General features: G+C 43.7%; 3 protein-coding genes and 2 non-coding genes across 5 annotated transcripts; 3 read left to right on the top strand and 2 right to left on the bottom strand.

Annotated features, from left to right (window-relative positions):
• The first annotated feature begins 23,399 nt into the window (after window positions 1–23,399).
• On the top strand, window positions 23,400–27,200 carry LOC115146863 (mesenteric estrogen-dependent adipogenesis protein). Its single transcript, XM_029688880.2, has 5 exons — window positions 23,400–23,688; window positions 23,814–23,950; window positions 24,472–24,587; window positions 24,760–24,927; window positions 25,530–27,200. Exons 1-5 carry the CDS (start codon window positions 23,492–23,494, stop codon window positions 25,548–25,550), a joined length of 639 nt encoding a protein of 212 aa, XP_029544740.1. The 5' UTR covers window positions 23,400–23,491; the 3' UTR covers window positions 25,551–27,200.
• Window positions 27,136–34,373, bottom strand: LOC115146864 (arachidonate 5-lipoxygenase-activating protein-like). Its single transcript, XM_029688882.2, has 5 exons — window positions 34,198–34,373; window positions 33,443–33,521; window positions 27,951–28,021; window positions 27,786–27,867; window positions 27,136–27,715 (listed from the first exon to the last, which is right to left on the bottom strand). The coding sequence occupies exons 1-5, from the start codon at window positions 34,265–34,267 to the stop codon at window positions 27,553–27,555; spliced, it is 465 nt and encodes a 154-aa protein (XP_029544742.1). The 5' UTR covers window positions 34,268–34,373; the 3' UTR covers window positions 27,136–27,552.
• A 224-nt stretch (window positions 34,374–34,597) lies between these two features.
• On the top strand, window positions 34,598–34,669 carry trnae-uuc (transfer RNA glutamic acid (anticodon UUC)). Its single transcript has one exon. It is a non-coding gene; the product is annotated as a tRNA-Glu (tRNA).
• Window positions 34,670–37,361: 2,692 nt separating this feature from the next.
• On the bottom strand, window positions 37,362–69,720 carry LOC115146961 (SUMO-specific isopeptidase USPL1). The gene is made up of 9 exons (XM_065004937.1): window positions 69,607–69,720; window positions 68,429–68,607; window positions 67,551–67,673; window positions 64,418–66,407; window positions 61,965–62,075; window positions 59,445–59,580; window positions 54,538–54,663; window positions 45,968–46,128; window positions 37,362–41,003 (listed from the first exon to the last, which is right to left on the bottom strand). The coding sequence occupies exons 2-9, from the start codon at window positions 68,486–68,488 to the stop codon at window positions 38,761–38,763; spliced, it is 4,950 nt and encodes a 1,649-aa protein (XP_064861009.1). The 5' UTR covers window positions 68,489–68,607; window positions 69,607–69,720; the 3' UTR covers window positions 37,362–38,760.
• Window positions 54,855–54,926, top strand: trnae-uuc (transfer RNA glutamic acid (anticodon UUC)). Its single transcript has one exon. It is a non-coding gene; the product is annotated as a tRNA-Glu (tRNA).
• Window positions 69,721–72,089: the final 2,369 nt, after the last annotated feature.

Here is a 72,089-nt window from a genome sequence, read left to right as displayed (position 1 = left end):
CCGCACAATAAAATAGAAAACATTCATTACCTTTCACCATCTTCTTTGTTGGCACTCCTAGATGTCCCATAAACACTATTTGGGTCTTTATTTCGATTAAATCGGTCCATATAAAGCCTAGATATCGTTATATGTAGACTGTGTGATAAACGAAAAAAACATTGTTTCAAAACGTAACGTAATTTTTTTAAATTCAAAAAGTCGACGATAAACTTTCACAAAACACTTCGAAATACGTTTGTAATGCAACTTTAGGTATTAGTAAACGTTAATAAGCGATAAAATTCATCAGGAGGCGATGTAAAGATCATTAGCTGTCCGTCTGGAAAAATGTCCGGCTAGAAACTCAACGAAAATATCCGGTCCTAGACCTAAGGAGATACGGTGCCCTGCATGTGTTTGACCAAGAAAAAACTCGAAGGGAAATGACAAGACTCTAGACACCGTGTGGAAGCTGTAGGTACTGCAACCTCAGTCAATTAATTGTGGTTCACCTTTATCAATGGGTTCAAGTAGCGCATGGATATATTTTCCCATTTTCAGTGATCAGTTTTTTCTGTGCTTTTCGATGTAAATGCCGTTCTGGTAAAGCCACAGCAGTGATTTAACCAGTTTTATAAACGTCTGAGTGTTTTCTATCCACACAGACTAAGCAAATGCATATACTATATTCCTGGCATGAGTAGCAGGGCGCTGAAATGTTGCGCGATTTTTAACAGAATGTTCAAAAAAGTAGAGGGTCGACTTAAGAGGTTAATGTGAGTCTGGAAGGAGAGTTTACAGTCTAACCAGACACCTAGGTATTTGTAGTTGTCCACATATTCTAAGAACCGTCCAGAGTAGTGATGCTGGATGGCGCTGGCAGGGGCCAGACTGCTTACTGAGTCTGTACCTAGTCAATGTTTTCCCCAGTTTTCTATCAGTCACAGTCGTCAGATAATCTGCCACCATGTACTATCTGTTTAGAACCAAATGGCATAGGTGATATATTTTTATTTTTGCTTTGTGATGATTTGGTTGGGCCAGATGTTCTGTGTGATGTCTTGTGGCTCTATGGGGTTGGTTTGGGTTAGTGAACTGAGCCTCAGAACCCGCTGACTGAGGGACATTTCTCTTGTTTTATTTCTTGACATTGCAGAGCTGTGTGATGGAATGTTTTGGGGTCACATGTTTTTAGATGGTTGTAAAATGTAATGTGGTGGTTCTTTTTTCTGGTAATGGGTGCGTGTTGGTGGCAGGGAAGTCAAGCGCAGGAGAACGAACTTGGTATAAACGGAGTTGTTTAACAAAAGTTAACAACTCCAAAAAACAAAATATATAAAATAAAAAGTGGGTACAAAACCCGTCGCACACCACATACCTTGCACAAACATACAATCACCAACAAGGACATGAGGGGAAATAGAGGGTTAAATACGCATGTAATTGATGGGATTTGAACCAGGTGTGACGGAAGACAAGACAAAACCAATGGAAAATGGATCAGTGATGGCTAGAAGATCGGTGACGTCGACTGCCGAACATCGCTCGAACAAGGAGAGGGGCCGACTTCGGCGGAAGTCGTGACAGTACCCCCCCCCTGAGCTGCGCGTCGACACCAACCTCAGGGATGACCCGGAGGGCGAGGCGCAGGGCGACCCGGAAGGAGACGGTGGAACTCTCGCAGCATAGAAGAATCCAACACGTCCTCCACCGGAACCCAGCATCTCTCCTCCGGACCATACCCCTCCCAGTCCACGAGGTACTGAAGGCCCCTCGCCCGACGTCTCAAATCTATTATGGAACGAACAGAGTACGCCGTGGCCCCATCGATGTCCAGAGGGGGTGGAGGAACCTCCCACACCTCAGACACTTGGAGCAGGCCAGCCACCACCGGCCTGAGGAGAGACACATGGAACGAGGGGTTAATGCGGTAATCGGGGGGAAGCTGTAACCTATAACATACCTTGTTCACTCTCCTCAGGACTTTAAATGGACCCACAAACCGCGGACCCAGCTTCCGACAGGGCAGGCGGAGGGGCAGGTTTCGGGTCGAGAGCCAGACCAAGTCCCCTGGGGCGAACACCGGGGCCTCACTGTGGTGACGGTCTGCGTCAACTTTCTGGCGCAGCACGGCGCACTGAAGGTGGACATGGGCGGCGTCCCATGTCTCCTCCGCGCGCCGGAACCAGTCATCCACCGCAGGATCCTCGGTCTGACTCTGATGCCAAGGAGCCAGAACCAGCTGATACCCCAATACACTGGAAGGGAGAGAGGTTAGTTGAGGAGTGGCGGAGCGCGTTCTGGGCTATCTCTGCCCAGTGCACGGATGCTGCCCACTCTCCCGACCGGTCCTGGCAATAAGACCTCAGAAACCTACCCACATCCTGTTTAACTCTCTCCACCTGCCCGTTACTCTCGGGGTGAAAACCTGAGGTAGGCTGACCCCCAGACCTTCCATGAACGGCCTCCAAAACCTCGACGTGAACTGGGGACCCCGCTCAGACACTATATCCTCAGGCCCCCGTAGTGCCGGAAGACGTGAGTAAATAGGGCCTCCGCAGTCTTTAGGGCCGTAGGGAGACCGGAATTAGAAAAAAAATCCACAACGACCAGGATCATGGTGTTACCCTGTGAAGGTGGAAGATCGGTTATGAAATCCACCGACAGGTGCGACCATGGCCGTTGTGGAACGGGTAAGGTTTGTAGCTTATCTCTGGGCAAGTGCCTAGGAGCCTTACACTGGGCGCACACAGAGCAGGAGGAAACATAAACCCTCACATCCTTAGCCAAAGTGGGCCACCAGTACTTCCCACTAAGACAGCGCACCGTCCGGCCGATCTCAGGATGACCAGAGGAGGGTGACGTGTGGGCCCAATATATCAGCCGGTCGCAGACAGCAGATGTAACGTATAGACACCCAGCTGGACACTGAGGGGGGGGCGGGCTCTGCACGTGACGGCCGCTCAATGTCTGCGTCCAGCTCCCACACTACCAGCGCCACCAAGCAAGAGGCGGGGAGTATGGGAGTGGGATCCATGGGCCGCTCCTCTGTCATACAGCCGGGACAATGCGTCTGCTTTAACGTTCTGGGATCCTGGTCTGTAAGAAAGGGTAAACACAAAACGGGTGAAAAACATGGCCCACCTTGCCTGGCGAGGGTTCAGTCTACTCGCCGCCCAGATGTACTCCAGATTGCGGTGGTCAGTCCAGATGAGAAAATGGTGTCTAGCCCCCTTAAGCCAATGTCTCCATGCCTTCAAAGCCTTGACGACAGCCAACAACTCCCGGTCCCCCACGTCATAGTTTCGCTCCGCCGGGCTGAGCTTCTTTCAAGAACAAGGCACAAGGGTGGAGCTTCGGTGGCGTCGGAGCGCTGTTAGAGCACAGCTCATATCCCAGCCTCGGACGTGTCCACCTCCACTATGAACGCCAAAGAGGGATCGGATGGGCCAGCATGGGAGCCGAGGTAAACAAAGCCCTCAGGTGGCTAAAAGCCCTGTCCTCCTCAGCTGTCCAGTGCAAGTGCACCGGCCCCCCTTCAGCAGTGAAGTAATGGGAGCCGCTATCTGACCAAAACCCCCATAGCCAAAACCCCCCGATAAACCTCATCCGGTAGGAGTTGGAAAACCTTAAGAATCGCTGCACCTCCTTTACCGTGGTGGGAGTCGGCCAATTACGCACGGTTGCAATGTGGTCACTCTCCATCTCCACCCCTGACTTGGAAATGTGATACTCTAGGAAGGAGACGGACTGTTGGAAGAATAGGCATTTCTCAGCCTTGACGTACAGGTCATGCTCCAACAGGCTCCCAAGCACTCTGCATACCAGGGACACATGCTCAGCGAGTGCAGCGGGGTATATCCAAATGTCATCAATATACACCACTACACCCTACACCCTGCCCTGAAAATCTCGTCTACAAAAGCTTGGAAGACTGATGGCACATTCATCAACTCGTACGACATGACAAGGTACTCACAGTGCACACGGACGCAGACCTCCCTCCTTCTTCACCAAAAATAATCTAGAGAAGGCGGGTGAAATGGAGGACCGAATGTACCTCTGACGCAGGGATTTGGAGACATATGTTTCCATAGCCTCCGTCTCCGCCTGTGAGAGGGGATACACGTGACTCCTGGGAAGTGCAGCGTCTACCAGGAGATCTATCGCACAATCGCCCCGTCGATGAGGTGGTAATTGAGTCGTCTTCTTTTTAGAGAAGGCAAGAGCCAAATCGGCATATTCAGGGGGAATGCGCACGGTGGAGACCTGGTCTGGACTCTCCACCGTAGTCGCACCAACGGAAAACCCTAAACACCTACCTGAACACTCTCTCGACCACCCTGTAAGAGCCCTCTGTGGCCAAGAAACAGTGGGGATATAACAAGCTTAAAAGGGTAGGCCTAGCACCACGGGAAACGCAGGAGAGTTGATAAGGAAGAGACTCATTCTCACCAACACATAACTTGCACAAACATACAATCAAACCATCACCGACAAGGACATGAGGGGAAACAGAGGGTTAAATACACAACATGTAATTGATGGGATTGGAACCAGGTGTGATGGAAGACAAGACAAAACCAATGAAAAATGGATCAGTGATGGCTAGAAGATCGGTGACGTTGACCGCCGAACACAGCCCGAACATTCTATCAGAATAAGGAGGGGAGGGGGTTTGGCCAAATTCTGCTCTACATACGTTATTTGGCGGTTTTCTTTGTACAATACAGTCTGGCAAAACTCTGCATGCAGTATTTCGATTGGATATTTGTCCCATTTGGTAAATTCATTTTTAGAGACTGGACCCCATACTTTAATGTTAAATAGAGCAATTGGTTCTATAACTTATTGGAACATTTTGAACCAGATTCTAATTGGAATTTCGATTTCAATGTTCCTTTTAATAGCATAGAATGCTCTTCTTGCTTTGTCTTTCAGCTCGTTCACAGCAATGTGAAAGCTACCTGTGTTGCTGATATTTAGTCCTAGATACATGTCGTTTTTGGAACCTGTGATTAATGGTCAGAGCCCAGGTCTGACAGAACCTGTGATTAACTGTCAGCCCAGGTCTGACAGAACCTGTGGTTAACGGTCAGAGCCCAGGTCTGACAGAACCTGTGATTAACTGTCAGAGCCTAGGTCTGATAGAACCTGTGATTAACTGTCAGAGCCCAGGTCTGACAGAACCTGTGATTAACTGTCAGAGCCTAGGTCTGATAGAACCTGTGATTAACTGTCAGAGCCTAGGTCTGATAGAACCTGTGCAGATGATCTAGGTGCTGCTGTATCTCCTCCTTAGTGGGAGACAGTAGCATCAGGTCATCTGCGTACAGCAGACCCTTCTTAGTGGGAGACATTAGCATCAGGTCATCTGCATACAGCAGACCCTCTTTAGTGGGAGACAGTAGCACCAGGTCATCTGCATACAGCAGACCCTTCTTAGTGGAAGACAGTACCACCAGGTCCTCTGCATACAGCAGACCCTCCTTAGTGGGAGACAGCAGACCCTCCTTAGTGGGAGACAGTAGCACCAGGTCCTCTGCATACAGCAGACCCTCCTTAGTGGGAGACAGCAGACCCTCCTTAGTGGGAGACAGTAGCACCAGGTCCTCTGCGTACAGCAGACCCTCCTTAGTGGGAGACAGTAGCACCAGGTCATCTGTGTACAGTAGACACTTGATTTCAGTGTTGTGTAAGGTGAGACCAGGTGCTGCCGATTCTTCTAATGTTTTTGCCAATTCTTTAACTTCTTATGGCTGCAATCTCGTTAACGGATATGACAACAGCCAGTGAACACGCCATTTTCAAAACATCAACAATCTCATAATTAAAATTCCTCAAACATACCATTTTAAAGCTATTCTTGTTGTTAATCCCACCACAGTGTCCGATTTCAAATATGTTTTACAGCAAAAGCATCACAAGCGATTATATTAGGTCACCACATATAGCCACAGAAAAACACAGCCATTTTTCAAAAAGATACAATACATGCATGTTTTGTTTGATACGGTTCATATTTATCAAAATATGAGTTTACATTGGTGCGTTACATTCACTAATTCCAAAAACATCCAGTGATTTTGCATAGCCACATCATTCAACAGAAATACTCATCATAAATGTAGTTGATAATACAAGTTATACACTTGGAATTATAGATATACCTCTCCTTAATGCAACCGCTGTGTCTGATTTTAAAAAAACATTATGGAATAAGCCAGCCATGCCATAATCTGAGACGGCGCTCAGAAAAAATTGACACAATTAGCCGCCATGTTGACGTCAACATAAACAAGAAATTACATGATAAATCTTCCCTTACCTATGATGATCTACATCAGAAAGCACTCCAGGAATCCCAGGTCCACAATAAATGTTTGTTTTGTTCGATAATGTCCGTTATTTATGTCCAAATACCTTCATTCTGTTCAGCGTTACATCAGACAAAAAGTTATATTACAGGTCGAAGAAACATTTCAAACTAAGTACAGAATCAATCATTAGGATGTTTTTTAACATATAGCTTCAATAAAGTTCCAACCGGAGTATTCCTTCTTCATGAGCAATGAAACGCAAGTGGTTACCATGAGGAATACGCGTAATTAGAAAATGGCTGACTGCCAGACACCTGAAAGATTCTGCTATCATTCACTCCCACAACACCATAGAAGTCTCATTATAATTTATATTGATGGTTGACATCTAGTGGAACCCCTAGGCATTGCAACATCATTAATATCTCAAGGAGATTTCATTGGGGACTCTGGTGAATACATACAAAGCTCAGATTTCTCACTTCCGGTTTTGATTTCACCTCAGGATTTTGCTTGCCATATGAGTTATGTTATACTCACAGACATCATTCAAACGGTTTTAGAAACTTTAGAGTGTTTTCTATCCAATACTAATAATAATATGCATATATTGGCAACTGAGACTGAGGAGCAGGCCGTTTACTTTGGGTAACTTATTCATCCAAGCTACTCAATACTGCCCCCCGCCATAAGAAGTTAATGTAGATGTGAAATAGTGTTGGACTTATTGGGCAGCCCTGTTTCACTCCACTTCCCTGAGAGAAGAAGTCTGTTTGCTTGTTGCCAATTTGAACCACATTTGTTTTTAGTGTACATTGATTTAATAACATCATGTGTTTTCCCTCCAATACCACTTTCTATTAGTTTATAAAAAAAATACCTTTGTGCCAAATTGAATTAAATGCTTTCTTGATTTTGTTTTGCTTTACTTGTTTATCAATTAGTGTGGAGGGTATTGGTGGTTTGATGTGCGGTAATTTGTTAAAAATCCAATCTGGCTTCTGCTCAGGACGTTGTGTTCATCAATGAAATGACGTAGTCAGCTATTTATGGTACTACAGAGAATTTTCCCCAAGTTGCTGTTAACGCAAATTCCTCTAATTATTTGGGTCAAATTTGTCTCCTTTTTTATAGATTGGTGTGATCAATCCTTGGTTCCAAATATCGGGGGAAATACCTGCAGTGAGGATAATGTTGAGTTTGAGTATAGCCAATTTGTGGTTTGTATATTTGATCATTTCATTTAAAATACCATCAGCACCGCAAGTCTTTTAGGTTGAGAGTGCATAGTTTTTCCAATAATTATTCTTCAGTAAATGGGGAATCCACAGGATTCTGATAGTCTTTGACTGCTGATTAAAGGTAATGTGTAATTGTTCTTGTATATCTTGTTGTTCTGGGCTCTTTGTTATATTGCTGTAGAGGTTTGCTTAGTGATTTCACCACATCACCATTTTGGATAGCCAATTCCTCATGATGAGGTTTGTTTAATATATTCCAATTCCCCAGAAATGGTTTCATTCTATTCGCCTTATGTAGCCCACACACTTGACCCAGTTCCATTCGAACGCGATTGTGTTTGTGTTTCCGTTTTTACAACTTCTGTCAACGCTAGCTAATTACATCAGAGCGGTGGCTAGCTAATAATTAAAAAACGTGCATCATTAACACATCTTATTAACAAATAAACAAAAACAAAACATGGCTCACATTTGGGAACAGACACAAATGGCTTCACCAGGAGGGGAAGGGATTGGTCATTTGAAGGTCGATGTTCAGCCCAGCCAATCAAGCAGCTCTTACCACTCTGCTTGGGACCACGGCGGTTCAGTAGAAACGGCTGGATGCTCTTGCATCGCTGGCCTTGGAATGTCATGCTGTGGAAGGTCGGCTAATGAGCAAAGTCGCTTGCATTTCTATGTCTAACATTACTTAACATTAGCGATTACAGCATACAAACAGCCTACATGTGTTGTGGTGACAGTTACTATAGTCCATAGACCGACAATATGACAGAGTACTCAGATGATATCTATGATCAATCTCCGCATTACTTGGTCTTGTAATTGATGTTTATAGCCTATTTTCTTCGTTCCTTTCATAGAAGAAAGTTTCGTAATACTGCCTTATCTAGACACAGAAGGGATAAAATATTCAGGCTTAACATAGCAGTTAGACCAAACGTTTTGTTGGATGAAAGCTGAATTGACAATGTCCTTATTTATTGTTTATGTTAATATCATGTATTTGTGGATAAACAGAACTGCTGTATTAATGATTAATGATTCTGTAAGTATCCTGTCAAATCTCATGTTGGTGAAGCAAGGCAGGTTTATGGAGTCCAGGTGAGTAGGGTATAAAGTAGGGTATATAAAGTAGGGTATTAAAGTAGGGTATAAAGTAGGGTATAAAAAACATGTCAGCATCACATGTATTTCTTTAGTGCCTTTAGTGTTGTTATTTTTTTCTGGTTGAATAAGATTTGTAAAATATCCTTGTGGTTGGGGGGTAATGCCTAAAGTTTGGTAGGTATAAGTGGTCTCATCTCATTGGGAACAATAGCAAGGTACGTTTATGATGAAACGTGCATGTGTTTTGATGAAGTTGATCACATAGTCCTCAGTCACACAATAGTTAATAATGGGATTTTATATTTTATTTGTAACAAACATTATATCACCGGTGCAGAATGCAGTGTCCAGAGGGCTAACTGGCATAGCGTACACAGATGAGCAGCGACAATGGAATGCAGGGACTCGGAGGAACCTTGAGCCAAAGCGGTTAAACAGCATAACTGTCCATAAGGACAGTGACCAATATGCAGAAAAGAGTCCAGAATGTCCACCCCTGCCTCCCACTCCTGCATTCCACTCACAGGAGGAATTGAATAGGAGCCTGAGACACCTGAATCTGCCTTTGGGGAGTCTGCTCTATAAGTGTGTTAGTGCTGATCCGAGCGTAACATCACAGCCAGTAGCATCCCAGGTCAAATTGGACTGAAAGGAATATTTATTTGTGGCTGTACCATTTTAATGTATTTGAAGATAATGAGCTGATGGCCTCCCAGTGGCTGGAAGACTGTGGATACTCTGTGAACCACAGAGGCACTGTTGTCAGTGTCGAAGAGCCATGGCCATCAGCAAGCCCTGATGGAGTGCTGAACTCCAAGGAGCTGATGGTCTCCCAGTGGCTGGAAGACTGTGGATACTCTGTGAACCACAGAGGCACTGTTGTCAGTGTCGAAGAGCCATGGCCATCAGCAAGCCCTGACGGAGTGCTGAACTCCAAGGAGCTGTCGGATAATCAAGTGTCCTGTCATAGGGAAGGGCTGTGATTCGCTAGATGATGTCATCAATGGCTAAGCCTGTGATGTGAAGGTGGTGGAGGGCACACCCCAAATGCAACCACATGGGCCACGTGGCTACTACATGCAGGTGCAAACTGGTATATTTTGCATAGGACTGAGAGAAAGTAAGGTGCTCATCTGGACTCCGTCCCACACAAGGTGTCATCCCTGTTCCCTATGATGCACAGTCCTGTGCAGAGGCTGTTCTGAGGTCGAAGGCATTCTACTCAACACACATGCTGCCATTTATTGTTGAGGAGAATCAGGCAGGCAGATTGTCACTGAGTGACAAATATATGCAGCTCTGTATAGAGTATGTAGTCAGATGTCTCTCCTGTTTGCAGTTACTATTAACATATTGTTTTGACGTCCGGATGAAAGCTTGCCCAAAGTAAACTGCCTGTTACTCAGGCCAGGATATGCAGAAGCTAGGATATGCATTTAATTGGTAGATTTGGATAGGAAACAGTCTTAAGTTTCTAAAACTGTTAAAATAATGTCTGTGAGTATAACAGAATTGATATGGCACTCAAAACCCTAAGTACAAACCATCCCCCCAAAAAAAGATTCAGCCTACCACTGTTTTCAATGGCCGTCACTTTTATAAGTTTGAAAACCTCCCAGATTGCAGTTCCTAGGGCTTCCACTAGATGTCAACAGTCTTTAGAAAGAGTTTCAGGCTAGTTTTTATGGAAAAATTAGCTAGAAGTTGTAGTTTTTCTAAGTGGCTCCCATTTTGGCTGTAGTGTTTTCATGCGCGTGGAGGAAAGCGGTTTCTTTGTTATTTATCTCCGGTAATGAACATACTATTCCCCGTCTTAAATGTTATTGTGTATTTACGTATTAGGGTACCTAAGGTTTGATTATAAACCTTGTTTGACTTGTTTGGATACGTTTATTGGTAACGTTTGGGTTTCATTTCGTATGCATTTTGATGGAGGGAAACTGGGTGGATTATTGACTGAAGCGCGCTAGCTAAACTGAGTTTTTATGGATATAAAGTACTTTATCGAACAAAAGGACCATTTGTGATGTAACTGGGACCTTTTGGAGTGCCAACAGAAGAAGATCTTCAAAGGTAAAGCATTTATTATATCGCTATTTCTGACTTTCGTGTCGCATCTGCCTGGTTGAAAAATGTTTTTCATGGTTTTGAATGCTGGGCGCTGTCCTCAGATAGTCGCATGGTGTGCTTTCGCCATAAAGCCTTTTTGAAATCTGACACAGCGGCTGGATTAATACGAAGTTAAGCTTTATTTTTAAGTATTACACATGTATTTTCATGAATGTTAAATATTTATGTTTCTGTTGTTTGAATTTCGCGCTCTGTAATTTCACCGGATGTTGTCGAGGTGGGTCGCTTGCGGAACGCCTGCGCTAGAAAGGTGAATGCATCAACTGTCACAGTATTATGGGAATTGTTTTTATGGCTTTGTTTTTTATTCATATTCATGAGTAATGTAAAACAAATAATTAAGTCAAGTTGTTATAAAATGAATTGACATTTACTTAACGTACCTTTTTACAACTTTAATTCATATTTGGAAATCGACCTTGTAAATGGCATGTGACTAGTCAAGTTCATTCAGCATTTTATTGAATGACATCACCATGCAGGTTACACAGGGCAGCACAGATTCAACGTGTTTTGTCCATTTTAGATGAGAGGTTGATTGGCACTGTCTGTGAGATGATTCTAAACCATTTGAGCCTTTGAATTAAGCGTTCCACATGAACCCTCACGTTAGCTATCCGTCTTGTAGATGTGGTGTCCTCTGACAGCTGCACGCCTCTTTTTGTGAAGGCTGGAATTGTTCGTTTGACCTTCCACTCCTGTAGCATATCACGGAATGTGAAGCCCCGGGCAGCCATGACCTCATCACCTGGACAGAGGTACTCCAGGAACCCATAATCTGATGTTATATATTTGTCGCTAAATCTACCTCCATATGCTGAGGGGATAAACATCAGTAGACCACCAGGTGCAATGGCCACCAGGTACTTGGTAGTGTTCTGGGCGTAGTAATGGCTGAATGACCCCCCTCGAATCCAGATTCTTACACTTCTGTAAAGCAGTTTCTGAGCAGTCAATCATGCCAGTTGTTCCTGGGTAGTGGTTCTTAAAACATTGTGGCATTCTAACATGGATGGTCTCCCCTGGCAACCATGGAATGTACTCCCTGAGATTCCCTTCCATCGTGTCAATCCCAATAACTAATCACTCGACTGACAATCCTCTGGGAAACACCAAACCTTTCTGCTAGGTAATGCTGCAGCAAGTTGAGCTTCAGCTTCATCAGTGTCATCGGAAGTTGGTCTGTCAGGTCTAACTGAAAGCTGCCTTTGTAGAGGGTTAGAAGATGTTCCGCCAGGGTAGGAAAGGTAGCAAGAGACAAGCCTGTATGCAGTGGACAGAGTGCTTTTTCCTCAGCAGGGTTTTGGAGAGAGGTGCTGCTGAGCACTGTGTCCGCTGCCTCACAGGTAATGGGGCTTTACGTGATCACCTGAGCTGTAGTTGTGATCACTTAGAGATGGGTCTTCCCATTGGGTTTGGGCATCCTTCTCTGAAGGCAGAACCATTCCTTCTATCTGTGTTGGCCAATCCCCAAATGTTCAATTTGATGAACACTTGAGCCTGTTAAGAAATCAGTATGGCTCGTTAAGCAAGTCAATGGACAATTAATAACAAAACCATACAATAAAACACCATACTGCATGGATGCTCTTATAATATTTAATAATCATAACAATTAAGTATATATAAAATGGGAATGTTTTATTGAGTTGTAGAGGAAATAAATTGTGCTATTATGAGACTGTGCTTAGATAGAAGAGAGGGATGGAGACACAAAATGAGAGCAGGCAAACTGCTCAAGCCTTAGGCTGACACGGAACCCAACATCGTGCATAGATTTATTTTGTCCCCCTACACCAAACGTGATCACGACACGCAGGTTAAAATATCAAAACAAACTCTGAACCAATGACATTAATGGGAACCGGTCGATAAGCATTAAACATTTATGCCAATTTAGCTAGTTAGCTTGCACTTGCTAGCTAATTTGTCCTATTTAGCTAGCTTGCACTTGCTAGCTAATTTGTCCTATTAAGCTAGCTTGCTGTTGCTAGCTCATTTGTCCTGGGATATAAACATTGAGTTGGTATTTTACCTGAAATGCACAAGGTCCCCTACTCCGACAATTAATCCACACATAAAACGGTCAACCGAATCGTTTCTAGTCATCTCTCCTTCCAGGCTTTTTCATCTTTGAACTTATATGGTGACTGGCATCTAAACTTTCATAATATTACTACACCAACCGGCAACACAGTTCGTCTTTCAATCACCCACGTGGGTATAACCAATGAGGAGATGGCACGTGGGTACCTGCTTCTATAAACCAATGAGGAGATGGGAGAAGCAGGACTTGCAGCGCGATTTGCGTCAGAAATAGAAAGGAGTTCTATTTTAGCCCTTGGCATTGCAGACGCGCGCGAGCAGTGTGGGTGCAATAATTGAATAACGGATTTCTAAAATGATTTTGCAACGTTCGTGCATGTGACGCAAGCGGTGTGGTCAGCCTATTACCTGTCACTGATGACTGCCTGACCAACACCTTGACGCTTCTTCACAAGTGGAGCATTGTAGTCAGGCCATTTTTTCAGGTTAAGGAAGCTCCACTGTAGGATTCTTGTCAAAGAAGTGATAGGAAGAAGACACAAAGGGAAGTTTTGGTGGTTTCTTTAGGTTTAACGCTTTGAGCCGCAAAGACTGTGTCTTCGGGAGGTGGATGCCGGTCGCATGGGGTTCCACAGGTATATTCAGAATGCCTTAGGGGTTGGTGTTCACAACATTGTTGTTGTAAAACTGCCTCCTTTTTCATTCAATTATTGTGACAGCCTCGTACTGAACAAATAATGCTTGCCATGTTGATCAATTTTAGGATTTTGTGCGGTCCTGTCAGTGTAAAACTATCAATTTCTCAACTAAAAGTTCCGCTTTCACCTCCCACCACTAGCACGCGCTAGCATGCACGAAAGTTGGCGGAAATAGAAACACAATTGCAACTAACTCCCCACGATCACTGTGATGTTCCAGAATAAGGCAAATAGATTCCTCAATTCCATCCAGCTGATTTCTAAAGTGGTGTTTGTATTGCTTCAGTGTTTCTCCATATTAAAAGGTGACTATTTTTGTTGTCTGGTTTTTGATTAGATATATTTCTCAATGACCTTACATTTCTTCAATCATTATCTAACCATTTTTCATTATCTATTATTTTTTTTCTTTATATTAGCCAAGGAGGCTAATTTGTTAAGTATAAAGTTTACTTTATAAACGGCCAAATGTCCACCTTCATTGCTGTAGGAGAATGTTAAGGCTAAAAAGTTGTCCAGGAGAGATTTATTTTTTGGCTGCTAATTGCTTGTGGGAAGATGTCTGTACTGTTTGCAATCCATCCATATAGGCCTGTTTTGTACCATGTAATTTATTGGGCCGTGATGCTTCATGGTTGGGTTCTGCTCTTCTCAGATACACTGTGATTTTACTGTGGTCTGAGAGAGCTGTTAGTGGGCTGACTGTGAAGGCTCTGAGAGACTCTGGGTTGAGGTCGGTGATAAATTAGTCTCTCTTCACCCACACATAAAGTGCATTCGGAAAGTATTCAGACTCCTTGCCTTTTTCCACATTTTGTTACGCTACAGCCGTATACTAAAATGGATTAAATTGTTTCAATCTACACACAATACCCCATAATGACAATGCAAAAACAGGTTTTTAGAGAAGTTTGCAAATGTCTAAAAAAATAACCTAAAATGTCACATTTACACATATATTCAGGCTCTTTACTCAGTACTTTGTTGAAGCACCTTTGACAGTGATTACAGCCTCGAGTCTTCTTGGGTATGACGCTACAAGCTTGGCACACCTGTATTTGGGAAGTTTCTCGCCTTATTCTCTGCAGATCCTCTCAATCTCTGTCAGGTTGGATGGGGAGTATTACTGCTCAGCTATTTACAGGTCTCTCCAGAGATGTTTGATCAGGTTCAAGTCCGGGCTCTGGCTGGGCAACTCAAGGACATTCAGAGACTTGTCCCAAAGCCACTCCTGCGATGTATTGGCTGTGTGCTTAGGGTCGTTGTCTTGTTGGAAGGTGGACCTTCGCCCCAGTCTGAGGTCCTGAGTGTTCTGGAGCAGGTGTTCATCAAGGATCTCTCTAAACTTTGCTCTGTTCATCTTTCCCTTGATCCTGACTAGTCTTCCAGTCCCTGCTGTTGAAAAACATCCCCACAGCATGATGCTGCCACCACCATGCTTCATCATAGGGATGGTGCCAGGTTTCCTCCAGATGTGACACTGCATTCAGGCCAAATATTTCAATCTTGGTTTCATCAGACCAGAGAATCTTTTGTCTCATAGTCTGAGAGTCTATGTGAAGGGGTCTGAATACTTTCCAAATGCACTGTACCTCTCTCTGTCTCTCTTCACCCATACACCTATCTCCTGCTCTCACTTCACCCACACCTCTCTTTCTCTCTTCACCCACAACTGTCTTCCTCTCTTCACCCACAACTCTCTTCCTCTCTTCACCCACAACTGTCTTCCTCTCTTCACCCACACCTCTCTTCCTCTCTTCACCCACAACTGTCTTCCTCTCTTCACCCACAACTCTCTTCCTCTCTTCACCCACACAACTCTCTTCCTCTCTTCACCCACAACTCTCTTCCTCTCTTCACCCACACAACTCTCTTCCTCTCTTCACCCACACAACTCTCTTCCTCTCTTCACCCACAACTCTCTTCCTCTTCACCTACAACTCTCTTCCTCTCTACACCCACACAACTCTCTTCCTCTCTTCACCCACACAGCTCTCTTTCTCTCTTTACCCACACCTCTCTTCCTCTCTTCACCCACACAACTCTCTTCCTCTCTTCACCCACAACTCTCTTCCTCTTCACCCACAACTCTCTTCCTCTCTTCACCCACAACTCTCTTCCTCTTCACCCACAACTCTCTTCCTCTCTTCACCCACACACCTCTCTTTCTCTTATTACCCACACCTCTCTTTCTCTTATTACCCACTCTCTCTTTACCCACATCTCTCTTTCTCTTATTACCCACACCTCTCTCTCTTTACCCACACACCTCTCTTTACCCACACCTCTCTTTCTCTCTTCACCCACACATCTCTCTTTACCCACACCTCTCTTCACCCACACACCTCTCTTTCTCTCTTTACCCACACCTCTCTTTACCCACACCTCTCTCTCTTTACCCACACACCTCTTTCTCTTATTACCCACACCTCTCTCTCTTTACCCACACACCTCTTTCTCTTATTACCCACACCTCTCTCTCTTTACCCACACACCTATCTTTACCCACACCTCTCTTTCTCTCTTTACCTACACCTCTCTTCACCCACACACCTCTCTTTCTCTCTTTACCCACACCTCTCTTCACCCACACACCTCTCTTTCTCTCTTTACCCACACACCTCTTGATCTTATTACCCACACCTCTCTTTACCCACACACCTCTCTTTACCCACACCTCTCTTTCTCTCTTCACCCACACACCTCTCTTTCTCTCTTTACCCACACCTCTCGTCACCCACACACCTCTCTTTCTCTCTTTACCCACACACCTCTTGATCTTATTACCCACACCTCTCTTTACCCACACACCTCTCTTTCTCTCTTTACCCACACACCTCTCTTTACCCACACACCTCTCTTTACCCACACCTCTCTTTCTCTCTTTACCCACACACCTCTCTTTCTCTCTTTACCCACACATCTCTCTTTCTCTCTTTACCCACACACCTCTCTTTTTCTTATTACCCACACACCTCTCTCTTTACCCACACATCTCTCTCCCTCTCTCTTTTCATTATTTTGTATTTCTCTCCTGCTATCATTCTTTCGATAAATGATTTAGTTAAACCCCCAACCTCTTTCGTTCCCATCAATCTGTGATTATTTTTTCTTCTTCTACCATTTACTCATTCCTAGTCTCTTTAGGTGCACTCTCCTGTCTCTGTTCTTACCCTCCCTGTGTAATATTTGTGTTGTGGAGAAGTGACCAGGCAGGAGTAAAGTTTGTTTTCGTTTAGTCAAAAAACCCTCGTGCTCTACAGTTCCCGGCATTCCAGTGCGCATGTGCATTTCCTATTAGGTGTAGTAACGTAACACTGCCGTAATGCATTACTGCTTAGTAACAGCACAGTAACTAATATAAACAGATGTAGATCCCAGATACTACACCCTGTTCACTGTTCTGTTCCCTGTTCTGTTCACTATTCAATGTTCTTTGTCTAGTGTAGACTATAGTCAACCCCTATATTTCCTGTCTTTCTGTCTGTCTTGTCTCATTCTTTGCAGTCAAACAGGCAGGCCGCCACTGCAAAATAACAGTTGAGGAGTCAGAGACAGGTCAATGGGGACCTCTTCTGGCGATTTCAGTGTACTACAACAGTTTGAGGACGAATTAAAAAAGGACTTGGCAGAGAAATATTGCTTCACAATATTACCGTTTTTTAAAAACTTATTCTCTGGGGGGGCTCAATATAAAGAATAGGGGAGAGAGAAGCGAATAGAGAATTGGGAGGGGTGGAGAGAGAAAGAAGGGGTCTATGATGTCAAATCAGTTCTAGGCAGTCATTGAAAATAAGAATTTGTTCTTAACTGACTTGCCTGGTTAAATAAAGGTAAAATTAAAATTTAAAAAACCCTCTTGAGCACTATTTAATACCATATTTTTTTACCTTTATTGAACTAGGCAAGTCCGTTAAGAACAAATTCTTATTTTCAATGATGGCCTAGGAAGAGTGGGTTAATTGCCTTGTTCAGGGGCAGAACAACAGTTTTGTACCTTGTCAGCTTGGGGATTTGAACTTGCAAACTTCCGGGTACTAGTCCAATGCTCTAACCACTAGGCTACGCTGGACAAGTGGGCTGGACAAGTGACCCCAATCTGTCAACACAATACACACTCTGCTCTCTCACAGAAAGAAAGAGACACACACAGATGCACAAACACTACACATATGCACACACAGACTTTTACACACACACCCAGATCCTTTCAGACAAAAGACTAATAAAGATAATGATAAGGAACGCAGTGGCTGTACAGTAACATGTTAAACATGACGTCGGAGCTCAGGTTCTCTGTTTTACTGACAGCCGTTCTGAACCAGAGTACCCGCTAACCGGGTAACATTTGTTTTGTTGTCTGAGTGAGGGGAATTCTGTCAATTAAGAGGACACCGTGTATTTTTGAAAAATGAGATGTTGAGGATTATAATACATACCGTTTTGATGTTATACAAGTAGTCCAAATGTGGACTTCACATTTCTATATCATAAAACTCATGTCATATACAGTGTCAAAGTTCATCATCACTATGTTTGATGTACAATTACAAGATGACATGGTGTTATACATTGGGCTGTCCTGAACAGAATGAGCCTGTTTGTTTGTATCGCAGTGAAAAATGTGCCGTGGACCACGCATCTGAGAGCACTCATATGACCTCATTTTATGAGCACCAAAAATGACAATCTGCTTCATTGAATCATCTTGTAATATTTAGCTAGTCATGTTGGCAATAGTACAAGCATTCAGATAATGACCCACCTGACCCAGGGATTTATAATGGACCTTTTAGGATTGCGTAAACAGTAGCTGTGTAAAAGCAGGGATACAGGGCTGTTGCAAACAAAATAACTATAAGTGTGTTTGCTCTAGTTCCTCAACAGCAAAAATAGGAGAGCTCAAAAAAGCACCTTATAGTTGAAATGACTTAGGAACTGTGAACACTTTGGAAAGGTGTGTGGCCACTTGAAGACACCAGTTAGTCCTCTCACTCAAAAAGTCATTTTTTTTGTCTTCTGCACCTACACCACATTTTCAAGGACTATTATTATTGTAATGCTCCGGGTGTCGTGGGTGTGGAGTCAAACGCAGGAGACAGAGAGTGCAATGCTGTGCGTCTTTAATAGCACCAACGCACCACAGGGTGCTCACAATAGTAACGGCCCCAAACACAGGGAATGAAAATGTACAACGGAAAAATCACGACCAGGCACTAACACGTACCTCTACAACAGAGCCGAAGGTTACACTGAAATAATCCCGCACAACAACCAGGCGGGCCGGCTGTCTAATAAAGACAAACTAATCATACATAAACAGGTGCTACCAATAAACATACAAGGAGGGGGAGGAAAGACAATCAGTGGCAGCTAATAGGCCGGTGACGACGACCGCCGAGCGCCACTCGTGACAATTATCATGTTGCTGAATGAATGTATCCAGAGGATTTCGTTATCTACAAATACGGCAAAAAGGTACAGTAAATGTAAAAATGCACATAAAATCAACAGTGTCATGTTTGGATTCAGTCCTGTGTCAGGTGAACTGTTGTGTCCTCACAGCTGACTGTGAACCGGGTGAAAAAAATACTTTCCATAGCTAAACCTTCATATCATAACCACTAACCTCTACACACAGCTTAGATCGTTATCGCCATTATTAGCTAGCTAACAACATAGTCAACATCGCTACTAGAACTAACTGGTTGGTAAACCCGCTACAATCATGCAGTACAGTGTAGTCAGCAAGCAGTTTAGCAGTTACACCAGCGGGCCCTGTGGCAATAAATGAATAAAACCAAAAGCTTACCTTGACTTGGAAGAGTTCCTGTGTTGGATAACCATAGCCAGCTAGCTAACATAGCATCCCTCTGTTATAGCCAGCTAGCTAACATAGCATCCCTCTGTTTGAGCCAGCTAGCTAACATAGCATCCCTCTGTTATATGCAGCTAGCTAACATAGCATCCCTCTGTTATAGGCAGCTAGCTAACATAGCATCCCTCTGTTATAGCCAGCTAGCTAACATAGCATCCCTCTGTTATAGCCAGCAAGGTAACATAGCATCCCTCTGTTATAGCCAGCTAGCTAACATAGCATCCCTCTGTTATAGCCAGCTAGCTAACATAGCATCCCTCTGTTTGAGCCAGGTGTTTAGGTCGTTCACGCTTCCTCTCTCTCCAGTCGAAGAGAGAGAAGAAGGACAGCTGTGAAAACAACAGCTGGAAAATGAGTTGGAATCACAGTAACATTTGGATGCATTTTAATAATGTAGACAATGTTAGAGCAGAGGTAGAATTTTTCCAAAACAAAATATCATATAAAGCCGGTTCTACGCACAACCTACACCGGTATATGCGAACTGTGCAGCCAACTGTGATGCTAGCTGTAGCGGAGCTTCGAGAAACTAGCGGGCCTGCTAGTGGTAGTGGTGGAGACAGCACCTCCACACGTGGAGATGTATCAACTCAGTCAAGTAGGCCTGCTAGTGGTAGTGGTGGAGATGTATCCACTCAGTCAAGTAGGCCTGCTAGTGGTAGTGGTGGAGATGTATCCACTCAGTCAAGTAGGCCTACTAGTGATAGTGGTGGAGATGTATCCACTCAGTCAAGTAGGCCTGCTAGTGGTAGTGGTGGAGATGTATCCACTCAGTCAAGTAGGCCTACTAGTGGCAGTGGTGGAGCCAGCACCTCCACACGTGGAGATGTATCCACTCAGTCAAGTAGACCTACTCCGCGACCCACAGCAACGCAGTCTTCTATGGACCAGTTTATGCAAAAGTCTATGTCTGTAGCAAAACAAGGCCAAATTAATATTGCATTGGCTAAAATGATTGCCACCAATTTCCAGCCATTTTCGATCGTGGAGGACAGAGGTTTTAGAAATGATAGCAATAAGTCTAAATCCAATGTACACAATTCCAAGCAGGAAAACCCTTTCAAAATCACTTATTCCACCACTGTACGAGAGCACACAGGCTTCAGTGTAGGAAAGAGTCCAAAAAGCTACTGCAGTTTGTCTTACCACTGACTGCTGGACATCAAGGGTAACCACTTCTTACATGTCGGTTACATGTCACTTCATTGAAGATGGTTTGATGTCTAGCTGTCTTCTGGACTGCTTTGAGTTCAGTGACAGACACACCTCAGAGAACTTGGCAGAGGAACTGTTGAGAGTGGCCAGAGAATGGCAAGTAGATGGAAAAGTGGTCTGTTGTGTTAGCGACAATGCAGCTAACATAACCAAAGTCATGAACATTTTAAAATGGACCCATCATCCATGTCCTACCCACACAATCAACCTGATGGTAAGAGATGCTCTGAAGGTGTGTCACGCCCTGACCTTAGAGAGCTGTTTTATTTCTCTATTTGGTTAGGTCAGGGTGTGATGTGGGGTAGAGAGGGTCCCGCAGAGAGGGTCCCCAGTCCGGGGTCAGCGGCGAGGTTCCCCACACCAGGTCCCCAAGTGGGGTAAGCCGCACACTCTAAGAGCTCAGATGCAAAAATGTATTACCAACGTTTCGACAGCCGAGCTGTCTTCATCAGGGTATAATCACAAACACTGTGGGATGACTCGTTTATATAGTGTCAAAAGACACAGGCGTCTGTAATCATGGCCAAGAGTGGACTAATATCATTGGTTAATAATCTAATATTAAAATGTCATACAAAAAACAGCATACAAACAACAAATGGATAGCATACGATCATAAATTAATTTAACTACACAAGTTTACAAACAATTACAATGGCAAAGTCACAATAGTCACAAGAATGGCTTCAGATCAAAGTCTACGTTGAGACCGAAGGGCGCAAGGGTCTTTAAATTAAAGATCCAGGCAGCCTCTCGTTTTAACAATAAATTATCAAGGTCACCCCCTCTCCTAGGGAGGGTGACACTTATTTTCAAGTTTCTACTCCGCTAGCCAGCACCTCGTCTTAATAGGCGTGCGTTTCTTTTTCTTCTAGATCCCCAAGTGGGGTGAGCCAGAGGTGGAACGGGGTCTACGTCCCGCACCAGAGCCGCCACCGCGGATAGAGGCCCACCCTGACCTAACCAAATAGAGTAATAAAACAATGATGAAGCCCACTGTGGACAAAGTGAAAGCAGCTGTGGAATACTTCCACAGGAGCACAGTAGGTGCTGAAAAACTAAAGTCTACACAACGCCAGATGGGGATGCCTGAGCTGAGGCCTAAACAAGACTGCACTACAAGGCTAAACAAGACTGCACTACAAGGCTAAACAAGACTGCACTACAAGGAAGAATTCAACATTTTATATGTTGAAGCGGTTTCTTGAGTCAAATGATGCCATCATCTCTACCCTGGCCATTGTCAATGCACCTGTTGATGCTCTGACCCAAGAGGAATGGGAGGTGGTGGAGGAGGTGTGCAGAGTCCTGTTGATGCTCTGACCCTAGAGGAATGGGAGGTGGTGGAGGAGGTGTGCAGAGTCCTGGAACCCTTTGAGCAGGTCACTGTGGAGATCAGTGGAGAGGTACAGTAAGCAGTTATTGCTACATCATTATTTAATCCAGTATTATATATGTATATGAGCAGTAGATGAGAATGTAGTATCAATAGACAAAACATGAACCTGAACTAATAAGTTACTGTTCTCTCTTTTCAGCTATGTGACAGCCTCAAAAATGATACTCCTGTGTAAGGGTCTGCAGCCAATCACAGCCAGCCGCCAGAGAGAAGCAAATGTAACCACAGGACAAGTGACAGAGTTGATGGACACCCTATGTTCAACAATAGACAGAAAGTTCCACAGAATGGAATACGTGCTATCAGAAATCGCTGCACTTGACCCCAGGTTTAAGAAGTTAGCCTTCAGTGATGCCAGAGCGATTGATGAGGCTCTTCAAAGAATAACCTCAGCAGCAGGGAGGGACAGCCCCAGCAGTCAGCTGGCTCAGGCACCAGGGAAACAGGAAGAAGAGGAAACAGATGGAGCAGAAGCACCAGCAGTAGTGCCACAAACATCTGCTGTTTGGATGCTGTTTGACGAGAGAGCAACTGGGTATGCAGCACGAAGGAATCCCTAAGCAGATGCCATAATGGAGGTCCGGTCCTATTTGGAGGATCTGCAGATCCTCTGGGCTGGTGGAAGAACAAGACCTCTGTCTCCCCACGGCTTACTAAAGTCATGACAGGGAGACTGCCTAGTGGCGGATGAACAAACCAGTGATGGGCGTTCCGGCTCTTTTCAGTGAGCAGGTTCGTTCGGCTCACCAAAAAGAGCCGGCTCTTTTGGCTCCCAAACGGCTCTGAGAGGGTCTTCTCGAAAACGGGACAAATAATTACTGAGAGAAGAAACCGCATCAGCCGAAAGTGAGGCAGCTTGCATTTCTGAATGCAAATCTCTCAAAAAAGCAAAATATGGTCAGCATTTCTGTGTGCTGCTGGTTATAACATGGCAATAAAGGAGAGAAAAGAGGGACCAGTTTAATGTTTTAACTGGGATGCTGCAGTTTTGCACGTTAATTATTTTTCTTTGATATGGTGCAATATTCTATTATTATGTTGTTCAGATTGTATTTGTTTTGAATTGTTAGATTGATATGCACTTTGTTTATATACATTAAATGTTATACTTTAAATGCAAATGTTTAATAGCATTCTTTTTCATAACAAACCAATGCATTTCTAAATACATTGTGGTTAAGGTAGAGTATGATTTCATTTAATCATTTAATTAGAATTATTTTAACACCAATCATAGTCAAAACTATCGCAAACTTTATGACTTGAAAAAATACAAAGAGCCGTTTGGTAGCCAAAAGAGCCGGCTCTTTTTGGTGAGCTGAGCCGAACGAACCGGCTCACTGAAAAGATCCGGAACGCCCATCACGCCCATCTGGGGTTACAAGACCTTTATTTCCTCATCACGTGATCTGGAATCGCAGCAGAAAAACAGATATTGCTCGAGACAGAAAACTCCACATAACTCCAAAGACATGACGATCACAGACGTCTCCCGTTGTACGATGGAAGTTATAGAAGTTGAGGAATTCTTGCGGAACCCTCCGCCCGGTTTCACCGTAGAAGCTGGCTACCGATTCGTGAAAAGCGACCCTGAAAACTGCTGCGTGTTCATCGATGACTTCGAGTTATCCAGAGGAGGAAAAGTAGTCTTCCAACACTCGCAGGGAAAGTAAGGAATATGTTCATTTAAAAAGTTTGATACATTAGTCAGCCTTGAAAATATAATTAATTCAGCTGAGCATCAACTTCTTAACTAGCAATCGAAAATGTATCCAACAATTTATTTTCTTTCAGGAAAATCACAGTGCGCAATTTGGGAGATTACACTCGCTTCAGGAAGAACCTAACCTCAAAAAAAATATATATACTGGTGTCTGCATGTGAAAGTAAACCTTCATCGACAGATAAGAAAGCTCCCAAAAACAGAAGAGGTACAACGTTTCACTGTTCTATCTCTAATGGTCATGTAGGCTGCAGCAGCAGACACGGCGTGCTCTGCGCTGTCGTCCATGGTTTTCATAAATGATTTTTCATAACGTTACTCTTTACTGCATCAAATACCAGATTGCATATGTACAGGAGTAAATGTTAGCCTGATCCAGTATATGTGTGTTGGTGGATATCAGCAGTACATAGTTATTAACCATGTAGTGAAACAACAACGTTATTTATTTATTTTTAACCTGGGCTGGCCCTTCCATATGGAGGTTATAATGAGTCACTCCCTGCTTCCCAAATTGTACCGTATTCCCTATATAGTACACTACTGTTGGCCAGGGCTATGGTCAATATATTGTACTATAAAGGGAATATGGTGCTATTTGGGACGTGACCAGTTGCAGGCGGTGCAGAGTGACCTTTTAAGTGTGACTCACAGCCTAATTTAACACAGTGACCTTCACAGGACTGACTGACTCTTTCTGATGCTCTTTCTCTCTCCCTCCCTCCCCAGTGCTCCAGCAGTATGTGGTGTCCATTGATGGCCGTAACCCTCTGATCAAGTGGGAGATTGAGAGAGGCCTGGACAGGACTATCTCCTCTGTGGCTGGGGAGAGCTACAGGGTCGACGTGAGTTTGTCATTTTTTTGTTATTAATTATTGTTATAGATTCTTAGACAAGCTTATTTTCTTTACGCAGCCACCTCTCAAGATGTTGACATTGAAAATGGCATATTCATATTTATTATAATTTTTATATGTAAAGTTGAAATACATTTTTCCCTCTGCTTTTTGTTTTCAGATTGACCTGTGTGATGCGTTGCGAGGCTGGGCAGGGGAGAGTTTCTGTCTCCTAGGCAACAGAGAGGTCACACCCGTGTGGAAGGATACTTGCTTCACCCTGAAATATTACTCGGATGCCCTCTTCGACTTCCCACACTGGCTCGGCTTTAGCAAACGCCATTTCAAGGTCAAATACAATGAATGAATAAGGACTATTTATTTATGAATGTATCTGGAACGTTCCTCTTAGCTACATGATGTATATTCTCTACTGCGGACAGTTTTTACTGCTGAATAATCTGTGTTTCTCTGAATCTTACTTGTGGCCATCAAAGGGTGCGTCACAATAATATCTCTGTCCTCCTGAAGTGTGCACTTGTTCACAACTTCCCACCAATCTAAAAGCATTGAGATATGGTGGACACTCCCACCAGCCCATTGCTCCGCAATATTTCTTATACCGGTCATTTTCTTTCAAATCAGTGAAGGGAATAGATCCACTCTGGGAGGAAGGAGGTGATTGGGCCATAGCTAGGGTGTCCACTCTGGGAGGGAGGAAGGAGGTGATTGGGCCATAGCTAAGGTGTCCACTCTGGGAGGGAGGAAGGAGGTGATTGGGCCATAGCTAGGGTGTCCACTCTGGGAGGGAGGAAGGAGATGATTGGGCCATAGGTAGGGTATCCACTCTGGGAGGGAGGAAGGAGATGATTGGGCCATAGGTAGGGTGCTCAATCTGGGAGGAAGTAAAACCAACACATGTTTATTTACTTTGTGATTTCTTCCCTGTAGATCTCCTACCATGGAAGATGAGACCTTAGCAAGAATCAATAATTACTATTTTGACTGGACATAGGCCAAATATGATGATCTATTATATTGACAAGGTAGCCGAGTGACCACTCCTTAACAATGGAAATGCATGTCCTCAATGCTTGAAGGCAACTGAGGTCAGGTGGGACCATACTAGCCAATGAGAGGGCAGATATGCGTGTGAACAACAGGCACAACCAAGTCATTTTTCGCAAAGCTGTCGGCATGCCACCTGCATCCACTTATATCAGTACATTTGAAACAGTCTAAAAATTACAAACTTCTATTGAAATCAAATTAGCCCCATGTATTTCTACACTCATAGACCTCCATACAAAAAGGGTCTTATCTCACACGGACATATTTAGGGCGGTAAAATCCTCTCTCTTCGCCTCTTCCAAGGCCCATGTTTCAGTGGACAGCGACACCTGTCAGTTGAAGTGAGAAGCTGGGATACATGCTCCCTGCTATGCAGGATTCCACCACTGGGAGGAGCTGTTTATCAGTAGACTGGATCATCTCGTTTAGTGTAAGACATGGATGGTCAGTTCAATGCTGCTGCTTTGGGTTGAGAATTGAACCCTCGGCTGCACTGTTATGTCACTGGGAAGATGGAGTAAGCCAGTCGGCAAGAAACTATTGAAAGAACAGCCCAAAAGACTTTACAATAAGTGGTTTTATCAAGTTCATATATACAGGGCCTTCAGAAAGTATTCCCACCCCTTGACTTTTTCTACATTTTGTTGTGTTACAGCCTGAATTTAAAATGGATTAAATTGAGTTTTTGTTACTGACCTACACACAATACCCCATAATGACAAAGTGGAAGGATGTTTTTAGATAATAAAAAAAAAAAATCTAATTAATTTTTAAAAAGAGTTTTAAGTATTCAACCTCTTATGGCAAGTCTAAATAGGTTCACAAGTAAACAATCCACATAAGTTTACATGGATTCACTGTGTACAATGATAGTGTTTAACATGACTTTTGAATGACTACCTCATCTCTCTACCCGACACACAATTATCTGTAATGTCCCTCAGTTGAGCAGTGAATTTTAAAAAGAATAATGGGCAAATGTTGCACAACCCAGGTGTAGAAAACTCTTCGAGACGTACCCAGAAAGACAGCTGTAATCGCTGCCAAAGTTGCTTCTACAAAGTATTGACTCGGGAGTATTTCTTTATTTACTTTTCAATAAATTTGGAGAACATTTGTAAAAACAGGTTTTCACTTCATCATTATGGGGTATTGTGTGTATCTGGGTGAGAGGGAAAAAAATCGAATTAATCCATTTTGAATTCAGGCTGTAACACAAAATGTAGAATAATTCAAGAGATATGAATACATTCTGAAGGCTATGTACATTGTTAGAAAACATTTTAAAATGGTGTATGGCGACATGATTTCTAGAACATGGCGACATGATTTCTCGAACATTTGAATGTAGATGTTGAGATGTTTCATGCTCTTCAGATGAAGGGTCACCTTGGACTGACTTTAGAAACTGTTCAAATGTCATTTAGAGGGATAGCTGTGGCATAGCAACATATTTTATACATTTTCAATAGAATTCAATACTATGTAGCTGTTGTGTTTTTATTTCCCAGACAAAAATAAATAAAAAAATAAAGAATATAAAACATGAAATGATTGAGCACAGAAGTGGATAATTGCACCACATTGAATCACCCATCACATCACCACACTTGCTACCCTTGCGCTGTGCAAATACACACAGACACAAAACAGACTTTATAGTCACTTTCAGTAGTACCTCAACACAGACACAAAACAGACTTTATAGTCAATTTCAGTAGTACCTCAACACAGACACAAAACAGACTTTATAGTCAATTTCAGTAGTACCTCAACACACACAAAACAGACTTTATAGTCACTTTCAGTAGTACCTCAACACAGACACAAAATAGACTTTATAGTCACTTTCAGTAGTACCTCAACACAGACACAAAACAGACTTTATAGTCACTGCTGTAGTTCAGGGAATGAGGAGTAGAGCAGAGGCTGCGTTGGTGATCGTTTCCATGGTGTCTTTATAGTCGTTGCCGAGGTAACGCACCAGCAGGAAGTTGAAGATACCCACAATGCACATCAGGATGAGGAAGGCCAGGACGCGTTTCCCAAACAGGAACCCTGGAGTGCTGTCAGACAGAAACACAGTTGATTAGTTGATTAGACAAATACATACTTTGCACACACACACACACTCACCTCTGAGATGTCTGACCCATGTACCCAACAAAGTACTTCTGCCTGGCCACCAGGTAGATGATCCCTGCGAAGGCAGCAGGAGCTGAACACACCAAGATCACAGACAGTGTTAGCTAGATGAAAAGAGAGACTGGGGAATGTTACAGTATCTGTGTGATGATTTACCTTGGTTAAGGCAGAGCCCAGCACACCACATCACTGCTAGGAAGGTAGGGTAGGAATCCATACAGTTACGACTGTGGAGACAGACAAGAGAAACACATGATGAAAACCACAGTTAGGCCTAGATTCAATCAGATCAAGGGTTAACCGGGCGCTAGGAGACACATGCATAGCAGTGTGTTTTGGCGATGTCGGAGGTGTCACTACAGTCCCTGATTCAAATCCAGGCTGTATCACTATCCGGCCGTGATTGGGAGTCCCATAGAGCGGCGCACAATTGGCCGAGCGTTGGCCGGGGTAGGCCGTCATTGTAAATAAGAATTTGTTCTTAACTGAGTTGCCAAGTTATTTAAAGGTTAAAAAGTAATAATCCACACTTGCCCTACTGTGTTAGAAGTTCAGAGCGAGAAAGTGTAGGCTATACAGAAATAATTACGCTCCAACTGAAAAATCATTCAATTAAATAATGATTTCTAGCATCTTAATGGAGGTGTAGATTACAGTTTACATGGGATTTCTGTTGATGTGACTCAGCATAGCCAATGGCAATGCCCGCTTTAGGTATAATTTACATTTTAGTCCTTTAGCAGAGGCTCTTAACCAGATAAGTTATTTTTAAGACAGGAGTCAACCCAACATTCTGACATGTTATTAACAAATAAATACATGATTACATCCCTCACTTCCCCCAGACAACCCCACCCCCAAATGTGTGTGCGTGCCCGTGCGGTGTGTGTGCGATGCGTGTAAATGCTGGTGTTGCAAATACCCCATCTACCCAACCGAGTCCACACGGAAGCCACTTGTGGCTTCGACAGCTCTACCTAAGTTCCACCGCTATGTGGATGTTGGCTAAAGCAGATCTGATTGAAATAGAGCCCTTAGGCTTAGACAGTTTGATGCTGAAATTACAGTGAATACAAACACACACTGAGACTCGACTCGTATGGAGTGTTAGGCTTCTAATCCATACAGTGGAAACTCAGCATTACAGCGCGATTGACATGTAAAGGCAATGTTCTTGCTTTAGCGGAGACTGCGCTCACGGTAAAAGCTACATATGTCGGCTCAATCGGAAATGGCTATTGAAGTTCTATAGCGGAAGCTGTAACGCTTCAAGAATGAATAGAGCCCTGAGTCACGAGAGCCATCGCAAATATTCTGTGGTCAGTAAAATACTCTGTAGTATGCAGTCAGTAAAGTAACAATGATGAAATGGGTTGACAACATCCTCAGCCCTGCTCTCTCACTAGGAAGGAGGAGTGATTGGAGGGAGGGGTGTTGCAATAATAACACCACCTCTTCCTGAAAATACAAAAATATAGTTCCTGTGTGACAGCGCAGCCACACAGCAACTTCCTGAACTTTGTTTTTAATTGCGAAATGTTTCACTTGTGTGTGTGTGTGTGTGTGTGCGTGTGTGTGTTTGTTTGTGTGTTTCTTCACACGCAATGTCAGCCTAACCACCTTAACTTAGTCCTCTCTACAGAGAAGTTGTATTAGTCATATGTACGAGATATGCATGATAGACATCGTCCAATGAAATGCTTACAGGCAGGTTATTTCTGGACAATGCAACAAGGTGAGGAGCAGAGAAAGGGTGTGGGTCCACTGTTTCCTTTTTTAATACAGGAAGTACATCATCGCAACAACAATGGCCTCCAATGAAACAACAGTCCGGATCCTCTGTTCCTTCATGTCTTTATCTACGTTATTCCTTTTTTTGACCAGAATATTTGAAGGAAAGGAGACAAGGAGAGGAAGCCACTTCATACTATTGAGATGCACCCTGTGGGCCGATTTCCTGGTCTGAGATTACAATGGGGCTGTTTCCATTGAGTGTGCCTTTTAGTCCAGGACTAGTTTAACATCTGTACAGGAACCCATTAGAGTCTAACCTCCCCTAAAGACCCAGGGCAGTTCCACACAGTAAGCAGTCTAACCTCCCCTAAAGACCCAGGGCAGTTCCACACAGTAAGCAGTCTAACCTCCCCTACAGACCCAGGGCAGTTCCACACAGTAAGCAGTCTAACCTCCCCTAAAGACCCAGGGCAGATCCACACAGTAAGCAGTCTAACCTCCCCTAAAGACCCAGGGCAGATCCACACAGTAAGCAGTCTAACCTCCCCTAAAGACCCAGGGCAGATCCACACAGTAAGCAGTCTAACCTCCCCTAAAGACCCCAGGGCAGTTCCACACAGTAAGCAGTCTAACCTCCCCTACAGACCCAGGGCAGTTCCACACAGTAAGCAGTCTAAGCTCCCCTACAGACCCAGGGCAGTTCCACACAGTAAGCAGTCTAACCTCCCCTACAGCCCCAGGGCAGTTCCACACAGTAAGCAGAGTCTAACCTCCCCTAAAGACCCAGGGCAGTTCCACACAGTAAGCAGTCTAAACTCCCCTAAAGACCCAGGGCAGTTCCACACAGTAAGCAGTCTAACCTCCCCTACAGCCCCAGGGCAGTTCCACACAGTAAGCAGAGTCTAACCTCCCCTAAAGACCCAGGGCAGTTCCACACAGTAAGCAGTCTAAACTCCCCTAAAGACCCAGGGCAGTTCCACACAGTAAGCAGTCTAATCTCCCCTACAGACCCCAGGGCAGTTCCACACAGTAAGCAGAGTCTAACCTCCCCTAAAGACCCAGGGCAGATCCACACAGTAAGCAGTCTAACCTCCCCTAAAGACCCCAGGGCAGTTCCACACAGTAAGCAGTCTAACCTCCCCTAAAGACCCCAGGGCAGTTCCACACAGTAAGCAGTCTAACCTCCCCTACAGCCCCAGGGCAGATCCACACAGTAAGCAGAGTCTACACCCTATTCCCTATATATCACACTACTGTATGGGCCCTGGTCAACAGTTACGCACTATAAATAGAAAATAGGGTGCTATAACCTGGTCTGGTTGGAGTTTGAGGAAACTCCATGTGATGGTTAGTAATGTTAAGAGAGATGGAAATCACATGTAAAAGGTGACCAGATGGAAGAGAGAGAGGAGACATGGGATATGCAAAACCCTTTGGCAACACAACTAATGTGTAAAGAAACACACGCAGTCTTGTGTGGGTTACAGCATGGCTATTATTAGGTTATGGCTTGATACACGGGGATAGTAGCATTTATGTAAATGAAATAAGCAGTAAAGAAATGATAACCAGCTGGATCAACAGTTAAACACTGTTAAAATGGTACATCCTTGTTTGGGTTATGTGTAATGGTTTTCCTCCTTTTCTGAGGAGGAGGAGTAGGGATGATCGGACCAATATGCAGCGTGGTGAGTGTTCGTCATTTTAATCCATAGCACTGAACACTAAAAATACAAAGTAACAAAAAGAACAACCGAAACAGTTCCGTCTGGTAACTAATACAAAGACAGAAAACAACTACCCACAAATCATAGTGGGAAAACAGGCTGCCTAAGTATGGTTCTCAATCAGAGACAACGATAAACAGCTGCCTCTGATTGGGAACCATACCAGGCCAAACACAGAAATACACAAATATAGAACAACACATAGAATACCCACCCCAACTCACGCCCTGACCAAACTAAAATAGAGACATGAAAAAGGAACTAAGGTCAGGACGTGACATTCTGAATACACAGGGAAAGAATATAATTGTACATTGTGTGTGTGTGTTTTTTATATTTATTTATTTAATTTAATCTTTATTTAACCAGGTAGGCCAGTTGAGAACAAGTTCTCATTTACAACTGCGACCTGGCCAAGATAAAGCAAAGCAGTGTGACCAAAGACAACACCACAGAGTTACACATAAACAAACGTTTAGTCAATAACACACAAGAAAGGAAAAATATATGTACAGTGTGTGCAAATGTAGAAGAGTAGGGAGGTAGACAAGAAATAGGCACTAGAGGCGAAAATAATTACAATTTATAATTAATACTGGAGTGATAGATGTACAGATGATGATGTGCAGGTAGAGATACTGGGGTGCAAAAGAGCAAGAGGGTAAGTAATAATAGCGTGCTACGGGTGGGTGTTGCTATGGTGACCAGTGAGCTGAGATAAGGAGGGGCTTTTCCTAGCAAAGACTTGTAGATGACCTGGAGCCAATGGGTTTGGCGACGGATATGTAGTGAGGACCAGCCAACGAGAGCATACAGGTTGCAGTGATGGGTAGTATATGGGGCTTTGGTGACAAATCGGATGGCACTTTGATAGACTGCATCCAATTTGCTGAGTAGAGTGTTGGAGGCTATTTTGTAAATGACATCGCCGAAGTCAAGGATCAGTAGGATAGTCAGTTTTACGAGGGTATGTTAGGCGGCATGAGTGAACTAGGCTTTGTTGCGAAATAGGAAGCCGATTCTAGATTTCATTTTGGATTGGAGATGCTTAATGTGAGTCTGGAAGGAGAGTTTACAGTCTAACCAGACACCTAGGTATTTGTAGTTGTCCACACATTCTCGGTCAGAACCGTCCAGAGCAGTGATGCTAGTCGGGCGGGAGGGTGCAGGCAGCAAACGGTTGAAGAGCATGCACTTAGTTTTACTAGCATTTAAAAGCAATATTTTCATTCCAGGATTTGGTTTAATGTGTGTCTGGGAAAAATGGTGTGTGTGTGTGGGTGTGCGTGTGTGTGTGAAAGTTGAACCTCGGCAAGACGGAGCTGCTCTTCCTCCCGGGGAAGGACTGCCCGTTCCATGATCTCGCCATCACGGTTGACAACTCCATTGTGTCCTCCTCCCAGAGCGCTAAGAACCTTGGCGTGATCCTGGACAACACCCTGTCGTTCTCAACTAACATCAAGGCGGTGGCCCGTTCCTGTAGGTTCATGCTCTACAACATCCGCAGAGTACGACCCTGCCTCACACAGGAAGCGGCGCAGGTCCTAATCCAGGCACTTGTCATCTCCCGTCTGGATTACTGCAACTCGCTGTTGGCTGGGCTCCCTGCCTGTGCCATTAAACCCCTACAACTCATCCAGAACGCCGCAGCCCGTCTGGTGTTCAACCTTCCCAAGTTCTCTCACGTCACCCCGCTCCTCCCGCTCCCTCCACTGGCTTCCAGTTGAAGCTCGCATCCGCTACAAGACCATGGTGCTTGCCTACGGAGCTGTGAGGGGAACGGCACCTCAGTACCTCCAGGCTCTGATCAGGCCCTACACCCAAACAAGGGCACTGCGTTCATCCACCTCTGGCCTGCTCGCCTCCCTACCACTGAGGAAGTACAGTTCCCGCTCAGCCCAGTCAAAACTGTTCGCTGCTCTGGCCCCCCAATGGTGGAACAAACTCCCTCACGACGCCAGGACAGCGGAGTCAATCACCACCTTCCGGAGACACCTGAAACCCCACCTCTTTAAGGAATACCTAGGATAGGATAAAGTAATCCCTCTCACCCCCTCCCCTGAAAAGATTTAGATGCACTACTGTTCCACTGGAGGTCATAAGGTGAATGCACCAATTTGTAAGTCGCTCTGGATAAGAGCGTCTGCTAAATGACTTAAATGTAAATGTAAATGTAAAGTTACTTACTTGGCGCAGGACACTCTCTCAAAAGCAGTTTTGTTGTTGTGCTCTTTACCCTCCCTCTCTACCTTTGTTGCAAAGAAAGCTGGAAATAACATGACAGATAAAACACCAACAGTTCAGAAATGTATTTTATCGTCGATCAGAGAAGTGAAGAAAAAGACTTGGTTATCAAGTGATATACAGTCATTTAAAAGTAAGGCATAGTATTCAATTCAAAGCATCAAACGAGAGGTTAAATGATAAATACATTTTACAGTATGAAAATCAAAGAACACTACACCACTACTAATGTCTGTAATAAATCACATAGTAAGCTACTTTACAATGTGAGTAAATCCTCCAAGGGTCACCATTTATAAAGATATTATTTATCTCAATGGGACTTCCTGGTTCAAACAAAAAATATATTACATTTGTAGTCTCTTACCTGAGATAGGGCCCGTTTCCCAAACGCAGATTAAGCCTAGTCCTGGACTAAAACATCGGCATTGAAAGTGATTTTTATACCAGGATTAGGTTTAATGTGTGTCTTTGGAAAAGACCCATAAAGTTACATTATTCTCTCGCTGACAATGACAATGCAAGTAACTTCGCCACAGTTGTCTTTTTGCCCTCCTTTCTATACACATATTATTAATGTAAATAGGACATCCTAGTTTAAATCAAATAAAAAATGTAGTCAAACATTTAAAAAAATATTTAAAAAAAATAATAATAATAACCTAAATAATGTATATAAAGTGTATTAATTATCTTACCATTCTGTAGGACGCTAATGAGAGTGACGATGACCAAGAGAAAGATGTGTTCCACCACTATGGACAACATGACGACTCAGAACGGAGGGACAGATAGAACGGAGGGACAGATAGAACAGAGGGAGGACAGGCTTATTGAATATAAGGATAGAGGAGGAGGGACACCAGTTATAACTCTCTCTGTGTCTGTCTCACACACGCACACATTCTCTCTCTCTCTCTCTCTTTGCACTTCCTGTTAGACTGTCCGTTTTTTTCTCAGTTTTTATGCAAACTATTTCTCAGACATGATTTCCTTACTGATGTGTGTATTGGTAACGGAGCTCCCTCACCTCTCCGTCATGATTACTTCATTGTTGTAGTACATTCAAAACCCCATTGATGACAAACAAATTCATACTCCCATATGGTCTAGCGGTTAGGATTCCTGGTTTTCACCCAGGCGGCCCGGGTTCGACTCCCGGTATGGGAACGAGTATTTTTCTTACTAGTCTTCTTACCAATAAATCGTTTTATAGGCGATTCAATTTACTTACATATTTTTACAATTATGCTTTTAATGCATGCATGACGTTCCAATTTGCGAGGAGTATTCTGCGTTAGTAACCGTAAAATAGTCGAGAGAACATCCCATACATCAGCCTAGCTAGTACTGACTGTTACACATGTATAATTTATGTCAATAAATTAAACAAAACATTGATTCCTCCAACTGATAAAATACCTTCTTTGATAATAATTTACATACTGTAGCTAGATAGAACCAGAGATTGATAATAATTTACATACTGTAGCTAGATAGAACCAGAGATTGTAGAGAAAGCGAGACACCACACTCCGTAATTCTTTCTGGTCTACTTATTTCCCTCGCCCCGCGGAGCAGGTGCCCCCAGGGCGAGATATGTCACTGGCAAAAAAATATGGTCGGGGCGGATGGGGCGAGCGGGAGGGGACAATAAGTAGACCAGAGCCAGCTATTAATTCAATTTAAGGGCTTTATTGGTATGGGAAACATATGTTAACATTGCCAAAGCAAGTGAAGTAGATAATAAACAAAAGTGCAATAAACAATACAAATTTACAGTAAACATTACACATACAGAATTTCCAAAAGAATAAAGACATTTCAAATGTCATATTATGTCTATTTACAGTGTTGTAACGATGTGCAAATAGGTAAAGTACAAAGGGAAAATATATAAACATAAATATTAGTTGTATTTACAATGGTGTTTGTTCTTCACTGGTTGCCCTTTTCTTGTGGCAACAGGTCACAAATCTTGCTGCTGTGATGGCAAGCTGTGATATTTCACCCAGTAGATATGGGAGTTTTTCAAAATTGTGTTTATTTTTGAATTCCTTGTGGGTCTGTGTGATCTGAAGGATATGTATCTAATATGGTCATACATTTGGCAGATTAGGAAGTGCAGCTCAGTTTCCACCTCATTTTGTGGGCAGTGAGCACATAGCCTGTCTTCTCTTGAGAGTCAGGTCTGCCTACGGCGGCCTTTCTCAATAGCAAGGCTATGCTCACTGAGTCTGTACATAGTCAAAGCTTTCCTTAATATTGGGTCAGTCACAGTGGTCAGGTATTCTGCCACTGTGTAGTCTGTTTAGGGAAAAATAGCATTCTAGTTTGCTCTGTTTTTTTGTAAATTATTTTCAATGTGTCAAGTAATTATCTTTTTGTTTTCTCATGATTTGGTTGTGTCTAATTGTGTTGCTGTTCTGTGGGGTCTGTTTGTTTGTGAACAGAGCCTCAGGACCAGCTTGCTTAGGAGACTTCTCCAGGTTCATCTCTCTGTGATGGCTTTCATATGGAAGGTTTGGGAATCGCTTCCTCTTAGATGGTTGTAGAATTTAACAGATCATTTCTGGATTTTGATCATTAGCGGGCATCAGCCTAATTCTGCTCTGCATGCATTATTTGGTGTTTTACGTTGTACACAGAGGATATTTTTTGCAGAATTCTACATGCAGTCTCAATTTTGTGTTTATCCCATTTTGTGAATTCTTGGTTAGTATGTATAGTTTTTTTGTGTACTCTAGGGGCTGCAGTATTGTGTACTCTAGGGGCTGCTCTAGTATTTGTGGTCCTGGCGACTGGACATTTTTTGGAACACCATTATTTTTGTCTTACTGAGATTTACTGTCAGGGCCCAGAAGATGTAGGGGCTGCAGTAGGCCCTCCTTGGTTGGTAACAGAAGCACCAGATCATCAGCAAACAGTAGACATTTGACTTCAGATTCTAGTAGGGTGAGGCCGGGTGCTGCAGACTATTTTAGAGCCTTCGCCAATTCGTTGATATGTATGTTGAAGAGGGTGGGGGCTTAAGCTGCATTCCTCTCTTTTGCATAGTATGAGTATGCCAGATATTATGGAGGACCCGCGAGCACATGTGGGAAAAGCAGGCTCACGCGAAAGAGGTAACGCCCACTTACACATACAAGAACCTTGAAAAAAAAAAAAACAGGATAAACTCTTATTTATCTACCATCTTTGGTAGAATATTGAAAAACTGAAGTTGGGTAAATGGACATGGTCTTTAGGGAGCGCATTAGCACTATAGAAGAGCCTGCTATAGTGAAGTAAAGTATGCTATTTGTAGCGTCACTACTAGTGAAATTGTATTACCAGTAAACAGGCGGTGGTGAAACTACTTACCAAACAATGTATATTCAGTACAATTTATCACCCTGTAATGAGACCACAACTACAAAGCTACATCACCACATTTTCATATCTTTCCCTTCATTTTAGTTTAGTAAAGTCTGTATACTTTCCTGCAGGTTGCTGATGATTCTTAGCCTGGGTATCACTACCTGTCTATTGTGCCATCATGCCACAGGAGTTGGCATGATAGCACATACCTATCTGGGACCAGGCTAGTTCATTTCTCACAACTCTCCCCAAGAACAATTTATTCTAGATTCTAGAAATTGTCAATATGGAGCATTTTGCCTCCTGATTGATTTGCTACAAGGAGTCAACAGTATTTTCCACTACCTACCATTCACAAATAAATAAGGAGATGGTTTGTGGAGGGGGGGTAAGACCGACAAGCGTTCTGTCCAAGAGGTACCGCTACATCACACGGACTCACGCAAATACAAAAACTATTATTAGATTCTGGCTCAGACAAATACCCCCCAAAATATGTGTATCCATGTAAAGAATATTTTATTAGAATTACATACAGTATCTGATTCAGTACAACATTTTAGAACTCTGTCACAGTTTTTTATTACAAAAAATACATTCAAAAGATAAGAGTTCGAACCACCCTTTAAAACACAAACATATTTTTATCCTAGATGTCAGGCTTTTCCCCCCTAGTTTTCAAGTAATTCAGACAAACTAAATGTTAAAAAAGCAAACAAAAACAGCATATGTTGTCTTCGGGAGTTTTTCCCACAAAGCAGGATCAAATAATTGGGTCTATTAACGTTCCAGAATACTCTGAAACAACCTCCATTTTTAATCTCCCTTAAAGCCTCAGAACCTGTAAGTACAATGGCTCCATCACAAATGGGCACCTTATTCCCTTTAAAAAAAGTACACTACTTTTGATCAGATCCCTATAGACCCTAGTCAAAAAGCAGGACACTATGTAGGGAATAGGGTGCCATTTAGGACAAACCCTCAGTGAGTATTAACATTACTCCATGTTCAACTTCAACATTCTTGATAAACCACAAAAAAAAACATGAGCGATATCCAAGTGCTTACCAGAGTTACAGGGACAGTTCACCCAAATGACAAAATGATGCATTGGTTTCCTTACCCTGTAAGCAGGTCTATGGATGACAGCAATCCGTGCTTTGGTTAAGTTTCCCTGGCATTATTTCCATATGCTAACGTTTTAGTATTTGTATCAGAAATCCCATCCAAGGGACCGATATTAGCATTTTTCATGCATCCTGTCCTAACCATCCAAAATGATTTAAAATTCATTGTGAATCTAAACAAAGTCACTTGAATATGATTTGAACAGGATGTGTAGAAAATAATACATTGGTCCAATGACTTGAATGGGATTTGTGCCACAAACGTGGAAACAATGCCAGGGAAACTAAACCAAAGCATGGATCGCCATCGTACCTTGTCCATTGACTGCTTCCAGGGTAAGAAAACCAATATGTCACTTTGTAATTTAGGGGAACTCTCTCTTTAAAATGGCAGTTTGATTCCGCTTCATGTAACACATGCTACCCAGAACAGAACAACCCATTGATGCCACACACACACACACACACACACACTCTCCCGACTGAAAGAAATAGTAGCATGCAGTTTCTACTAGAAACTGTCTGAATGCATCCAAAATGGCACACTACTCCCTTTAGAGTGCACTACTCATATAATTAGGAATTAGAATCGTTTAATTTAATAGGATCTCTATGGTGCTACTTTTGACCAGAGGCTCTATATAGGGATTAGCATGCCATTTGAGACGTAGACTTAGCCACTGATCTGAGGTAAGCTTTGCATTTCCCCCCAACGTTTAAGCTTAGGGGTTGGGTAAGAATTGTTAGCAGATCCTAGACCTGTAGTTAACATGCCTAAAAGAACAGGTCGAGAGCACTAAGGGTATCAGTCTCCATCTCCGTCTGCTGATTGGCCGACCCTGATATGAACTCTTCCAGGAAGTTCTCACCAGAGGTCGTGATTGGCTCGGCTAGACCAGGCTGTGGCACTACTACACCGTGATTGGCCGGATGCAAGATCACAGGTGTCACCACCTGTGAGGCTCCACTAATACCATTCCCCCCACACGCCAAGTCCCCGCCCCCTTCTTGCTCATTGGTGGTCAGCATCTCCAGCAAACCCGTGCTGTCCGGCGATAGGTTGCTGGTGGTCGTCGCTGGCGACAGAAGGTCAGCAAAGAACTGGTCGTATGCGGGGCTGTCGTAGACAGAGGTACTAGAGCTCACAGTGTGGGAGGGACTCCGATCAGTGATGTCTGGTGTGCAGGTTCCTTCCCCCCGTCCTCCCGCACCACCCTGGTAACCCAGCATCTGATTCAGCTTCTCTAGTTTCTTCTTCTTGGCTTTCAGCTTCTTCAGCAGCTTGTACCTGAGGGCATCGGTCTCACTGACCTGACCGCCGGGGCTGTGTTTCCTGGAGGAAGAGATTTTAGGGATCTCCGTGACTCCTGGAGAGGGAGGAAGTGAGGTCACAATAGGCACTGCTGAAGTGGTGTGGTTGATAAGGGGTTTTCGCGAGACGAGGGCAGGAGGTTGACTTTGTATCTTCCAGGCGCCATTTTGAGGGTCTGTTCTTTGAGAGAGAAGCTGGGTGGGAGATGAAGTCTTGGAGGGGCTGTTCATGTTTATATTTACGATCATGTTTCTGGCCTGGAACCCTCCGTACATCTCGGCAGCCTTCACCGGCAGGGCCTCGTTGTCCACCTTACTTAGTTTGGGTTTGGGTAGAGGCGGCGGCGGAGGCTTCTTCAACCTGGCGTCTGGGTTGGGGGGAGCCATCCTTGGGGTCTGCCAGCTATGTGAAAGCTGCTGGAACCGGTTGGGTGTTGAGTGTTTGAAGTGACTGGTTGGTCTTGGGGGATTGGGGATGGAGGTGGGGTGGAGGCTAAGCAGGTAGGACCAGCGAGAGTTGGGGTCCGGGGGTGGAGGAAGGCCGGGTTTGCTCTGCAGAGAGGTGGAGATAGTAGCGGGTTTGGAGTGGGGCGGGGGAGAAGGGGGAGTAGGGGCCTCTGGTGCTGGGGTGCTGGGTTCCACATATGACGGTGACATCATAGATACAACTGAGGGCAGGATTATTCCACCACACTTTCCAGGAAGTGCCATTGGTGTAGCTGTTCTTGGTGGTGTTGTTGCGACCACCTTAGCTGCTGGTGCAACTGGAGTGTTGGATGCCATCATTTTGGCTTTATTGCTGGTGCTTCTGCCCCTTCTGAGCCTGGGAGGACTAGGAGGAGTGGGCTTTTCAGAGTCGGGCTCAGAAGGACCGTCACTGCTGTCATGGAGAAACCCACTGGCAGTATCAGGGGACAATGGCCTTTTGATGACGACAACATCTGTTTCAGGGGGCGTTTCACCTTCAGGGGGCATTTCATGGGCAGGTGCAGGGTTCTCAGCCTCCGGTGTAGGAGCAGGTAGAGGAGGACTGAGGTCTCCATTTTGCCTGGGAGCCAGGGAGACATCGTTGTCGTCCAACGGCCTCCCATCAGAGCCAACTTTGATCTCTACGAGCGTCAGGGTGACAACGTCATCGTGGGAGAGGCCCTCGAAGGTGTCAAGCAGTGTGGTGCTACTGATAGACGAGTTACCAGCTTTACCGGTGGTTACCGTGGCGTCCATGATGTCGTTGTCGGTATCGTCAGACACAGTCAGTGCCTCGACAACGGCTGTGTCGTTGTGAAGGAGGGGGAGAGAGAGGTTGGGGTAACAGGATTGAACCGGTACGCCATGAAGCACACTGGTGGAACCGATGGCGATGGGAGAGTTAACGTTATTCGTTAATGTTGCGTCCATATCGTTATCAATATAGCCAGCAGTGATGGTGGTGTCCATGTCAGTGTCCGCATCATCAGAGACCGTCTGAGAGATGTCTTGAGATTCATTGTTGACAAAGAGTTTGGCTAAGGGAGGTTGCTGCAGTTCTTTGTGTATCAGTAAAGTGCTTGTCAGGGATACAGGGGGAGAGCAGGGTGTCTGTGGGTTGTCCGGTCTGTCGGTCTTCAACTCCCAGAAGACAACATGGATTTCTCTAGGAGGGACTACCAGCTGGGTGTGGGAGACACAGTTAGGGTGCTTCAGATCGTCAAACTCCAACCACGATCCTGTGGGGAGAGACAGCAAGAGAGAAGAGTGAGGAATGGGTTCTATACACTGGTTGTGGAGGGGGAGAGTTAACACAGTCACAGAGGACTGGGTTCTATACACTGGTTGTGGACGGGGAGAGTTACCACAGTCACAGAGGAATGGGTTCTATACACTGGTTGTGGACGGGGAGAGTTACCACAGTCACAGAGGACTGGGTTCTATACACTGGTTGTGGACGGGGAGAGTTACCACAGTCACAGAGGAATGGGTTCTATACACTGGTTGTGGACGGGGAGAGTTTACCACAGTCACAGAGGACTGGGTTCTATACACTGGTTGTGGACGGGGAGAGTTACTACAGTCACAGAGGACTGGGTTCTATACACTGGTTGTGGACGGGGAGAGTTACTACAGTCACTGAGGACTGGGTTCTATACACTGGTTGTGGACGGGGAGAGTTACCACAGTCACAGAGGACTGGGTTCTATACACTGGTTGTGGACGGGGAGAGTTAACACAGTCACAGAGGACTGGGTTCTATACACTGGTTGTGGACGGGGAGAGTTACCACAGTCACAGAGGACTGGGTTCTATACACTGGTTGTGGACGGGGAGAGTTAACACAGTCACAGAGGACTGGGTTCTATACACTGGTTGTGGACGGGGAGAGTTACCACAGTCACAGAGGAATGGGTTCTATACACTGGTTGTGGACGGGGAGAGTTACCACAGTCACAGAGGACTGGGTTCTATACACTGGTTGTGGACGGGGAGAGTTACCACAGTCACAGAGGAATGGGTTCTATACACTGGTTGTGGAGGGGGAGAGTTACCACAGTCACAGAGGAATGGGTTCTATACACTGGTTGTGGACGGGGAGAGTTACCACAGTCACAGAGGACTGGGTTCTATACACTGGTTGTGGACGGGGAGAGTTACCACAGTCACAGAGGACTGGGTTCTATACACTGGTTGTGGACGGGGAGAGTTACCACAGTCACAGAGGAATGGGTTCTATACACTGGTTGTGGAGGGGGAGAGTTAACACAGTCACAGAGGACTGGGTTCTATACACTGGTTGTGGACGGGGAGAGTTACCACAGTCACAGAGGAATGGATTCTATACACTGGTTGTGGAGGGGGAGAGTTAACACAGTCACAGAGGACTGGGATCTATACACTGGTTGTGGACGGGGAGAGTTACCACAGTCACAGAGGACTGGGTTCTATACACTGGTTGTGGACGGGGAGAGTTACCACAGTCACAGAGGACTGGGTTCTATACACTGGTTGTGGAGGGGGAGAGTTACCACAGTCACAGAGGAATGGATTCTATACACTGGTTGTGGAGGGGGAGAGTTACCACAGTCACAGAGGACTGGGTTCTATACACTGGTTGTGGAGGGGGAGAGTTAACACAGTCACAGAGGACTGGGTTCTATACACTGGTTGTGGACGGGGAGAGTTAACACAGTCACAGAGGACTGGGTTCTATACACTGGTTGTGGAGGGGGAGAGTTAACACAGTCACAGAGGACTGGGTTCTATACACTGGTTGTGGACGGGGAGAGTTAACACAGTCACAGAGGACTGGGTTCTATACACTGGTTGTGGACGGGGAGAGTTACCACAGTCACAGAGGACTGGGTTCTATACACTGGTTGTGGACGGGGAGAGTTACCACAGTCACAGAGGAATGGGTTCTATACGCTGGTTGTGGAGGGAGAGAGTTAACACAGTCACAGAGGACTGGGTTCTATACACTGGTTGTGGACGGGGAGAGTTACCACAGTCACAGAGGAATGGATTCTATACACTGGTTGTGGAGGGGGAGAGTTAACACAGTCACAGAGGACTGGGTTCTATACACTGGTTGTGGACGGGGAGAGTTACCACAGTCACAGAGGACTGGGTTCTATACACTGGTTGTGGACGGGGAGAGTTACCACAGTCACAGAGGACTGGGTTCTATACACTGGTTGTGGAGGGGGAGAGTTAACACAGTCACAGAGGACTGGGTTCTATACACTGGTTGTGGAGGGGGAGAGTTAACACAGTCACAGAGGACTGGGTTCTATACACTGGTTGTGGAGGGGGAGAGTTACCACAGTCACAGAGGACTGGGTTCTATACACTGGTTGTGGACGGGGAGAGTTACCACAGTCACAGAGGAATGGGTTCTATACACTGGTTGTGGACGGGGAGAGTTACCACAGTCACAGAGGACTGGGTTCTATACACTGGTTGTGGACGGGGAGAGTTACCACAGTCACAGAGGACTGGGTTCTATACACTGGTTGTGGACGGGGAGAGTTACCACAGTCACAGAGGAATGGGTTCTATACACTGGTTGTGGAGGGGGAGAGTTAACACAGTCACAGAGGACTGGGTTCTATACACTGGTTGTGGACGGGGAGAGTTACCACAGTCACAGAGGAATGGATTCTATACACTGGTTGTGGAGGGGGAGAGTTAACACAGTCACAGAGGACTGGGATCTATACACTGGTTGTGGACGGGGAGAGTTACCACAGTCACAGAGGACTGGGTTCTATACACTGGTTGTGGACGGGGAGAGTTACCACAGTCACAGAGGACTGGGTTCTATACACTGGTTGTGGAGGGGAGAGTTACCACAGTCACAGAGGAATGGATTCTATACACTGGTTGTGGAGGGGAGAGTTACCACAGTCACAGAGGACTGGGTTCTATACACTGGTTGTGGAGGGGAGAGTTAACACAGTCACAGAGGACTGGGTTCTATACACTGGTTGTGGACGGGGAGAGTTAACACAGTCACAGAGGACTGGGTTCTATACACTGGTTGTGGAGGGGAGAGTTAACACAGTCACAGAGGACTGGGTTCTATACACTGGTTGTGGACGGGGAGAGTTAACACAGTCACAGAGGACTGGGTTCTATACACTGGTTGTGGACGGGGAGAGTTACCACAGTCACAGAGGACTGGGTTCTATACACTGGTTGTGGACGGGGAGAGTTACCACAGTCACAGAGGAATGGGTTCTATACGCTGGTTGTGGAGGGAGAGAGTTAACACAGTCACAGAGGACTGGGTTCTATACACTGGTTGTGGACGGGGAGAGTTACCACAGTCACAGAGGAATGGATTCTATACACTGGTTGTGGAGGGGGAGAGTTAACACAGTCACAGAGGACTGGGTTCTATACACTGGTTGTGGACGGGGAGAGTTACCACAGTCACAGAGGACTGGGTTCTATACACTGGTTGTGGACGGGGAGAGTTACCACAGTCACAGAGGACTGGGTTCTATACACTGGTTGTGGAGGGGGAGAGTTAACACAGTCACAGAGGACTGGGTTCTATACACTGGTTGTGGAGGGGGAGAGTTAACACAGTCACAGAGGACTGGGTTCTATACACTGGTTGTGGAGGGGAGAGTTACCACAGTCACAGAGGACTGGGTTCTATACACTGGTTGTGGACGGGGAGAGTTACCACAGTCACAGAGGACTGGGTTCTATACACTGGTTGTGGACGGGGAGAGTTACCACAGTCACAGAGGACTGGGTTCTATACACTGGTTGTGGACGGGGAGAGTTACCACAGTCACAGAGGAATGGGTTCTATACACTGGTTGTGGAGGGGGAGAGTTAACACAGTCACAGAGGACTGGATTCTATACACTGGTTGTGGAGGGGGAGAGTTAACACAGTCACAGAGGACTGGGTTCTATACACTGGTTGTGGACGGGGAGAGTTACCACAGTCACAGAGGACTGGGTTCTATACACTGGTTGTGGACGGGGAGAGTTACCACAGTCACAGAGGACTGGGTTCTATACACTGGTTGTGGACGGGGAGAGTTACCACAGTCACAGAGGACTGGGTTCTATACACTGGTTGTGGACGGGGAGAGTTACCACAGTCACAGAGGACTGGGTTCTATACACTGGTTGTGGACGGGGAGAGTTACCACAGTCACAGAGGACTGGGTTCTATACACTGGTTGTGGACGGGGAGAGTTACTACAGTCACAGAGGACTGGGTTCTATACACTGGTTGTGGAGGGGGAGAGTTAACACAGTCACAGAGGACTGGGTTCTATACACTGGTTGTGGAGGGGGAGAGTTAACACAGTCACAGAGTACTGGGTTCTATACACAGTAACACACAGAGGACTGGGTTCTATACACTGGTTGTGGAGGGGGAGAGTTAACACAGTCACAGAGGACTGGGTTCTATACACTGGTTGTGGACGGGGAGAGTTACCACAGTCACAGAGGACTGGGTTCTATACACTGGTTGTGGACGGGGAGAGTTACCAACATGCTCACTCTGATCATTCCTCACTCGTAGGAAGGTGCTGAATCCTTGTGATAACTAAATGGATTATTGAAGGTATTTTTGGTGTGCTGTCCATCTCTTTTAAAGAGTTAACCCAACACAATGTAGAGACCTACTGATTGGCACTTTATAAATGCTACACATAATTAGACAGAGACTGACATTACTTTTCAATTATGAAATATAATTGCTTCTATCCATTGATAATGGAGGTATGAATAAGCTATATATAGCATTCTTAAAAGGGATATTTTGAGATTTTGGCAATTAAGCCCTTTATCTACTTCCAGAGTCAGATGAACTCAGGGATACCATTTTTATGTCCTTGCATCCAGTACGAAGGAAGTTAAGAGGTAGTTTCGCGAGCCAATGCTAACTAGTAATCTACAAGCATGCTAGTAGTTACCATAGACTTCCAGTCATTGCGCTAACACTAGTTAGCAATTTCCTTCAAACTGTCCGCAGAGACATAAAAATGGTAGCCACGAGTTCATCTGACTGGGGAAGTTGATAATCCCGACATATACATTTACAAAGAACACAAATTTACTTGTTGACCAGTAAACAACAACAACTTTACTAAGGAAATGACAGTCAACTGCCCCTGAAGGGACAAATAATGTTATACTGAACTAAATGACAAAGTCACACTGACCGTCAGTTCTGCGTATCCAGGTGACAAAGTGCTTGAGTTGCTGGTCATACTGTATGACTGTGGTGACGGAGTATTCCTGCTGCTGGAAGGTGAAGGAGTACACGCAGAGGTCGTTGTCAGGAAGACCTTCTACAAAGTGCAGCACAAACACAGGAGACACCCTGGAGGGACAGACAGAATACGTATCAGCCTCAGGAAACAGAGGTAGAGAAAGCAAGACATTATCTACAACATGGTGTCTCGATCGTTGGATGATAAATCCTCTACTCATTTCCTGTCCTCCATCTGCACCGACTGGTAACAGCAGGACAATCTGTAACAGAAAACATGAAAAAAGGAAAACCAGGACAAGCTCGAGCGCTTGCAGTTGCTTCACAAATCACCTATCTTTGGAAGACCAGCAAGTCTGGCGGAAGTTTTGCCCATTCATTCATTTTCTTCTAAGGACCCAGAAAACGGAGGCAGTGGAAGAACCTATTCAAGTAAGTAAATATACATTTTGAAAATGACAGCTGCAGGCTAACTCAAATGAGCTAATGCAATGTTCGCTAGCTGATTTTTACATACTGTATAGCTAATCAAGTAAATTAAATATCACCAGCAAGCTAACTTCATATTAGCTACCTATCTTGATCTATTAATTTTTGTAACTCAAAATGCAGTTGTAGCTAGCTAGCTAGCTAGCTAGCTAGCTAGCTAACAGCCATGGAAAAGGGTGAAAGGAATAGATGCCATTTCCAGCTGTCAGAGAAGGGAGAATAGTACTCTGGATATGGGCAGGTACCTTTGTGGGAGGACACTACGAAAAGATTCCCCAGTTTCCAGTCCCTAGCGAGAAAAACTACGAGACACAGCAACATAATATTTAGGGCTGTCTCATTGGAGTAGAATGCAGCCTGTTTCTATGTGATGTGTTCTGTCCTCCGATACAGAGAGCGGTGAAACCCTGTCTGCAGATGAAGAGGTCCTAAAGAATATCCCAAGAGAATAAGGATCCTTTTAAACTAAGGATTATATGTGTACTTGTGTTGGCATATTGAGTTTAAAAAAATACATGTTAATAAGGTCACACACACACACAATGTAGAAACCTCCTACAACTGGAGAAGGCTGGGGATGCAGGCTTCTGTTTCAACCCAGCACTAACATACATGATTCAATCTATCAAAATGAAGTGTGCCATTGCTGGGCTGGAATAGAAGTCCACCCAGCCAGTAGATCAGGGATCAGTGGAGCAATGTTAGCCCCTTCTGGTATTTACATGTTTTTGTTCACCTGTGGTTTTATGCTTTAGTAATAATAGCCTCCTTGTTACTAACACGTCTTACCTTTACATAGGAGTTAGCTTACGCGAAACACTTTGAAAATTATCTGAAATAGTGTTGATTCTTTGAAGTGAAGTGTTTAAACTTGTTTTAATTGTTAACTTTAACACTATTAATCAAGATGAACTAGGTGTCAACGTTGATTCATCACAGCTCACAATCCTGTCTAATGTGTGTGTTATATTCTCAAATGAACATGACCTTTTGTTCAGTTGTAAAGCTCTTACAATTAGTATTATTTGATTGTCACTTTTTGTTCAGGATATCAGCCACGTGAACCCATTTTGCAGCATTTTTCAACGTCAAATGCAGCCATAGGTCTACAGCAGTGGTTCCCAGCCATTTTTGTTGCAGCCTGGTGTGCTTGTCTACAATAAAACCGTGTGCTATTGGAGGTTCTCGAGGACCGGATGGGAACCACTGGCCTACAGTGTGATGGCATAAGCCTTATAGCAGGGTTTCCTAAACGTGGTCCTCGGTACGCACATTTAGATTTGTTGGCCCTAGCACTACACAGCTGATTTAAATAATTAAGTTATCATCAAGATTTGAATCAGCTGTGTAGACTTAGGACAAAAAAAACAAATGTGCACCGCTGTGTGTCCCAAGGACCGAGATTGAGAAACGCTGTAGGCATTTTGCAATGCTCCCCTTGACATTGTCCATCTGAAGCATTATCGATTAACATTATTTACATATTGTTGAGCTATATGTTCAAGAAAAAAAATTATACCAGTCAACAATATACAGTGCATTCAGAAAGTATTCAGACCCTTTGACTTGTTACACATTTTACGTTACAGTGTTCAAAAATGGTTAAACTGAAATATGACATTTACATTTAGCATTCAGACCTTATACTCAGTACTTTGTTGAAGCACCTTTGGCAGCGATTACAGCCTCAAGTCTTCTTGGGTATGACGCTACATGCTTGGAACACCTGTATTTGGAGAGTTTCTCCTATTCTTCTCTGCAGATCGTCTCAAGCTCTGTCAGGTAGGATGGGGAGTGTCGCTGCACAGTTATTTTCAGGTCTCTCCAGAGATGTTCGATCGGGTTCAAGTCCGGACTCTGGCTGGGCTACTCAAGGACATTCAGAGACTTGTCCCGAAACCACTCCTGCTTTGTCTTGGCTGTGCGCTTAGGGCCAGTGTCCTTTTGGAAGGTGAACCTTCGCCCCAGTCTGAGGTCCTGAGCGCTCTGGGGCAGGTTTTCATCAAGGATCTCTCTGTACTTTGCTCCGTTCATTTTCCCTCGATCCTGCCGCGTCTCCCAGTCCCTGCTGCTGAGAAATATTACAACAGCAAGATGCTGCCACCACCATGCTTCACCGTAGGGATGGTGCCAGGTTTCATCCAGACTTCATGCTTGGCATTCAGGCCAAAGAGTTCAATCTTAGTTTCATCAGACCAGAGAATCTTGTTTCTCATGGTCTGAGAGTCCTTTAGGTGCCTTTTGGCAAACTCCAAGCAGGCTGTCATGTGCCTTTTACTGAAGAGTGGCTTCTATCTGGCCACTCTACCATAAAGGTCTGATTGGTGGTCCTCAGAGACACTTGTCCTTCTGGAAGGTTCTCCCATCTCCATAGAGGAACTCTGTCAGAGTGACCATCGGGTTTTTGGTCACCTCCCTATAGGAAGAGTCTTGGTGTTTCCAAACTTCTTCCATTTAAGAATGGAGGCCACTGTGTTCTTGGGGACGTTCAATGCCTATTGGTACCCTTCTGCAGATCGACACAATCCTGTCCCGGTGCTCTACAGACAATTCCATCGAACTCTTGGCTTGGTTTTTGCTCTGACATCCACTGTTAACTGTGGGACCTTATATAGACAGGTGTGTGCCTTTCCAAATCATGTCCAATCAATTGAATTTACCACAGGTGGACTCCAATCAAGTTGTAGAAACATCTCAAGGATGATCAATGGAAACAGGATGCACCTGAGCTCAATTTGTAGTCTCAAGGTAAACATTTATAAAAACCTGTTTTTGCTTTGTCATTATGGGGTATTGTGTGTAGATTGCTGAGGAAAACAAAATTGTATCCATTCTAGAATAAGGCTGTAACATAACAAAATGTGGAAAAAGTCAATGGGGGTCTGAATCCTTTCCAAATGCACTGTAGAGGCGAAGACTACACCAGATGTTTTACATGCCTTGTGTTGACATGACATTGTTTTAATGCAAATCCAACCCTTGTAATCTTGGTGGTGAAATGTCTGGTAGGAGATGATGGGATCCTGATCTTAGAACATACAAACTACTACCACCAAGTTCCATGCCAGATACTTGTCTGCCAGAAGGTCTGAGCGGCACTTGGAGGTTCCACTGTGATAATGAAGATGGTTTGCCAAAGGCTACCACAACAATTACATTGTCTATGCTAAATGTGTTTAAATTGTAAAAAGAAAGACAATAGTTGGGCTATAAGAAATACATTTTATTCAATGGGGTGAAGCAGAGATGACACACAATATACTTTTAATATCACCTATACAACTATATATTAAAATACAGTATGTTAACAATATCATAAACATTAGTATTTTACATGTTGTTTCAAATTACATTGTATATACTCGTATGGTTTATTTTGTCATGACAAGGTGCTCACTACTCAAATGGCACAACCAAATGGCACAACCAATGGCACAACCAAATGGCACAACCAAATGGCACAACCAATGGCACAACCAATGGCACAACCAAATGGCACAACCAAATGGCACAACCAATGGCACAACCAAATGGCACAACCAATGGCACAACCAAATGGCACAACCAAATGGCACAACCAAATGGCACAACCAAATGGCACAACCAAATGGCACAACCAATGACACAACATAAATCATTCAGATTTACCAAAGTAGAGCATTTGACAACCAATGTGTCTAACTGAAGGATGTCTCCTTTCATATCTGGAAAAGGACGAAGAAGTATAAATGCTGCAGCATTACTCATCTTCACAGGGAGAAACTGATGGTGCTGCAGCATTGGTCATCTTCACAGGGAGGAACTGATGGTGCTGCAGCATTGGTCATCCTCACAGGGAGAAACTGATGGTCCTGCAGCATTGGTCATCTTCACAGGGGGGAAACTGATGGTGCTGCAGCATTGGTCATCTTCACAGGGGGGAAACTGATGGTGCTGCAGCATTGGTCATCTTCACAGGGGGGAACTGATGGTCCTGCAGCATTGGTCATCTTCACAGGGAGAAACTGATGGTGCTGCAGCATTGGTCATCTTCACAGGGGGGAAACTGATGGTGCTGCAGCATTGGTCATCTTCACAGGGAGAAACTGATGGTGCTGCAGCATTACTCATCTTCACAAGGAGAAACTGATGGTGCTGCAGAATTACTCATCTTCACAGGGAGGAACTGATGGTGCTGCAGCATTGGTCATCTTCACAGGGAGGGAAACTGATGGTGCTGCAGCATTGGTCATCTTCACAGGGAGAAACTGATGGTGCTGCAGCATTGGTCATCTTCACAGGGAGGGAAACTGATGGTGCTGCAGCATTGGTCATCTTCACAGGGAGGGAAACTGATGGTGCTGCAGCATTGGTCATCTTCACAGGGGGGAAACTGATGGTGCTGCAGCATTGGTCATCTTCACAGGGAGGAACTGATGGTGCTGCAGCATTGGTCATCTTCACAGGGAGGGAAACTGATGGTGCTGCAGCATTGGTCATCTTCACAGGGGGAACTGATGGTGCTGCAGCATTGGTCATCTTCACAGGGAGAAACTGATGGTGCTGCAGCATTGGTCATCTTCACAGGGGGGAACTGATGGTGCTGCAGCATTGGTCATCTTCACAGGGAGAAACTGATGGTGCTGCAGCATTGGTCATCTTCACAGGGGGGAACTGATGGTCCTGCAGCATTGGTCATCTTCACAGGGAGAAACTGATGGTGCTGCAGCATTGGTCATCTTCACAGGGGAAACTGATGGTGCTGCAGCATTGGTCATCTTCACAGTTGGGAAACTGATGGTGCTGCAGCATTGGTCATCTTCACAGGGGAAACTGATGGTGCTGCAGCATTGGTCATCTTCACAGTTGGGAAACTGATGGTGCTGCAGCATTGGTCATCTTCACAGTTGGGAAACTGATGGTGCTGCAGCATTGGTCATCTTCACAGGGAGAGAAACTGATGGTCCTGCAGCATTGGTCATCTTCACAGGGAGAAACTGATGGTGCTGCAGCATTGGTCATCTTCACAGGGAGGGGAACTGATGGTGCTGCAGCATTGGTCATCTTCACAGGGAGAAACTGATGGTGCTGCAGCATTGGTCATCGTCACAGGGAGGGGAACTGATGGTGCTGCAGCATTGGTCATCTTCACAGGGGGGAACTGATGGTGCTGCAGCATTGGTCATCTTCACAGGGGGGAACTGATGGTGCTGCAGCATTGGTCATCTTCACAGGGAGAAACTGATGGTGCTGCAGCATTGGTCATCTTCACAGGGGGAAACTGATGGTGCTGCAGCATTGGTCATCTTCACAGGGAGAAACTGATGGTGCTGCAGCATTGGTCATCTCCACAGGGAGAAACTGATGGTGCTGCAGCATTGGTCATCTTCACAGGGAGAAACTGATGGTGCTGCAGCATTGGTCATCTTCACAGGGAGAAACTGATGGTGCTGCAGCATTGGTCATCTCCACAGGGAGAAACTGATGGTGCTGCAGCATTGGTCATCTTCACAGGGAGAAACTGATGGTGCTGCAGCATTGGTCATCTTCACAGGGGGAACTGATGGTGCTGCAGCATTGGTCATCTTCACAGGGGGAACTGATGGTCCTGCAGCATTGGTCATCTTCACAGGGAGGAACTGATGGTGCTGCAGAATTGGTCATCTTCACAGGGGGGAACTGATGGTGCTGCAGCATTGGTCATCTTCACAGGGGGGAACTGATGGTGCTGCAGCATTGGTCATCTTCACAGGGAGGGGAACTGATGGTGCTGCAGCATTGGTCATCTTCACAGGGAGGGAAACTGATGGTCCTGCAGCATTGGTCATCTTCACAGGGAGAAACTGATGGTGCTGCAGCATTACTCATCTTCACAGGGGGAAACTGATGGTGCTGCAGCACTACTCATCTTCACATCTTAATTCGTTCAGGTGTTTTAGTGTCATAAATATTAAATATATTGTTGGGCTGGAACATTAGTCAACACAACAGGTTGTCATATCCCAGTGAGGCATTTGTCCTATGCTGTAATGTCCATACGTTTTACCTCTACTTATGAATCAAGTTCTCTACAAATGATCACTGGGTCATTGGACAATAATGTCCTCCTCCAGGCTATAAGAGCCTCAAATTGTACAATTTGTGTCTTCTCTTTTCATGGTCATCGCTAGAAGGGATCCGACTACATCATTTGACTTTTCGTAGTAAATTAGGATAATTAACATAGCAGGCTAGGATAATTAGCATAGCAGGCTACGATAATTAACATAGCAGGTTAGGATAATTAACATAGCAGGTTAGGATAATTAACATAGCAGGTTAGGATAATTAGCATAGCAGACTAGGATAATTAACATAGCAGGCTAGGATAATTAGCATAGCAGGCTAGGATAATTAACATAGCAGGTTAGAATAATTATTAGGGTAAGGAAAAGGTTTAGCTAAAATGCAACAAACAAAAAAAATGACTTGACATTAATTTACCAATAGCTGGATCCCTTCTAGCCATGACCCCTTTTCATAGGCCTAGATTATATGGTTACATTCTAGACAAGGTCGTTTTCATTCATCTGTTGTCAAGTGTCAGCAGAGTAGGCCTACACTACCATCGTATTTAAAATATATATATTCTGCTAATGTCTCCAGTCATTTTACAAGGCCATGAAATGTTTGTCATAAGGCCACAGAAAGGTCTCTAGAATAACCTATAGGCCGATGCCACTACCCACTTATTAATAGCCTACATTATGACCATCCAATCTACTCATCACATTAGGAATACTAGACTTACATTAGTTTGCAAATGCGATGATAAATGCATGTTATAAAAAGGTGCATGTTTTAATGGTGCAAAAATTGCTTCCCCTAAAACGTTAAACTCACGCAACACATGCTAATAGCTAGACTACATGCTAATAGCTAGACTACAAGCTAATAGCTAGACTACATGCTAATAGCTAGACTACAAGCTAATAGCTAGACTACAAGCTAATAGCTAGACTACAAGCTATCTTTCTAGCTAATTTTGTCTAACAGTGTTGTCAACACCTGGTTAGCATAACGGCTAAACTAAACTGGAAATCGATCAGACTTGACTTACCAGTGATGAAATGATCGTAGCAGACCCTGTACTGACAGTTGTCTGGGTTCAGGTCTTGACTTACCAGTGATGAAATGATCGTAGCAGACCCTGTACTGACAGTTGTCTGGGTTCAGGTCTTAACTTACCAGTGATGAAATGATCGTAGCAGACCCTGTACTGACAGTTGTGGTGCATCCTGGTGTTTTCATGATTGCGGGGAATCCATAAACATGCCCCACCGTTGTCTGTCCTGCCATGTTAGAGCAGCCAAATACTGATGAATCAAAGACGTTTTAGGCACTGTTGTCATGTTCTTTCTGGAAGCTTGTCAGCTGTTATCGGAAGAATTAATGCGGTGGTCTTCCAACATGGCGACCGGGTGGCATCATACGTCAACTTCAAGCCCTCTAAAAACTACACGGCCCCATCTCAATCGTCTACAATATCAACTACACGGCCTCATCTCAATCGTCTACAATATCAACTACACGGCTCCATCTCAATCGTCTACAATATCAACTACACGGCTCCATCTCAATCGTCTACAATATCAACTACATGGCTCCATCTCAATCGTCTACAATATCAACTACACGGCTCCATCTCAATCGTCTACAATATCAACTACACGGCTCCATCTCAATTGTCTACAATATCAACTACACGGCTCCATCTCAATAGTCTACAGTGGCTTCCACTACTCATCTCGTCCATCTGCACTGAATTAATAGGTAAAGAGAAAAGGGCCTGGAAATCCCCGGAGTGGAATTCCCTTATGATCAGGGTTGGGGTCAATTCAGTTCTCCTCCTCCACTGAATAGGAAGTTGCCCATTGTTTTCTATGAGGACTTCTCAATTCGTGAACAGAATTTCAATTTCATTCACTTCCTGAATTTTTTTTTTTTTTTAATTGACCCCAACCCTGGTTGAGATACACCCCAGGTATGAGAGGTTAGAGGTTGCGCCCTCACCTCTCCAGCACCAACATCCTGGTCTGCTTCCTCTTATTACACCTGCTGCAACGTGATTGGTGGGCTGCGTTGAGAGGGTGCCAATCAGAAAGCACCTTGGTGAAAGTGGTGAGGGTCTTCTTACATCTGAAAGAAATTTGATAGTAAATAAAAGATACAGAGATCATTTGATCCAGTTGAGTGAGTCAGTTTCCCCCTTTATTTGTTTAATGAAAATTATTTTCTGAAATGTCCTTGTACACTCCCTTTCTGTCAACATTACATCATTGTTCTTGTTACCATTCAAAAGCCCATTTAAAATACAGACAGACACAGCTTCCCATATGGTCTAGCGGTTAGGATTCCTGGTTTTCACCCAGGCGGCCCGGGTTCGACTCCCGGTATGGGAACGAGTTTTTTTGTTTTTTGTTTATAGTTTTCATCTCACTTAAAAAGTATTATAAACCATATAAACCAATTACATTTTAATTCACACAGGAATATAAGAGATGAAGGTTTCAACAAATAATATCTACTCGTTTCATCATCTGGTAAACTTGTACTGAGTCAAGCTCTTCAAAAGATACCAAACCAAAAACTACAGGAAATATTCAATGAGATTTACATTTTAGTCATTTAGCAGACGCTCTGATCCAGAACAACTAACAGGTTTAAGTGCCTACTAACAGGTTTAAGGTTTAAGTGCCTTGCTCAAGGGAACAGAACATTTTTACCTAGTCGGCTCTGGGATTCAAACCAGCAAACTTTCAGTTACTTGCCCAATGCTCTAAACCGCAGGGCTACCAGCCGCCCCAGTAAATAACAGATTAGTTTCAACAGACTAAATCGCTACCCCTTTCACCACCTGTATTGTAGCTACTGGGCCAAGTTCCTTGAAGAGTCTTAATTAGACCAATAGGTTCACAGTATTGTTTGCTCTTTGCACTGATAAAATGTTGCCAAATACCTGCCTCACAGTCTATATTGGTAATCCTGCTTCACTGTCTATATTGGTAAACCCGCTTCACGGTCTATATTGGTAAACCTGCTTCACTATCTATATTGGTAAACCTGCTTCACAGTCTATATTGGTAAACCTGCTTCACTGTCTATATTGGTAAACCCGCTTCACAGTCTATATTGGTAAACCTGCTTCACAGTCTATATTGGTAAACCTGCTTCACAGTCTATATTGGTAAACCCGCTTCACTGTCTATATTGGTAAACCCGCCTCACTGTCTATATTGGTAAACCTGCTTCACTGTCTTTATTGGTAATCCTGCTTCACTGTCTATATTGGTAAACCCGCTTCACTGTCTATATTGGTAAACCCGCTTCACTGTCTATATTGGTAATCCTGCTTCACTGTCTATATTGGTAATCCTGCTTCACTGTCTATATGGGTAAACCTGCTTCACTGTCTATATTGGTAAACCCGCCTCACTGTCTATATTGGTAAACCTGCCTCACTGTCTATATTGGTAAACCTGCTTCACAGTCTATATTGGTAAACCTGCTTCACAGTCTATATTGGTAAACCTGCTTCACAGTCTATATTGGTAAACCTGCCTCACTGTCTATATTGGTAAACCTGCTTCACAGTCTATATTGGTAAACCTGCTTCACAGTCTATATTGGTAAACCTGCCTCACTGTCTATATTGGTAAACCTGCTTCACAGTCTATATTGGTAAACCTGCTTCACTGTTTATATTGGAAAACCTGTACTGGTCCAAGATTCTCAATGAGTCATAATATGACCAATCCCCAAAATAGAGGAAGGAATTAGAAATTAAAACGTTTGTTTTCATTCATGATTCATTTTCCTATTCTTTCCTCTTTAGGGACATCCACAGGGCAGAAGACTGGACGTTCCTCCAGCACTACAGTACAATCACCATGTTGATTATATTCATTTCACTTCTCTCATTCCCTCTACATTCCCATTTCCATACCTATCCCACGTTGTGCTGTTACCAGCCAGGTCTACTGAAGGTAGGTGAGAGAAGACAAGACACTTGTAAATCTGCTCTCTCACCTGACTGACCATTAGGTTAATATGACTGACCATTAGGTTAATATGACAGTCTACAGTACTGACCATTAGGTTAATATGACAGTCTACAGTACTGACCATTAGGTTAATATGACAGTCTACAGTACTGACCATTAGGTTAATATGACAGTCTACAGTACTGACCATTAGGTTAATATGACAGTCTACAGTACTGACAATTAGGTTAATATGACAGTCTACAGTACTGACCATTAGGTTAATATGACAGTCTACAGTACTGACCATTAGGTTAATATGACAGTCTACAGTACTGACCATTAGGTTAATATGACAGTCTACAGTGACCATTAGGTTAATATGACCATGACCATTAGGTTAATATGACAGTCTACAGTACTGACCATTAGGTTAATATGACAGTCTACAGTACTGACCATTAGGTTAATATGACAGTCTACAGTACTGACCATTAGGTTAATATGACAGTCTACAGTACTGACCATTAGGTTAATATGACAGTCTACAGTACTGACCATTAGGTTAATATGACAGTCTACAGTACTGACCATTAGGTTAATATGACAGTCTACAGTACTGACCATTAGGTTAATATGACAGTCTACAGTACTGACCATTAGGTTAATATGACAGTCTACAGTACTGACCATTAGGTTAATATGACAGTCTACAGTACTGACCATTAGGTTAATATGACAGTCTACAGTACTGACCATTAGGTTAATATGACAGTCTACAGTACTGACCATTAGGTTAATATGACAGTCTACAGTACTGACCATTAGGTTAATATGACAGTCTACAGTACTGACCATTAGGTTAATATGACAGTCTACAGTACTGACCATTAGGTTAATATGACAGTCTACAGTACTGACCATTAGGTTAATATGACAGTCTACAGTACTGACCATTAGGTTAATATGACAGATTCTACAGTACTGACCATTAGGTTAATATGACAGTCTACAGTACTGACCATTAGGTTAATATGACAGTCTACAGTACTGACCATTAGGTCAATATGACTGACCATTAGGTTAATATGACAGTCTACAGTACTGACCATTAGGTTAATATGACAGTCTACAGTACTGACCATTAGGTTAATATGACAGTCTACAGTACTGACCATTAGGTCAATATGACTGACCATTAGGTTAATATGACAGTCTACAGTACTGACCATTAGGTTAATATGACCGAGTCTACAGTACTGACCATTAGGTTAATATGACAGTCTACAGTACTGACCATTAGGTTAATATGACAGTCTACAGTACTGACCATTAGGTTAATATGACAGTCTACAGTACTGACCATTAGGTTAATATGACAGTCTACAGTACTGACCATTAGGTTAATATGACAGTCTACAGTACTGACCATTAGGTTAATATGACAGTCTACAGTACTGACCATTAGGTTAATATGACAGTCTACAGTACTGACCATTAGGTTAATATGACAGTCTACAGTACTGACCATTAGGTTAATATGACAGTCTACAGTACTGACCATTAGGTTAATATGACAGAGTCTACAGTACTGACCATTAGGTTAATATGACAGTCTACAGTACTGACCATTAGGTTAATATGACAGTCTACAGTACTGACCATTAGGTTAATATGACAGATTCTACAGTACTGACCATTAGGTTAATATGACAGTCAACAGTACTGACCATTAGGTTAATATGACAGAGTCTACAGTACTGACCATTAGGTTAATATGACAGAGTCTACAGTACTGACCATTAGGTTAATATGACAGTCTACAGTACTGACCATTAGGTTAATATGACAGTCTACAGTACTGACCATTAGGTTAATATGACAGATTCTACAGTACTGACCATTAGGTTAATATGACAGTCTACAGTACTGACCATTAGGTTAATATGACAGTCTACAGTACTGACCATTAGGTTAATATGACAGATTCTACAGTACTGACCATTAGGTTAATATGACAGTCTACAGTACTGACCATTAGGTTAATATGACAGTCTACAGTACTGACCATTAGGTTAATATGACAGTCTACAGTACTGACCATTAGGTTAATATGACAGTCTACAGTACTGACCATTAGGTTAATATGACAGATTCTACAGTACTGACCATTAGGTTAATATGACAGTCTACAGTACTGACCATTAGGTTAATATGACCGAGTCTACAGTACTGACCATTAGGTTAATATGACAGTCTACAGTACTGACCATTAGGTTAATATGACAGAGTCTACAGTACTGACCATTAGGTTAATATGACAGTCTACAGTACTGACCATTAGGTTAATATGACAGTCTACAGTACTGACCATTAGGTTAATATGACAGAGTCTACAGTACTGACCATTAGGTTAATATGACAGAGTCTACAGTACTGACCATTAGGTTAATATGACCGATTCTACAGTACTGACCATTAGGTTAATATGACAGTCTACAGTACTGACCATTAGGTCAATATGACTGACCATTAGGTTAATATGACAGAGTCTACAGTACTGACCATTAGGTTAATATGACAGATTCTACAGTATTGACCATTAGGTTAATATGACAGATTCTACAGTATTGCAGTGGGACTACGAGGCTTCTTATGAAAACTAAAGAACGTTGTTAACAGTTTATTTATTTTACCTTTATTTAACTAGGCAAGTCAGTTAAGAACAAATTCTTATTTTCAATGACGGCCTAGGAACAGTGGGTTAACTGCCTGTTCAGGGGCAGAACGACAGCTCGGGGTTTTGAACTAATAATGATATTAATCACTAAATCACAGAGCGATGACGATTCACCATTGAAAGTGCTTCTTAGTCCAAGACTAGGTTATATATTTATGTCTAGAAAACTGGCCTTAAAAGTTCAAGATGGCTCTTACTTGGTGTTAGTGGCATGTTGACAAGTTGTTGAGATACACTCAAACTGCCACTCATAAGCTTGCTGGAAGAGAGGTTCTGCCCAGGAGTCAGCCCTGAGGAGGAGGGGCAGGGCAAACACAGGTGTCTCATTCTGACCTGCAGGAGAGGAGACAGCAGGGGTCAGGGTGAGGTCAGGGATTAAAAAATATATATTAAAAAAATTAAATTAAAAATTAAAACCAGGGTCAGCTCACAAAGTAAAATCAGGTAAATTTTTAATCAATCGTGGAATGTTTGTGTTAGTTCTGAAGGTAAGAGATGGTTGAGAAGGTAAGAGATGGTTGAGAAGGTGGTATGTTTGTGTTAGTTCTGAAGGTAAGAGATGGTTGAGAAGGAGGTATGTTTTTGTTAGTTCTGAAGGTAAGAGATGGTTGAGAAGGTAAGAGATGGTTGAGAAGGTGGTATGTTTGTGTTAGTTCTGAAGGTAAGAGATGGTTGAGAAGGAGGTATGTTTGTGTTAGTTCTGAAGGTAAGAGATGGTTGAGAAGGTGGTATGTTTGTGTTAGTTCTGAAGGTGGTATGTTTGTGTTAGTTCTGAAGGTAAGAGATGGTTGAGAAGGTGGTATGTTTGTGTTAGTTCTGAAGGTGGTATGTTTGTGTTAGTTCTGAAGGTAAGAGATGGTTGAGAAGGTGGTATGTTTGTGTTAGTTCTGAAGGTGGTATGTTTGTGTTAGTTCTGAAGGTAAGAGATGGTTGAGAAGGAGGTATGTTTGTGTTAGTTCTGAAGGTAAGAGATGGTTGAGAAGGAGGTATGTTTGTGTTAGTTCTGAAGGAGGTATGTTTGTGTTAGTTCTGAAGGAGGTATGTTTGTGTTAGTTCTGAAGGTAAGAGATGGTTGAGAAGGAGGTATGTTTGTGTTAGTTCTGAAGGAGGTATGTTTGTGTTAGTTCTGAAGGTAAGAGATGGTTGAGAAGGAGGTATGTTTGTGTTAGTTCTGAAGGTAAGAGATGGTTGAGAAGGTGGAATGTTTGTGTTAGTTCTGAAGGAGGTATGTTTGTGTTAGTTCTGAAGGAGGTATGTTTGTGTTAGTTCTGAAGGAGGTATGTTTGTGTTAGTTCTGAAGGTGGTATGTTTGTGTTAGTTCTGAAGGTGGTATGTTTGTGTTAGTTCTGAAGGTAAGAGATGGTTGAGAAGGAGGTATGTTTGTGTTAGTTCTGAAGGTGGTATGTTTGTGTTAGTTCTGAAGGTGGTATGTTTGTGTTAGTTCTGAAGGTGGTATGTTTGTGTTAGTTCTGAAGGTAAGAGATGGTTGAGAAGGTGGTATGTTTGTATTCATTATGAACTGGGAAGTTTTACAAGATAAAAATGAAAGAAACAGAAGAGGCATAATCACAGAGGAAAACCTGCTTCAGTCTGCTTTCCATCAGACACTGGGAGAGGATTTCACCTTTCAGCAGGACAATAAACTAAAACACAAGGCCAAATCTACACTAGAGTTGCTTACCAAGAGGACAGTGAATCTATTTGAGAATCTATGGCAAGAACCGAAACTGGTTGTCTAACAATGATCAACAACCTATTTGACAGAGCTCAAATCTTTTTTTCTTTTTTAAATAATGCGCAAAAGTTGCACAATCCAGGTGTGGAAAGCTCTTAGAAACTTACCCAGAAAGACTTGTAATCGCTGCCAAATGTGCTTCAATATAATATTAACTCAGGGGTGCGAATACTTATGTAAATGAGATATTTCTGTATTTAATGTAATACATTTGCACAAAAAGAAAACTAATAACTTAATGAATTTTGAATTCATGCTGTAACAACAAAATGTGGAATAAGTCAAGGGGTATGAACACTTTCTGAAGGCTCTGTATATTACTTTAGACTAAGTAGGTAAGAGCAGGGTCACATGCACAAATAGCCTATTACATATTTGAGTCATTTTGCAGATGCTCTTATCCAGAAAGACTCTAGCTTTCACACATGTTGGTTGACCTATGAACTGCTGAAAGCCATCACCAATCACCTCTGATTCCCTGCCAGGTTCTTGTTTTTAAATTATTTTTTATTTTTTTTGTACCTCTTTTTTTGTGGTATACAATTGGTAGTTACAGTCTTGTCTCATCGCTGCAACTCCCGTACGGACTCGGGAGAGACAAAGGTTGAGAGCCGTGCGTCCTCCGAAACACAACCCAACCAAGCTGCACTGCTTCTTGACACAATGCCCACTTAACCTGGAAGCCAGCCGCACCAATGTGTTGGAGGAAACACCGTGCACCTGGCGACCGGGTCAGCGTGCACTGCGACCGGCCAGCCACTGGAGTCGCTGGTGCGCGATGGGACAAGGACATCCCTGCTAGCCAAACCCTCCCCTAACCCGGACGACGCTGGGCCAATTGTGCGCCACCCCATGGGTCTCCCGGTCGCGGCCGGCTGCGACAGGGCCTGGACTCGAACCCAGAATCTCTAGTGGCACAGAGACTGTGATGCAGTTCCTTGGAACAACGCACCACTCGGGAGGCCCCCAGCCAGGTTCTTACCCAGTTTACATTTCAGTAGCGGCTCCAGCAGTCTAAAGATGGACATCCTGATGGCTTGCATCTCAGTTTGGACCCTCTGTAACACCGCAGAGGGCACTCTGACAACACCGTCTGGAGAGAGATGAGGGAGACAAACACAAACCAGATGTAAACATGTATTAAGGATTAGGAAATAGATTAATACACAAGAAGACCTGATGAAGGCAGCTTGCTGACGAAACGTTGCTCATGTCCACAACCCCACGGAAATTTAATTAGCATTTTTTTACCCCCCCCCCCCCCCACAAAAAAAAATCTGTCAGTTTAGGAGATGTGTTTTTTTATTGCATTGGATGCATCTCAATCCACCGCTTCTGTTGATGTCACACTTCCGTATCTGTGAGGAAGAGCCAGAGCGGTGACCGCCAGACCATGAGACATCCCGTTTAAAAAGGTCTGCTCAACAAAATGAAACTAACGAAGACGACGGTGTTATCCGTTTTGATCTACGAATTCAAGGGTTTCTTTATTTTGTACTATATTCTACATTGTAGAATAGTGAAGACTTACTTATATAAAGACTTATATGAAATAACGCACATGGAATCATGTAGTAACCAAGGAAAGTGTTAAACAAATCGAAACATTTCATATTTGAGATTCTTCCAAGTAGTCACCTTCTTTACCTTGATGACAGCTTTGCACACTCATGGCATTCTCTCAACCAGCTTCATGAGGTAGTCACCTGGAATGCATTTCAATTAACAGGTGTGCCTTGTTGAAAGTGGATTTGTGGAATTGATTTCCTTCTTATTACATTTGAGCCAATCAGTTGTGTTGTGATAAAGTGTGTGTGTGGAGGGGGGGGGGGGGGTATACAGAAGATAGCCCTATTTGGTAAAAGACCAAGTCCATATTATGTCAAGAACAGCTCAAATAAGCAAAGAGAGATGACAGTCCATCACTAGTTTGAGACATGAAGGTCATTCAATGTGGAAAATGTCAAGAACTTTGGAAGTTTCAGTCGCAAAAACCTTCAAGCGCTATGATGAAGCTGTCTCTCATGAGGACCGCCACGGGAAAGGAAGACCCAGTATTACCGCTGCTGCAGGGGATAAGTTCATTAGAGTTACCAGCCTCAGAAATTGCATCCCAAATAAATGGTTCACAGAGTTCAATTAACAGACATCTCAACATCAACTGTTCAGAGGAAACTGCTTAAATCAGGCCTCATGGTCGAAGTGCTGCAACGAAACCACTACTAAAAGACACCAATAAGAAGAAGAGACGTGCTTGGGCCAAGAAACACGAGCAATGGACATTAGACCAGTGGAAATCTGTCCTTTGATCTGATGAGTCCAAGTGTGAGATTTTTGGTTCCGTCTTTGTGAGACGCAGAGTATGTGAATGGATGATCTCCGCATGTGTGGTTCCCACCGTGAAGCATGGAGGATGAGGTGTAATGGTGTTTTGCTGGTGACACTGTCTGTGATTTATTTAGAATTCAAGGCACACTTAACCAGCATGGCTACCACAGCATTCTGCAGCAATACTCCATCCCATCTGGTTTGCACTTAGTGGCACTGTCATTTGTTTTTCAACAGGACAATGACCCAAAAACACACCTCCAGGCTGTGTCAGGGCTATTTGACCAAGAAGGAGAGTGATGGAGTGTTGCATCAGATGACCTGGCCTCCACAGTCACCCGACCTCAACCCAATTGAGATGGTTTGGGACAAGTTGGACTGCAGAGTGAAGGAAAAGCAGCCAACAAGTGCTCAGCATATGTGGGAACTCCTTCAAGACTGTTGGAAAAGCATTCCTCATGAAGCTGGTTGAGAGAATGCCAAGAGTGTGCAAAGCTGTCATCAAGGCAAAGGGTGGCTACTTGGAAGAATCTCAAATATTAAATATATTTTAATTTGTTTAAGTGTTATTTTGAGATTTGAGATTGGTTATTACATGATTCCATATGTGTTATTTCATAATTATGATGGCTAAATGCATGTAAAAAAATAAATATATATATTTCCTGTTCTTTTATCTCTCTCTCAAATATAGGACAGACATTTCAGAACAAACTTACTTCAGATTTTTTTTGGGGGGGCCATCTGTTTATCCATGTAGTAAATATTTTATGCAATTCATTTGTATGGGCTAACAGCAGAAAGGCCCCCCAATTTTTTTTTTTTTAATGACACTTCAAGGAGTCTTAAAATTCTAAATCAAATAGATAAATTATCGTTGGTATGACCTTCTTAAAACAATTCCATATAGCTTAGTACAACCCCGCCGTCACCGAGCTTAGACAGGGCTAAGTCTGTAGAGGGGTAATTCAATCAATACATGTATTGTATCAAAGGGATAGTGTGTGCGGATACATTCTTCCCCATTCGAAATAGATATTCAGCTCTTAGCTGCCAATGTTGTACATCAATTCAAATAAACCTTACTAAATAGATAAGTCCACCCACCTGCGCCAGTGTGTTGGTAGGCTGTGATGAGACCACAGGCCCGGTTGTAAGTCTCACACAGGTCCCAGACAGGTTGACCTACAGTGGGTCTCTTGGTGGGCCGTCTGTCCCTCAGGGTGTGAAGGTGGACCAGCGCTACCAGCAAGGTGTCCAGCCAACACAGACTATGCTCATTCCTCCAGAATAGGTGAGGCCCGGGAACCGGAACCAACTCATCAGTCGAGATCACTTCCGGGTCAAAGATGGGCACCACTACCTGCGTGTATTTAATAATAGGAGTCTTTCTCGGCCGGCCCATTTTCTTTGATGGTGATGGCACGACTTCCACTTCCTCAGTGACGCTTCGTTCCCGTTCTGTTTCCATGGCTTCGCCGGTCATCTCGTCCTCGCTACTGATTAGTTGCCGGGTGTTCTGAGCTCTTCTTCTAGCTTTGATAGGACCATCATCATCATCATCATCATGAACTTCAACAGGCACTTTGCTCTGACTGAGGTCCACACTACAGGGCCTACACATCACATTTAAGTCACACATCACCTCTGGGGAGCATTCTTCCTCGTCAAAGACAGACAGATCATACTCTCCGCACTCATTATCCATCAAGGCAGGTGTAGCCACCTCCTCCTCATCTTTCTCTAAAGCAGGTAGAGCCTTCTCAACCTCTTCTGAGGCAGGGACATCCTCCAAAGCCACAAGTATAGCCACTTCTTCCTCCTCGATTAAACACTCCTCTTCCTCATCTTTCTTTAAGACAGAGAGACCCTCCTTTATGCCAGGTGAAGCATTCTCTAAGACAGACAGAGCATCCTGCAACACCAGGACAGCTTCCATGGCAGGTGGAGCCATGGCAACCTCCTCTGGCGCAGACACAACCTCCTCTGGCGCAGACACAACCTCCTCTGGCGCAGACACAACCTCCTCTGGCGCAGACACAACCTCCTCTGGCGCAGACACAACCTTGACAGTCCTTTGTAAGGGAGGGTGAACCTTCTGACGTGATTGTGTAACTTCCCCTGGGGCCGTCAGAGCCTCTAAGAGAGACACTGTGTCCTCGAAGGTAGGGACAACCTCCACTAAGGCAGCCTTGGCCAAGGGTTTCTCTGGGGCAGACACAACCTCCTCTGGCGCAGACACAACCTCCACTAAGGCAGCCTTGGCCAAGGGTTTCTCTGGGGCAGACACAACCTCCTCTGGCGCAGACACAACCTCCACTAAGGCAGCCTTGGCCAGGGGTTTCTCTGGGACAGACGTTGAGGCAGAAAGGGCCACATGTAAGGGACGTGAAATCATCTCTGGGAGAGAAATGGCTACTTGAGGGGCAGAAAAAGTATTTTCTCGGGCAAATACAGCCTCCTGTAAAGTATAGAGAACCTCCTTTTGTGCACCCTCAGACTCGACAGCAGACTCGACAGCAGACTCGACAGCAGACTCGACAGCAGACTCTACAGCAGACTCGACAGCAGACTCTACAGCAGAAACGGACACCTGTAAGACTGGTAAAGTCTTATTTTGGAGAGGAAAACCCTCGTCTAAAGTTGGTGTACCGTCCTCTGGGCGAAAGACACCATCTTGTTCCTCTTCTAGAAGTTCCTGGTCCATTTCTTCTGGCATCGACCAACCAGAATCCGTGTGATATGCGTTGGCCCCTCCCCTCTCAGTCTCAGGAAGTGTGTGTTTGAGGGTTTTATTCACCACATCCATGTTGGTGTGTTCTGATTGGCGGATTCTCTCCTTCTTCCCATTAAAGCACTCTTCTTCCCCATTGAGTTTGTTGGTGATGCCGCTGACTGATAGAGCTCCACTCTGTGATATGGCGTCCTCGGCCACTTCGGACTCCACCGATCGTGCATGTTTGGGGGAAGGTACAGGGTCTCCGTTCTCCAATCCGCAGGGGCTCTTCCTCTTGCTCCCTGTCTGAGTTTGGTGTAGAGGGGGTACCAGGCTGGCCAGGACATCCTCCAAAGGACGAGAGACCAAGGGAAACAGGCACTGTAGGGGAGAATAAGTTACTTTGATTTATTTGTTTATTTAAAACAGGCAAGTAAATTCATATTTACAATGGCCTGGCAAGAGGCTGAATGAAGAAATGATGGGTACCTGTCGGGGAAGTTCAAAATTCACATTGGCTTCATATTGTTTCTTTACCCTACTACTTGTTTTCACTCTTGCATTGAAGGATGGGGCCCAGGAAAACACTAGAGGACAACACTCAGACTATAAACTAGCAGAGTGAAAGGATACTTTAGCACAGTTTCTGAATGCATTTACTGCACTGACAGTAACACAGAATTCAGCCAAAACTTGACTCTCTCATAATACTGCCACTATGGCGGACAACAAAACAAATCCAGGCAAGGGCCAGTTTCTCTAGGAAACTACTAAACCCGGTGTCTTGTTCAGACAGTTTAGGATTCACCCATTGATCCTGCTTTGTGAAACACCCTTGTGTTTTGTTGACGTTGTGCTGATTGTGTGTCTGTGTACGTGAGCACATGTGTGTGTGTTAACGTGTGTGTCTGTGTACGTGAGCACATGTGTGTGTTAACGTGTGTGTCTGTGTACGTGAGCACATGTGTGTGTGTTAACGTGTGTGTCTGTGTACGTGAGCACATGTGTGTGTTAACGTGTGTGTCTGTGTACGTGAGCACATGTGTGTGTGTGTTAACGTGTGTATAGGTGTGTGTCTGTGTACGTGAGCACATGTGTGTGTGTGTTAACGCGTGTCTACGTGTGTGTCTGTGTACGTGAGCACATGTGTGTGTGTGTTAACGTGTGTATAGGTGTGTGTCTGTGTACGTGAGCACGTGTGTGTGTGTGTTAACGTGTGTATACGTGTGTGTCTGTGTACGTGAGCACATGTGTGTGTGTGTTAACGTGTGTATACGTGTGTGTCTGTGTACGTGAGCACATGTGTGTGTGTGTGTGTTAACGTGTGTATACGTGTGTGTCTGTGTACGTGAGCACATGTGTGTGTGTTAACGTGTGTTAACGTGTGTGTCTGTGTACGTGAGCACATGTGTGTGTGTGTTAACGTGTGTGTCTGTGTACGTGAGCACATGTGTGTGTGTTAATGTGTGTATACGTGTGTGTCTGTGAGCACATGTGTGTGTGTGTGTGTTAACGTTACCCTACCTGTGGGTCAGTGCAGAGAGTGATGAACTCCTGGGAGTTGATCCTGTAGGAGCGCAGGGCCAGACACCGTCCTTTAGCAGCACACCATGGACAGGTCTCCAACAAAGCTGAGCGTTCCTGGATCTGCAGGGACCAATCACAAAAATTGTTAATACCCCTGATAAATATCAGTAGGGGAGGGTAACCTTGGTAACAGAGTATTGTACAGTATCATTGAGTACAACAGAGTATGACCAGTATCGTGATACTTGTTAGTACCTTAGCCAGAAGACAAAAAAACAAAGCAGATTTTTACTTCTTTAGGAAGACAGCCATAATGTTGTAAACATGTTGTCATCCAGAGAGACATTCAAGTTATAGCACACAATATTTTACATACAGCAGGTTTTTAAAGGACCAAAGAGTATAACCTGCTTTGTGTTTTCATTTAATGCATCGGGGGGAGATCCCGATAATGGTATCGTCAAAATAGAATTGAGTGCCATCAGAGTATCGTACACAGTATCATTTAGAAATCAGAGAGTATCTTAATGTCATATAGTACAGTGTAGTATCAGATTAGATGCATCTCAAGATATCATTTATTACAGTGGATTTACAATCCAGTCGATGAGAATCATTTTTAAGTTTTGCATTGTACCCGGCAGTCAATGTCAATCAATCTAGCCCTCAAAAGCACCCACACAACAGATCAAAACCTTTCGCCTTTTGAAACCAAAGTTTCAGTTTCTTTGTGTTTCGTTGAGTTTCTCGATTTTGAATGTTGATTTGGGATACAAGAGGATTCTGCCTTCCCAATCAGACAGCATCTCTCAGACCCAAAATAGCTTTGCACAAGTGACAGTAAGTGAGAGGAAGACAATATGAGTTCAACTGACTTTTTCCCAATACCCTGCGAGCGGGCCAGGGGGACCCAAACCAGTGCCGTCGCCACTCATCACAGGCAAACCACTGCTGTTTCTTGTTGTTGTAGCCAGTACTGTCAGTGTCCTGCGTCATTCACTTGACATTACCATATCACTGTGACCACCCAGTCTCACCACCTCAGCATGGTAGGCTATGGGGGAGGGACAACAACAAAGCAGAAGATGTTAGGTACAGTGAGTAGTGTCATGTTACCAAGAGATGTATGTATCTAAAGAAGAAGAGTCAGAGAATTAACCCATGTCAGCCAATGGAACACCTGCCTACTGACAAGACACCTGCAATTGATTACCATATTTATTCAGATGTGCACACTAATGACTACACAGCCCTATTCTAGGCACCAGAACTGAAGATTAGTGTAGCTAAGCACGGTCTTTCAGGGGTAGAATATAGGGTTTCATGATTAAGTAGTTGTTACCTAGTTCAACCAGTATCTTTACGTTAGGCACCTCTAAAGTCCAGAATGCTCCGATTCATAGGCGTTATAATTATAAACCAATGAGCGAAGTTATTTTGGTTATTCTAGTTTTATAGTTGTACTGTTGATCATGCTTAACCAGGACCAGTTGATTTGAAAATATATTTTACGGATGATAGTAACAGGATATGCTGAAAAGGTATTTGAGCTAATATTTTTATTGGACCGATTTACTTAAGCCTTTTTTATACCGGCCATAACGGGAGTAAATGAAGGTAGTTTCTCAGCGAAATTCAATGAACGCATTTTGCCATTCTAACGCTTGCAGAGCTAGTGAATGGGAGTTTGAGTCGGAGCTTTCTGGGAGTCAGAAGGGTCTAACGCAGATGCTGGTCTGTTCGTCAAAGTTAACAATTGTCACGCTGTCAGACAGTACATTGGCAAAGTACACATGCAGCAAAACGTTGGCATTACGTTTGGATATCTAACGAAGTTAGCTAAATTAATCGCTAAACGTTATACACCCATAATCGTTCATACTAATGTCCGTAACACAGTTGATATGACAATGCAGGGAATGTGATTTAATCTTGCTGTGAAATAAAATAGTAACGTTAGCTATAACGTGGTGCGGTTTTTGCTAGTTGTTAGCAATGCCATGCTAGCTAGCAGTTTGAAAAAACCTCAAACCTTGCTAATATTTTAACATACCTCAGTAAAGCGCTTATTATATCCAATTTAGAGATGAATATGATTCCAATAATCCATCTGAATTTAATTCATTCATCAACTCGGGTCCCCGGTGTTTTTACATGTGCACCGCTCTTTCGGGGTCGAAACGTTGTGTTTCCGGTTGGGGGCGTTCCACTAGATAACCCACACACAAAGTCAAAATTGTCTGCATTGTAGAAAATTCATGAAAAGCTACAAATTTGGTCTTAATTTTTATGTATTTTTTTTTTTTTTAGACATACGGTTAAAAATGAGGTGGAGGTTAGGTTGGAAATCAGATTTTAAGAAGACAAATTGTAGAAAATGGGCGGGGTTTATGACTTTGTGGCTGTGGTAGCTAATGAAAATAGCTGGCGCTGGTTGTGTAGCAAGCTTTTACCTTCCTTTCGAACGGGGAAAAAGACGTTGGTGTACCACCCCCCAATGGTCACACAATGTATAAGACCTTACTGGCTAGACTGGTCATAGATAAGGATAGAGGCCTCTAGTGGCAAAAAGGCTATTTATCATGGGCGGTGCCACTGAGGACTTCCACCATTTTAATATAATCAACTGGGCGGGACTTCTAACTTCATTGGCTGATCCATGTCCAACCGGGACATCAGGAAGGATCAGACAATCGTGAAAAAGGAAATGGATTACTTCAGAACGGATTGTCTCAATGGTACTGCCCATTGGCTAGACTGTAAACTCTCCTTCCAGACATTAAGCATCTCCAATCCAAAATTAAATCTAAAATCGGCTTCCTATTTCGCAACAAAGCAACCTTCACTCATGCTGCCAAACATACCCTCGTAAAACTGACCATCCTACCGATCCTCGACTTCGGCGATGTCATCTATAAAATAGCCTCCAACACTCAACTCAACATATTAGATGTAGTCTATCACAGTACCATAATTTTGTCACCAAAGCCCCATATACTACACACCACTGTGACCTGTATGCTCTCGTTGGCTGGCCCTCGCTTCATTCTCGTCGCCAAACCCACTGGCCCCAGGTCATCTATAAGTCTCTGCTAGGTAAAGCACCGCCTTATCTCAGCTCACTGGTCACCATAGCAGCACCCACCCGTAGCACACGCTCCAGCAGGTATATCTCACTGGTCACCCCCAAAGCTAATTCCTCCTTTGTCCACCTTTCCTTCCAGTTCTCTGCTGCCAATGACTGGAACGAACTGCAAAAATCACTGGCGCTGGAGACTCGTATCTCCCTCTCCAACTTTAAGCACCAGCTGTCAGAGCAGCTCACAGATCACTGCACCTGTACATAGCCCATCTGTAAACAGCACATCCAACTACATCCTCCCCATACTGTATTTATTTATTTATCTTGCTCCTTTGCACCCCAGTATCTCTACTTGTACATTCGTCTACCATTCCAGTGTTTAATTGCTATATTGTAATTACTTCGCCACCATGGCCTATTTATTGCCTTACCTCCCTTATCGTACCTCATTTGCACTCACTGTATATAGACTTTTCTTTTTTCTACTGTATTATTGACTGTATGTTTGTTTATTCCATGTGTAACTCTGTGTTGTTGTATGTGTCGAACTGCTGTGCTTTATCTTGGCCAGGTCGCAGTTGTAAATGAGAACTTGTTCTCAACTAGCCTACCTGGTTAAATAAAGGTGAAATAAATCAAACAAATAATAATAATAATAAATCTGTCACAGACACAAGGATGAGTCCTCTATCTACCTCTATGAGACTGGTACATTTTGATTGAAATCAAGAAGAACAGCAGATTCAGCACAGTTGCCTGCAACACACAGCAGACATTGTGGAGTAGAGGTCCAATCTATTTAATAGATTTGATAATAATATAAGATTACATGGTCATCATAATGTGAATAATTGCTGTACTAATATGAATACTACTAATAATAATTGCTGTACTTATATTACTGATACTAATAATTGCTGTACTAATATGAATACTACTAATAATAATTGCTGTACTAATATGACACTACTAATAATAATTGCTGTACTAATATGAATACTACTACTAATAATTGCTGTACTAATATGACACTACTAATAATAATTGCTGTACTAATATGAATACTGACACTAATAATTGCTGTACTAATATGAATACTGATACTAATAACTGCTATACTAATATTACTGATACTAATAATTGCTGTACTAATATGAAAACTGATACTAATAATTGTTGTACTAATAATTGCTGTACTAATATGAATACTACTAATAATAATTGCTGTACTAATATGAATACTACTAATAATAATTGCTGTACTAATATGAATACTGACACTAATAATTGCTGTACTAATATGAATACTGATACTAATAATTGATGTACTAATATGAATACTACTAATAATAATTGCTGTACTAATATGAATACTAATAATAATAATTGCTGTACTAATATGAATACTACTAATAATAATTGCTGTACTAATATGACACTACTAATAAAAATTG

Source organism: Oncorhynchus nerka, linkage group LG19 (assembly GCF_034236695.1).
Source record: "Oncorhynchus nerka isolate Pitt River linkage group LG19, Oner_Uvic_2.0, whole genome shotgun sequence".
In the NCBI taxonomy this organism is placed as follows: domain Eukaryota; kingdom Metazoa; phylum Chordata; class Actinopteri; order Salmoniformes; family Salmonidae; genus Oncorhynchus; species Oncorhynchus nerka.
Note: the sequence above shows the minus strand (reverse complement) of the source record. Positions and strands in the feature narration are given on the sequence as shown.

Excerpts from the sequence above, each read along its gene's own strand:
- LOC115146864 (XM_029688882.2), bottom strand. The coding sequence starts at position 34,267 with ATGTTGTCCATAGTGGTGGAACACATCTTTCTCTTGGTCATCGTCACT. Across the intron at positions 28,022-33,442 it reads GAGAGAGTGTCCTGCGCCAA|TCGTAACTGTATGGATTCCT; the intron begins GTAAGTAACTTT and ends CTGTCTCCACAG. Across the intron at positions 27,716-27,785 it reads ATGGGTCAGACATCTCAGAG|CACTCCAGGGTTCCTGTTTG; the intron begins GTGAGTGTGTGT and ends TCTGTCTGACAG.
- LOC115146961 (XM_065004937.1), bottom strand. The coding sequence starts at position 68,488 with ATGAGTGGCGACGGCACTGGTTTGGGTCCCCCTGGCCCGCTCGCAGGG. Across the intron at positions 67,674-68,428 it reads TCGCAGGGTATTGGGAAAAA|ATCCAGGAACGCTCAGCTTT; the intron begins GTCAGTTGAACT and ends TGGTCCCTGCAG. Across the intron at positions 62,076-64,417 it reads CTACCAACACACTGGCGCAG|ACGGTGTTGTCAGAGTGCCC; the intron begins GTGGGTGGACTT and ends ATCTCTCTCCAG.
- LOC115146863 (XM_029688880.2), top strand. The coding sequence starts at position 23,492 with ATGACGATCACAGACGTCTCCCGTTGTACGATGGAAGTTATAGAAGTT. Across the intron at positions 24,588-24,759 it reads GGGAGAGCTACAGGGTCGAC|ATTGACCTGTGTGATGCGTT; the intron begins GTGAGTTTGTCA and ends TTTTGTTTTCAG. Across the intron at positions 24,928-25,529 it reads TTAGCAAACGCCATTTCAAG|ATCTCCTACCATGGAAGATG; the intron begins GTCAAATACAAT and ends TCTTCCCTGTAG.